The sequence below is a fragment of the Gouania willdenowi genome, chromosome 19 (genome assembly GCF_900634775.1).
Source record: "Gouania willdenowi chromosome 19, fGouWil2.1, whole genome shotgun sequence".
NCBI classification, from domain to species: domain Eukaryota; kingdom Metazoa; phylum Chordata; class Actinopteri; order Blenniiformes; family Gobiesocidae; genus Gouania; species Gouania willdenowi.
In genome coordinates, this window is record NC_041062.1 from 2,917,261 (window position 1) to 2,971,352 (window position 54,092).

Sequence of the window (54,092 nt, forward strand, 5' to 3'; positions counted from 1 at the left end):
TCGCTTCTGAACAAACGTAACGTGTTTATTTGGCAACTTTATGCTGTTTATTTCTGTCTATGATTTTTACTTTATCCAGAATATTTCAGCGATCTCTCTCTCTCTCCATGTGTGTGTGTCCTGGATTGTTGGAATTCCTATTTGTTCAATCGACAACGCAACACGATGGCATTGTTTTGGTTTTATACGAAAACAAAGTGTTTCAATTGCGTGCCGATGCTAGTACAATGCAGTTCTCCGGTTGTTTTGCACCGAGCCTGCACGCGCATGCACCTAAATTAGTATGCATACGTCACACAAAATGGGTCTATTGTGTACAGCATTAACAAGTTGAAGTAAAACAGCAATAAATAAATTGTGGCTTAAAGCTATTAATTTGATCCTTGTGTCTTATTGGCTACATAAGCAGGTTGAGTCAGTCTCTCTCTTCCTGCCAGCATGGCTTCCCCAAACCCTGCATCTTTGTTTATTGTTCAGAGTAATTTATTTAGCATTTCCCCAAGATCCCAGAGCGTTACCGTGCATCACGGACGTTAATTATCTGTTTTTGGTGATTAAAACCTTCTATTTGTTAAGTAAAAATCTCCTTTTTACTTTCGTCTCATCCGTTTCCCTTCAGGTGCTGTTGACGAACACACATCTCTTTTTTTTGCGGCTTCAAAGCCAACCAAACACAATATACATCATACGTGTACATTTTTAATACACGTCTTTACAAATCTAAATTAAATGCGTCCTCTGAAAGACCACCTACTTTACTTTCAATTACTTTGTGTGGCAGATCATATCTCATGCTTATCATTAAGTATGATGTCAAGACTCTATGGGCTTTACATTTTCACACTCACTAATCCTATTGTATCCCATAAAGCTGCTTTGATACTAACAGATACTTACATGTTTGCCAAGTAAGGGAAAACACTTGAGGCCCTGTAATTTTGGGGCCAAACCCACGTCGGATGACATCGAGATTCATAATGAGTGTTTGTGGCCCTGGGCCTGTGTGTGTGTGTGTGTGTGTGAGCGTGTGTGTGTATCTAGGAGTTCAGTCTGAGAAGCCAGGTGGCTGCACACACTCAAACCATTTCTTTGTCACAGTGTTGCAATAAAGCCAAAGTCTCCTCAGGAATAACTGACAGTGGCTATAAAGTTGAGTTAAATGCACATTCAAAGGAAGTCGTCAATATTTCAAGCTGACATCAAAACAGCTGGTTTTGGGCACAGATAAGGAGTTTTATTGCAACAATGAAGTAGGCTGAGTCCGAGAATCTAGAGGGAGGGGCAGGAAGTGAAGCGAGGAAGAGGAGCTCAGGTATGACAACTATAAAAGCCCAGCCTAACTTCACTGAAACCTGCGTCTAATGTTAGCGTGGGTGGGATTTAGCAGATTATGCACACAGCAGCCTACAGGTGCATCTGAATCCAGCAGCAAAATGTGTCAACAAGGATGCTGAGGTGAGTATTCATCTGTAACATCATCATTTTAATGCGTAAATGACTGATATGTTCAAAGTCATAACCAATTATACCACTATATATTTTAGTATAGGGAATATTTGCTCTTATTTTTGATTTTTGTGTATGTTATTTATGACATTTAATAGTGTTTTTCCCTCATATCTGCAGGGACACTTTGTTTAAAAATCACATCCCACAACCAAAAATGGGTTTGGAGAACCATCAGAAGAGTTTGTTTTGTTTGGTGTTCCTTTCCTTTCTGTGTTTGACTGAGAGTCGTGTCCTAAAGTTTGTTGTGGCTGTAAGTTTTTTTTTAAAATTCTCTCTTACTTGCATTACATTTTCATGTTTTTATTGCTGTTTACATGTGTTTTAATTGTAGCACAAAATTATTTTATGTGCATCATGAAAACACAATCAATTATTTTCTATACTTGTCTCTCAGTTTACCGTTTACTATGAAAAGCTGAGATGCGTAAATAAATATACACTTTATAATTATTTTTTTTGCTGTGTCAATTACCCTTAAAAATAATCTTTTACATGGTGTTAATTTAGCCGTGTTTATTGAAAATGCCGCATATTCAACAAAACATGGAAGTCCCACAAGCTTTGCGTTGTTGCTGATCCCAGTGCAATTTTTTATTTATTTTTTTCCGCCTGGTGAATCTTATTATATTCAGACTTTGTGTGACAAAGGATTACTTTTGAGCCTAAACTCCAACAGAGTCAAGCATATCTCTCCCAGATACCACAGCGTTCTCTCTAAACCTCTTTACATAATACCTCATTACACAATTGAATTACGTAACCCTTTTTAAAAAAGATAAACAGTATATGGATCTTATTTGAATGAGGCTTTATGCGGCTGTGTTTTACACTGACTACAGAAAATACACAGCAGAGGTCACCAACATAGCGCCTACAGGCATGTGGTAATTCACTGGAACCTCTTGTTTCGCCTGCAGGGAAAATACTGAAAATAGCACAAATGACTAAAATATGTATTGATTATTTTTGACTGTGTGGTTTTAAGTTTATGACCCCCGATATAAAACTTCCTGGTTTTCGTTTTATAAAATATTCGAAATTAAAGGCCAGTTAATTCCTTTAAGCACCTCCTATGTCTTAATTTAGTTTAATATCAATAATCTGTTTTGGTTTTGTTTTAAAGAAAAGTTTAAATAATGGTAATTTTAAAGTCAAGTTTGACATTTTGGGGTAAAAAAAAAACCAAACAAACCCAAATAATGTGTTTTTATTCTAATGAACAACAGCAGTTTGAGTGTAATTATCTCCATTTGTGTGCAAGGCTGTTTTTGTGGTTCCACTCTTAAGAGTTTGTAAAAATGGGCAGTGATGACTTTGCTGTTTGTGGGAGTGAATCACACCGTGTGCGTAATCCAGTAGCTGTAGTCACCAACGCAGTGAGTGAGTCGTCAGGTTAATGACATACGATGCTTCAGGTTCTGTGGCTTCACGTCATCACCAGGATGACATTTTGTTTGCACATATTCAGACTGAAATCATCTCCAATCACAGGTTTCTAATCAGAGAATGATGTGACAATAATTCATGCAACATTATCTTTTTTTTCTTCCGTCTTGTAAGGTGTTCAGACACGGTGATCGATCACCTATTGAGTCGTATCCCAGAGATCCACATGGAGAAGAAATGTGGGCCCAGGGCTTTGGTCAGCTGACTGAGGTAATTATCTAGTGTGTTTATCTGGTCTTGCTGTATAAGAACTACTTTTATTTCTGTAAAGCCAACAGAACCATTTCATTTACAAAGGGTTATGAAAGCTACGCTGTTTTGGATTTTAATTAAATTTGTTCCTTAACCCTTTTGCACTCCTTTAAATTTACATACACAAACGGTCCGTGACTGTCTCATCACAGTGCAATAAAAATGTACTCCATTCATTTATTTCTTTTTTTAACATCCAGTGCATCACATCTTTTCAAGCCAATCCTTAGATATAAAATGTATTATAATTTTCAAACCTTTTTTATGTTTGTATTGACTTTTTATCACGAGAACCTTTATTTTTGTCAGCAGGAAAAACACAAAATATGCAGTATTTCCAAAAATGAATGAGGGACAAAGTGAACTAATTTTAATGAAAATATTACAGCCTTGACCGTGTCATTAATTGATAGCAAAAATGAAGTTGGTGCATTATTATTTTTGTTACAAGGACAGTTAAAAATTATACCTGTACACCTTGTATATTTTAGAAAATAAGAAATCCAGACCTTCACTGAAATTTCCCTCAAACTTTATGCAATGATCTCTGGTTGGTAGAGGGTCATTACATCTAAAACATGAGTTCCCTTTATTTTGAAGGTATGGGCTTTGATCTATTAGGTATTAATTGGAAAAAGCATTTTGATATGTCTTGATTACAGTATATGAAAAATATTTGTTACAATGGGAGTCAATGGGGCACATTTGGTTACAAGGTTGATAAGTGTCATTATGACGCATAATATATCTCTTTTTCTATACACTTCTAATACACAAATAAAAATGAAAAAAAAAAAATTATGGTCAAAATTCATACAACTTAACTTTAAAATGACCAGAATATTGAGAGGTGAACAAATATAAACACCCAAAATGTCACTTTTGGTCACAAAATAAATAAAATATGTGGTTTATTTTGACAACATTTGGATTTTTTATTTAGTTGTAGTCTATTGACTAAAATGCCACTTAGTTTAAGTCAAAATTTAGTTAAAGTCAACTAAATGACATTAAGATTTTAGTCTGTTACTGATATATTAACCTTGCATAGTTTCCAAAAAAGGAAACTGATTCTGATTGACTTCATCCCATGTGAACTTTACGTTTTTGTTTTCATTAGTTAATGAAAATATCTATATATTTTGATATAGTTTTTGATTACCTGTATTATTTTGATTAGTCATAGTCTCATTATTGTTGCACAAGTATTTCCCCCCCCCAAAAAAGACACAAATAAATAAAAGACCATAAACTTGACACGATGCCACACCATATATTCAATGTGGTTTCATAATAAAAAAGATTTGGCTCATTTATTCCAGTCGATTTTCGCAGCTAAAAGTGGGTTAACACATTGAGGATTTACAGTGTTTACACAAGTACTTTAAGCAATTGTATATATTCCAACGTCCTTTTTAAAAAAACATGTTGAATCACACCATAACTTTGCCAAATTATGCAGGAAATGTTAAAATGGGAAAACTTTTCTTTCAGCTTGGCATGAAACAGCAGTTTGAACTGGGACGGTTTTTAAAGAGACGTTATCGAGACTTTCTCAGTGAAGATTACAACAACAAAGAGGTAAGAATAATCCATTTAATAATCATTAGTTTCAAACCGTTTCAGAAGTGTTAGTACAACAAGTCTGACTAAATTGATAGAATTAGAATTAAAAAAGACTTTGTTTGTAATATTACACGCAAATAAGTGCACACCTATGCAGTTCACAATTTAAAGGCTCTTAAAAAACGATATAATGAGTCCAAATGGATTGGCACACCATTTTTAAGAAAAATTGCGATAAAATGCGCAATCTGGACCAAACTCCTTGGGGTTTTTGTAGGAATCAACGCAACATAATGATGAGATTTTAAAATGGATCCCGAATCAGATCTGTTTTCCCTCCAAAATGGAATGGAATCTTCCATGATTTAAGGTCTACCTTTAAATTAAAATTACTGTGTAAAAGTACTTGATATAATTCGTCTAACGGACAAACAGACAAACTAAGAATTAAATGGTGGTGAAAATATTACCTTCTTGATGGACATAATAAAGGGTAAAATATATATAGATCTTACTATTAATTACTAAAGAAAGAGAGACATTCTCTGTTCTTAATTGAAGTCTCTCGAGAGTCACTGTCACTTAATCCTGTTGACGTGTAGTGCACAAACATGTGAAATCGAGTTGAATTAGCCGGTTACCATCTGTAATAGTTCCAACCACATACACTAAGTTAATGAGCATGACTTGAGCTGATGATATCACTGCCGTGGCCTCATAGTGTGCTGAAACATGTGGGCTATGTAGCCCCTGGGCTCCTTGCACAGTGTGCAGCATGCATGTAAATTCCGCATGGCTTCTGGGTTGCATGCTCAGCACAGTCATCATAATATACAGATCGTTTCTGCCTCTGTTTTATTAATTCTCATTGCTTTTACCCAGCCTTACACTGTCTTCTCCACTCTCCCCACTTTGCTTTCATTGTCATCTTTCTCTCTTGAATATCTGGCTATTATTACAAAAATAACATCTCTCTCAGTACCTGTCACTGATAATTTATCTCAGTCAACTCACACCATACCTTTTCCCCATGCTACCATGTCTATTTTAATTCCACAAAAAGGGGGAGAGAAAAGAACCAATCTTGGTTTCACAGGAACATCCAACCTTATCAGCGTGATTTACTGCTCGCAAAAAGCTGACACAGAGTGACATGGGGATATAGACGAGCAAAGACTGATGTCAGAAAAAATCACAGTGACACGTGTCCCCCCCCCCCCGCCCCCCCCCCATTCCACTTTTTCAGACATTTGGATCCCGTTTGACTCTCCATCTTAGGGAAACACCTCCACTGATTGACTGTAAAAAAGATCCTTCTTGGCCCCATATGCCATATTTTTTCATTTTTTTTTAACAATTTCTAATACTCAGAATGCCACTCAGGTGTGTTACTTAGGAAATCTAGTTTGATCTCCTGAAATCTTTCGACTGTCAACTGCCAGTCTTTGTTAGAGGCGCCTGCTGATGACTTTGATGTTTCCTTTGAAGTTTCCTTGACTTCCATGTAGTAATTCCAGGAAGATTATTTTTGTCTTCTTTTTGAATGTGTATGATAAGGTTCCGTTTACTCAAACTGTTACAAAGGAAATCCACTTTGATATCCTGACATGTTTTGACTTTCAACTGCCAGTCTTCGTCAGAGGCGTCTGTTGATTGCTTTGATGTTTCCTTTGATGTTGAGGTTTCATTATTCAGACAACTGTTACTTAAGAAATCCACTTTGATCTCCTGACATGTTTTGACTGTCACCTGCCAGTCTTCGTCAGAGGCGTCTGCTGATCGCTTTGATGTTTGCTTTGAAGTTTCCTTGACTTCCATGTAGTAATTCCAGGAAGATTAATTTTGTCTTCTTTTTTAATGTATGATAGGATTTGTTTACTCAAACTGTGACTTAGGAAATCCACTTTGATATCCTGACATGTTTTGACTTTCAACTGCCAGTCTTTGTCAGAGCCGTCTGCCGATGGCTTTAATGTTTCCTTTAACGTTAAGGTTTCATTATTCAGACAACTTTTACTTAAGAAATCCACTTTGATCTCCTGACATGTTTTGACTGTCACCTGCCAGTCTTCGTCAGAGGCGTCTGCTGATCGCTTTGATGTTTCCTTTGAAGTTTCCTTGACTTCCACATAGTAATTCTAGCAAGATTTTTTTGTCTTCTTTTTGAATAGTATGTTAATGTTTGTGTTCATTCAGACAACTGTTGTCCACTTTGTTCTCCTGACATGTTTCGACTCTCAACTGCCAGTCTTCTTCAGAGGCGTCTGCTGATTGCTTTGATGTTTTCTATTAAAAAACAAGACAAATAGATTCTTGCTGGAATACCATACATATGCCTGCTTTTCAATGCTGTTCTTCCTCCTCGATATGTACAGTTGTATGTTCGAAGCACTGACTACGATCGCACTCTGATGAGCGCCCAGGCCTGTCTCGCCGGGATGTTTCCCCCAGCCAGACGACTGCCTCCTCTCATGCCCCAGTTACTGTGGCGGCCCATTCCAGTGCACACGGTCCCCAGGGCTCAGGACAAGGTGGGTCTCTGCTACATGAATATTTCCTCTGCATGCAGACTCAAAGTTAATTTGAGTTACTCAGTTTTTATGCTGCTGTGGAGCAAATAATCCCTCATGCAGGCTTATTATTCAAGTCAAAGTCAAACATAATCATACCCAGATGAGATATATGCAATATTTCTGTTGATGTTCACCTGTTGTTTCCGATTTCTCAAGCTGTTGAAGTCTCCAGGCAAAGACTGTCCCAGGTTCCGGACACTGATGACGGAGACGTTTACCAGCGAGCCTTACCAGAGGTTCCTCAAGGCTCACCAGGTGCGACAAACCCACTCCAGGGGACACTGTGCTGCATCCTCATCATTCATCCTTCAGCATCTGTCCAGTGACGTGAATGTCCTACTCGCAGCTCACTTTTTCATGAGTCATGTGCCTCCCAACCCAGGGAAAAGTAGTTGGTTGGTTGTTGTTTTAAAAGCCTCTGATTTACATAATCAAAGTCGCTGCAAGCTTTTTTTTTCTTTCTCGCTTCCACGCCATTATCTGTCTCTTTTTCTACATGCCCTGATTAGAAACAATCAAATGCATATTTAGGCAAACTATATACTTCACAGTTGTTGGTGCCAACATAATCAGCACCTCCAGTGGACGTGTTAGTTATGCTGCAGACAACGTGTCCTCTTTAGGAGTTTCTCAGGCACGGTGACTCCAGTGCCTAGAAAAAGCTGCGCGGTGCAATTTCTCTCACATTCTCTGAGATGCTAATTAACGGTTGGATTGAATTAGATTGAAAATTACAATCAAAAGGTTTTAATTAAACAGAATCCCAGTGCTATGTATCAAGGTGATGTTAGAGATCAGACGAACACCCAATGCTGGAGGATAAGGACCTTTAAAGTGGCATGCACTGAGCAAATGCTCTTTACTTTGGGAAGGAACTCTGTGTCAAGAGATTCTAAAAGAATAGTTGATTTTCACTCCCAGGGAAGACAACATATATATAAATGTGGACTATTGGAGTCTGTAATACTGCAGGTACATAAAATGGCACGTAGTCATTTAGTAACTGCTTTTGTCAGGTTATTTTCTCAGTTTACTTTAGATAATCTTGATCAAGAGATTTCAAAGTTATCCTAGTATCCAAGAACATTTGACAAGAGACCAACATGAACTTGAACCAAACTTTTTTTTATATAAAGTTACACAAAATTACTTGTGCAAGTGATATTGCGTATAAATGGCAGGAACATTGTTTCTATATTTAACAATAGAAACAATGTACTTGGTTTTTCCCAATGTTGGGTATCACCTGTTGTTTGACTGACTGAAGGATTTTAGTTTACGGTACATTTAGATTTATTTGCCCAAAAACTCTAAAATAATTTCTTGAAGGTATTGTGGAGGATGTTATTTTGGCTTCAAATTTCGGGTTGATCATCAAGACTATTGGTCCTCCTAATTGTCAATCATTCTGACGTAAGGCTGTTGTACGTGCTCGTCCTGAGCTAGTTTTCGCTTGCTGGGCATGTACACTTTCAATAATCGACCTAGTTATTAACAGAGAAGTTTATTCTAATGTAAGCTATGATTAGGGATGTGAGCCCTGGCACAAGTCACGCACCGGGCTCATGCTCGCACACGTTTATTGGCGTTCCCTCTTGGGAGCAGGTAGAGTGTTGCGCATGTGCATTTTTTCAGAAAGTGGAGCGAGCGTTTCTTTTCTAAACTTCAGGAAAATCCTCCTCTGTACCTTTAATTGGATCCAAACGACAAAAAAAAAAATTGCGAACAACATTAATGCTTTTTTAAATGTTTTCTTCTTTTCTCAGTATTTTATTGAAAGGCTGTCGAACAACACCGGCTACCCTGTGTCCAAACTGATTGGCAAAAAAATATGGAGAGTCTACGACACACTTACCTGTCAGGTATACATTCACACACTCACACAGATAGTTGAACACAATGAGTTGCAGCTAAAATCTGATAAATACATAGTGTAGACCTCATAGATCAATATATTAAAGATCATTTGCACAAAAAAAAGTTGTACGAGGTTGGAATTGCAGCTCAAAAGTTTGCTTTGATGTAAATGCTCGGTTTTGCATTGTGGGATGTGGAGTCCTACAGATCAGTGGTTCTCAAACGTTTTTGGCTCAAGTACCCCTTGTGCGATTACAGCATTAAAACTAATTAAAAACAACAATAGGTCATAATGATGGAATGAACACGCGATAAAACACATTTTAGAGAATCTTATTTTGTAAATAAGTGGAAAGAAACATTATTTAGTGCAGTGGTTCCCAATCTTTTTTGGATCGTGAGCCTAGTTTGATAGTAAGAATTTCTGGGGACCCAAAGACATTTTTTTCTAGAATTAGTTTTTGATCATGTTCAACTCAGAAAAAAAGATAAGATCAAATTTAAAAATTTAAAAATCTATTTTCTTTTTTCAGAAATTTCAGGTGACCCCACATGGGGTCCCGACCCCAAGGTTGAAAAATGCTGATTTAGTGGCTGCTGAGCAGATTTATTTCTATAGTTTATAATTTCCAATTGTTGCCAATCCTGATCCTCAAGAGCCACTATCCAGCATGTTTTAGATGTTTCCCTCTTCCAACACACCTGATTCAAATGATTAACTCATCATGAAGCCCTGCAGAAGCCTGATAACAATCCTCGTCATTTGAATCAGGTGTGTTGGAAGAGGGAAACATCTAAAACACGCTGGATAGTGGCTCTTGAGGACCAGGATTGGCCACCCCTGCACTAGAGGTACAAACACTGCTATAGATGGATGCATTGAAGTCTTTTTACTTCAATTTTTTGTTTGCCCCCAAAACTCTGTCAGTGGGACTTCCCAACACATTTCTGGTGTTTTTACCGACTCAAAGTTGCAGCAAAACAATGGCAGACTTTTATATTGGGGCTGAAATGGCGCCGAAATGTAATGTCTCATGGAGTGAAATGATATGAGAACAAAAGTTCATCCATCCATCCATTTTCAGACCTGCTTCTTCCTGTTTTTCAGGGTTGCAAGGTAGAACAAAAGTCCTTCTATGCTAATCACTGTCCACATTGTTTGGCAAAGAAACAAGAATAAAATAAAAACACTTTTATGCATCCGACTACGGGACGCCACATCCCACAATGCGATGCACAAAACAATGTCAAGAGAAACAATGGTGATCAAAACAAAATCTCAAGGTAGTTTTAACATTTTCTTTTATTTTTTAAGTAAATGAATTTCAAGGCCTACATTATGTCTTTATCTGATGAAACAGAAAGAAATAAATATTTATTGTCTGGAGCAGCTTTACTGTGCATGGAGAAGATGCAGATTTTGTACAAAAAAGACAGTGGTGTGGGCTGACCTCGTCCTTCCAGCTGCACAGCATCACTAACATCCCCTCAACCAAGCAGCATGAATACACCAACATATTGTAATAATGATAAAAGCTTTAAGTAATGCATGGTTTATATAGGCTATGGGCTGAAAATGCTCATTCACACTTACAAAATGAGCATCTGTTTTCATCACAATTGGCTATAAATAGGCAACATAATGGAAAGTGTGAAAGCTAGCTCCTTTAAACCTCGTCATATTCCATCCATATGTTGTGTAAGAATTATTCACTCCATGTAAAACAATGTATGTTCTTTTCTTATCTAGATGATCCATAACTTGACTCTTCCTCGCTGGGCCACCCAAGACGTCCTAGACACCCTGAGGAGAATCGCTTCCTTCGAGGTCATGTACAGCATCCTTAGTCACAAACGAAAAGAGAAGGCTCGGCTCTCAGGAGGTGGGAATTCACATTAGAGGCAATTATTTTAGAGCTGGACCAAATGTTACTCATGGGAGGGGAGAGGAAGCTCTAATGTGGCTGCTGGCCGAGGCTTTGTTTACGTCTCTGATGGTGTAAAACGCTTGGTTGGGTTTCCCGAAAGAATATTAGCGAATATGAGTAAATTAGACAAAGATGAGCACAACACAATGACAAGAAGCTCAATAAGGTCAAAATGGTGTGTTTGAATCTAAAAAGAAATCCATTTCCCTCGTTGACCCTGTGCCAAATTACCAGGAGTTCTGTTAAATGCCATCCTGAGGAATTTCTCCAAGGCCATGGAGGAAGGCAGTGCTCTGAAATTCATTATGTATTCAGCTGTGAGTCCCTGAACGGAATACAAAATCATTTGTAATCCACTGTTTCACATGCTGCATGTTTTCATCTCCTCTTCGCTGTGATGCTTGTTCCTCATTCCAGCATGACTCCACGCTCATCACCCTGCAGGCAGCGCTGGACGTGTACAATGGCCTCCTTCCTCATTACGCAGCTTGTCAGCTCTTTGAGTTCTACCAGGAGTATGATGGGTAAGGACTACTTTACACTTCTGCTTGCTGCATATTTCCTCTATGCATGTACGCTTTGTCGGACAAATACCCCCGAAACCCACCACATGTGAAGTCATTGCACCAAAATGTGCAATCGAATGTTTTTCCATAACTTTGGCAACAATTCTTCTCTGCAAATGACTAGAAATGCCATAACACCACCACCACCATCCACTATAGCCCTAGTTTTACCCAGTTTGTTTTATATTTACACAGATCCTACTCTCTGGAGCTGTATTATCGCAATGACACCTGGCAGGAGCCGTATCCAAACCATGTGCCAGGGTGCAATGGGCTCAGGCCCTGTTCTTTGTCTGTGTTCACTGAGCTGGTGAGAGATGTGATGACTGAGGACTGGGAGGTTGAATGTGGTTTCAGGACCAAGTTGTCAAGCACAGGCAAGTTTCAAAACTGATTCTCAATCAATATCCTGGTTTAGTTCATCAATTTCACTCTGTGACAGTGTCATGGTCATGTGTTCACATCACATCACAGCAGGGTTGGGATCGATTACATTTTTCAGCTACAATTACGTTTTCAATAATCCATGTTCAATTACAATTTAATAATGAATACAGTTACCAGCATTTTTTCCAATTTCAATTAAATAGCATTATTTTTTTTATCCTCAGAAAGTCAATTACAATTACGTTCTCAATTACTAAAGTTAAATTACAGTTATATGATGTTCAATTATCCATGTTAAATTAAATTTACACATTTTCCCCCAGTTTTGATATTTTTTTAAATGGTAAAATGTGGGAAATCTTGATATGAAACACATTGACATAAAACTTTAACATGGTTCCCCAGTTTTGCTTTGAATTACAATTGACAATTTTAATTGAATTTTCATGGCAAATGCAATTACAGTACAAAGTAAAATATCTGAACTTCATTACAATTTAATGACGATTACGAGAGCAACATATTTTTAAAATTACAAATACAATTATTATTACACCATAATTGTAATTAATTATCAATCACGCAATTACAGTTATAATTGACCCCAAACCTGAAATCAGATTTTAGATGGAATTAACTGGTGATTGTGTTAGAAACAGGTCTGTGGGCAGCTCACATGGTCCATGCGAGCTACCTGCGGCCCGCGGGCCCCGTGTTGGTGACCCCTGGTCTAACCTACTTTCTGCAGGTTGACATATTGTCATATGTTGTGTTCTCTCCTCCCATAGGTGTCATCACAGCTCTTGCAGTGGCTGTGGGCCTCCTGGTGGTGGCGTTGTTGTTCAGTATAGGGATAGTGATTCACAGGCATCGAGCACACTTCTCCAGGGAGGTGTAGTGGAGATAACTTCTAAATATGTGCCAAATCTGTGTTTCAATCAGGGCTGGGGGTCACTTACATTTTTAAATTACAATTACATGCTCAATTATCCACATTTTTTCCCACAATTTTTATCAAAATTTAAATTACAATTATTGATTCCCCCCTGAAATCAATTACAATTACATTCTCCATTACTAAAGTTTAATTTTAATTAACTACATTTACTGAGCCTTTAACAAATAAGCCCATAAAACTGAACCTTCCTTTTTTGTTAGCTTTTGTTAGCATCTCTATTGATAACAAGTTAGTTTGACCCATGTCTTAAATCAGCTGTAAAATACACTAAAAAAATTAGTTTCTCATCTCTTGGTTACCTTGATTGGCTTCCTAATCAATGAAAATAGTGGTTTTAATGTTTTTGGTGTGGGGGCGTCTGAGCCTTTTTTTTTTGTCACTATATGCCTCCATTTCAATTATTTTTAAATAGTAAAATGATGAGGAAAAGTTGATCTGAAACATATTTTAATAATTGTTAACGACATATGTGTAAGCTATAGAACTGTAACATTGTTCCACAGGTTTGAGTTTAATTAAAATTAGAATTAATTGACAGTTTTTTTTTGTTTTTTTTTTAATAAAATGTTCATGAAAATTACAATTACAAAGTAAATTATCTGAACTCAATTACAATTCAGTTACGATTACAACAGCAACAGATTTTGTCATTTACAATTTCAATTATAATTACGTCCATTATGCATAATTATCAATAACAATGCAATTTCAATTATATGTGACCCCGACCCTGGTTTCAACTTTATATTTTTGTTTAGATCTGCATGATAGTGCATGAAGTGTTGAAGACTGACATATTATTTGATCATCAGAAAAATGTTTTTTGTTTTTAACTGAAAAAAATAAAGGTGTCCAAAATCCTTTCATAGCAAGCATGGCTACATTTTATTTAATTCAGCTTTGACAGTGTGCACATTCACTGTTTATTAACTGTTTGGTTCACATGATTTCACATTCTTTGCCGTTCGATTTCTCACTTCTTCTCAACCGGCTCTTCTCTAAAAACTAGAAGAAAGAAAACAAAAACAAGAAAGGAAAGTGTTAGCCATGAGAAAATTAGCTTCTAAGTGCAGCGACTGTATCAGCATGGTGTGGTTTTATGTTTTGATAGAAACGGTCACATTCACGCAACATCATTGCCCACAGCTGTCATAGTAAACAACGGCATCATAAAAACCCAGCACCTGGTTTGTGTTATCCCACCCACCTATTCATCAATCCATCTCTTCATTATCAGGGTCACGGTGTGCTTGGATTTATTCCAAATATGCACTAAACACGACTGTTTTTAAACCTCTTTAGAGAAAACTATGACACACTCAAGGAGAACAAGAATATGTACCGGTAAACTAGGTTTGTGGGGGGCGGGGGGGGGCATTGTCCCCCCTAGTCATCAAAAGGTTTTATGACAGTTTTCCCAATTCTTAATATAATTTACACAATATACAAATAGTTTAAGTGCCAAAAAGACAGTGACTAGGAAATAAAAAACTGGGATTTGAAATAAAAAGTTTCACAAAATAAAACCAAGTAAAATAGTTCAGCAGTGCGATGACATGCTACAGCAGCGCGCATGCATTCAGCGTAACGTTGTTCGAGACTTTTAATGCCATAATCTACGTTGTTGGACTTTTAAATGCTTTTGAACCTCATGTATCCCTTTATTCTGTCTTTATCTGTTGTCTAACGTAGTGATTTACAACTGCCAGCAAGTGTGTCTCTCCATGTTAAAGTGTATCTCCCATATTAAAACACACGTATCCAGTGTTGTATGATATAACATCATAAATAATAACACTGCTTAGTTTGAACAACTTTACTCTCTCATTCAAAGATGACACCGGGGCTAGGGGGCGCTATAGCCCCGTCAGGAATTTGTGTAGCCCCAGTTAAGCTCCTTGAGCATTTTATTTAATAATTTCATTATTAATTTATTGAGTTCAAAAACAATAAAAAAAAGTTCCAGAGTAGCCATCTGACTGCTCACACTCTATGTTCATACACGACACGTCGGGGTCTTGTTTCCGGAAATGCAACGTACAAATCAGAAGAAGAAGAAGAAGAAGAAGAACTCTGAAGAGTCTCCATTAAAACAGAAGAAGAAGAAGAAGAACCCGGAAGTGGAGAGACACTCGCTAATCTCAGCAGACGGCGATGTGGTGGACCAGGAGCTGGCTGGACAGACGTGGGCTGTCGTGTCCGTCAATTTGTGGGAGTTTAAGGTAAGCCGGTCCGTAGATTTACTGTCTGATTATTAGCAGGCGAAAGAATGGCTGTCAGGTAACTTTTGCTCATTTTTTTGTTTTGTTTTGTTGCCATTGTCTTGTGGTCACTTGTGTTATGCTTAAATAATTTGTTAAATATTCTTTGACCAAATTCAGTTAAAACTACATTTAAATATAACATTCTGTGTTGCACAACTTAATTTTATTGAAGAAAATATGAGAAACTCCTTGTAAAATTAATATCATTTTTAAAAAAAATAAATGATCAGCACCCCCACATATCAATCCCCCACCCCCTTAGCACCGGGAGAAAAAAAATCATGGCGCCGTGCCTGCTCTTATTCTTTAAGTTACAAGAAGTGCTGAAGATTACAAGCTGCATTTTAGATTGCTGTAATTCATGTTATTGTACTGCAGCAAAAATGAAGCAGAAATCCGGCCGGATTTTGTCACGAATTTACAACATTAAACGATGCGTCGACGCAATTTTTTGTAGTCAACATGATCAATTATTTTACTAATCGTTTTGTTTTTGTTGTTTATGTTACACACATTGTGGTTGGCGTGAATCTTGAGATGTTCTATATGTTTTTTTTGCCCCCCCTGGCAAGAATCTCAAACTCTGCCTATGTGGTAAACTACACTCTGAACGATGTAACACTACATCACTGTGATTTATGTTGCACTAATGTATATCCTGGTCACCTCTGGCAAATCTTTGCCGTTACCTTTGACATCCAGTTTGCACTCCACTTCATCCCGACCCAGCTCATTGACCGCCAGGCACGTGTATTTCCCTCCGTCAAAGGTGCTCGGCTTACGGATTTTCAGGGTCAAAACTCCCTGGTTGTTCTGCATGAGGAACTTGGGATCTTCACCTATGATCATTTTGTTTTTCATCCAGACAATCTTTGGCTAAAATACAAAGACAAATACGTGAATTTCTTAAATTCATTCCTTTACTACTTCTTTTTTTTTTCTTTTCGTTGCGATTGTTGCACAGATTTATTGGCAGATTTATTATCTAAAATCCTAATAAGAAATGTTTTTAAAAATGCAAAACCTTGCACAATAATGTGACAGCAATTATATTGGTATATAGATGTGTACTGTATATAGATGTTTTGTATTGTGTGTGTGAGTGAATATACATGTGTTCGTCATGAGCTTGGATGTTGTTAATATGTGCAGAGTTGGGGCCAATTATAATTGTAATTATGTTTAGATAATGAAAATTCTATGCAAATTGCCAATTGTAATTTAACTCAAAACTGGGGAACCATGTTACAGTTCTATCTACAGTTCTACACATACTGTATGTAGATAACTACTATTAGAACATGATTTATTTCAAGCTTTCCCACATTTTTCCAATTAAAAAAAATTGAAATCGAAAGGTATAGTGACACAAAAAAGGCTCAGACGCCCACAACAAAATTATTAAAATTTACATTTTCATTGATTATGAAGCCTAGCAAGGTAACCAATAGATAGGAAAGAAATTAGATAATAGATATTAGTTGTTAGTGTTTTTTTTTACAGCTGATTTAGGAGCCATTATCATTAGAGATGCTAACAGAAAGCTAACACAAGAGTAAGGTTAAGTTTTATTGGGTTATTTATTTCAGGCTCAGTAATTGTATTTAAACGTTAGTAATTAAGAACATAATTGTAATTGACTTTCTGAGGGTAAAAAATAATTGTAATGCAATTGTAGATGGATAAAAAAATGTTGGTTACTGTAATCATAACTTAATTGTAATTGAACATGGGTAATTGAAAGCGTAATTGTAACTGAAAAATGTAATTGACCTCAACCCTGGTACTGTGTGGGTAATGTGGCTGACTGGTATTGGAAATTAGCTGTGGCTACAATCCTGCATATTCACTGGTACATGTCTTCCTAGCATTTCCTTGTTTTTAATAAGCATTGTGGTTTGAATAAATAAATAAAAAAATGGGATCATAAAAGAACAAAGTCACCCTACTTAAAACAGAATCATGCACATGTCCTTTTTATAGTAAAAGTTCAAATTATAATATGCTCAAGGCAAGAGGCACTGTCGCCCACCTCCTATGACTCACGTTAAAAAAAAAAAAATGGTTTAAAATGCACATTTACCTTCGGGAAACCTCTGACTGCGCAGCTGATGGCAGTGCTGTAACCAGCCACAACAGTTCTGTCCACCAGAGGCTGGGTAAATTTAGGCACACATGACAAGTCCATTTCTTTATAGCTGTTTTGTTTGACTTGCAGACCTAAAGGAAAAGGCAGAAAGGCAGGCAAACTTGTTCAGAGCCCATAAAATCCAACCAGAAAGGCGAGAAATTCCCTTTAACACGTTCCACTCTTGTGCAAAATGCAATTAACAGGACAAACTCCAACAGGCAGGTCATATATATATATATATACTATCTGTTCTGCACAGGCACACACATTCACACCTGTTTTGGCAATGACTGCGGTGTTCTTGCTGAGGCCCGGCTCCTCGCTCAAACCACAAAGGTTTTCACTGTAGACCCGGAACCTGTACTCATTGCCCATGATCAGATCGGAGGCCGTGCAGTTTGTTCGTCTGTTATGCTCATATACTGTGAACCACTCCTGTAGAGAAAGTAACAGAAAATTCATATAATGGGGAATATACTGTATATTATGATCCAAACCAGTGCCGGCCCTACACAATTTGGCCCCAAGGCAGGATTTTAGGTTCTTTGTATCAAAGTTAATTCCACTGCCAACTTAGATATCCAATTTTTATAATATTATAATATGTAAAACATGTACGAACTAGGGTTGGACGATATATCGAGATTCAAAATATATCAAGTTTTTTATTTTGGTGATATAGACATGTACAATATTGCCCATATTGATGTATATATATTTTTAAATATTTTAATTTGGATCAAAATACCTGTTTCATGAGTCGCTGCTTTGTCTACTTCTCAGAACAGCATGAAAAACACAGTTTGATGATCACTGAGTGCATCCTAACCCAGACCAACTCCTAAACAAAAACTAGTACAAAACTACAGCACTCACTCACACGTGCTGTCCCCTATAAGACAAAGAGCCTAAAGAAAGTGGTAAATATTGTGCAGCTTTTTGTTACCAAATGTGTGTCAAGATTTATATCGTATATCGCCATTTTGAGAAAAAAATATTGAGATAGGTGTTTTGGACCATATCCTCAGCCTTAGTGCAAACCAATAAAATATTCAACAAAAAAATAATACACATACGTGCTAATAAATTTAAAACAAAATCGAAAGTAAATGAACATTAAAAATGATTTCAGGATAGAAATAAAATAAAAAATATTAGAAAATGTGGAAAACTTTAAACAAGTGACTTGTGAATTATATATGTACATAAATGATTCTTTTTACTAAAATGATAAGATATAACAAAATACACTTTTGTCTTCCTCTATCTGTGGCGCTCCCTTGATGCACGGACCCCTTAACAATTGCCTATACTGCTTATGCCACGGGCCGGCTCTGATACAAAAATCAGTAATCTAGGTTTAATCAACCTTGGTTTTCAGGTCTGACTTCTGGATTGTGTATCCGGTGATGTCACAGTTTCCATTATCCTTCGGGGGATCCCACTCTAGAGCTGCATTGAAGCTCCAGACGTCCGTCACCCTCACTTTCAAAGGAGGTCCTGGCTTTTCTGTTGGAATGAAATGTCTTTCATGATATTTCACATGGTGACTTTTTAAATCTAATAATTGATACATACACACTTCGGATTAAAGTCATAACCCTACAATAGTTTCTCGTTGGGGGTTGAGTTTTCTCACATCTTGAAAAACTGTGGCAGAGTTTCAATAAACTTACCAACAATCCTGATTTCAATCGTGGCCCTGTCCTCCATATTCTCAATCTGTAGAAGCAGCTCATATTTCCCAGAGTGCTCCCTCTCAGCTGATCGAATGAACAAGATGCTGTCCACATTGGAGTTACGGATGTTGACCATCTTTGGGTCAATGGGTTGACCATCTTTAAACCAGGTCGCAATAGGGCGTGGTTTACCCTGACACACAAAAACATCTAGTGTGACATATTGGATTTTTGTGTTTCTTAGGCTAAATGGATAGAAGATGGTTGTGTTTTAGCTTAGTTGAAATAACTGGTAAAAAGGAACTCAGATGACTGAAAACCTTCACAAAAAATACTTAGTAGAGTATACGTAGTTTACATACGCAGTTAGATGTACTTCAAACCTGGAATGGGATTGTCAGGTTGATTTTCTCTCCAACTTTCCTGATGTATTTCGTCCTGAGGTCACGAGGAACTCGAATCTTTGGATGTTCTACGGTTTAACAGACAAAAGACATATCGTGACGAAACGACAGCAGAACTTTTAGCTGAATATTGTTCACAACTCTCTTCACACTGCTATGTCTCCATGGAGTACAGAGAAGACTACTTGTCTTATCTAGACCTGGGTGTCTCACCAACAATCTCGCGGATGGTGACGGGCTGTGACATAATGGCAGGAGGACTGTTCCCAGCTATGTTAACAGCCATCACCCTAAAGTTAATCTTCTCTCCAACAGGGAGGCCACGCACCATAAATCCCTGCTTTTCACATAGTTCCTTGTTTGCTACAACCCAGTTAGTGTCTGAAAGAGAAGAGGTTCGAGAAATTAATTTCATACATTTGTTTCTAAAATGTCATTAGAGCTGTTTTATGTTTTCTTATCACCTCCTTCTTTGCAGTACTCAATTATGTATCCATCCAGGCCTCCCGCCCCGATCTTGTCTGGGGCCAGCCACCTCAGGCTGCATGTGCTGTCTGTCACATCATTGACTGTCAGACGTGTCGGCTCACTGGTCGGAGCTGAGGGTGAAAGAGACAGAGAGTCAAGAGTCAATGACTAAGTGGGTTGATGACTGTCAAACACACACACATGAAAAAAAAGCAATTGAACAGATTGCAAGAAGAAAACCCACCGATTGGCATGAAGGGTTTGGAGTTGAGACTCGGCTGAGACAAACCGATGCTGTTCACAGCAAACACCCTCATCTCGTAGAAAACTCCTTCAATCATCCTCTTGGCCTCATAGGTGGTCGATTCATAGACATCAAAGTTGAGCTTTGTCCATCTGGAGGAGCCTTTTTTCTTCCTCTCCATGAGATAACCTGAAAGAGAGAAAAAACACAAAGATGTAGTGATTCCACAGTGAAGGTGAAAATGATCCTTTATGTAAAAAAATTATCCATATAATAGAGCCTTGCAATTGTATTCAAATACATAATTTTGCAATTTTTATTGTTTTAATATAGTAATATTGGACTGACAGACCCAAAGATCGAAAGAAGAACAGACAGATCTGACAAGGAATCAGGGATTTCTTTCTTTCTTTTTCTTGAAATATCTAAATATGATTGTATTAAGCCAGTTAAAGTGTTTACTTCAAAAGAACTTGATTTATACCATATAACACTGGTGGTTTCGCTATGAAACCACCACCATCTAAAGATTCTCAAACTAGCTTCACAAAATTAGCCACATTCACTGGCTTACACGTTCATTTAGACACACATCAATAGTAACTGGATTGTTTTCTGCTCCCTATCATTTTCCACTTTGTAATGTTAATAAATGGACCACTTTGGACCCTTTAATGTGCTGGATTTAACCTGTGGGCCATATGTTTGACCCTGTTGGTGTTAATAATGTTGGGCGTGATTGTGGTTCATTTGTCATCATGTGGTTTCTTTGGAAACCCTTATTTCCTTCCACAGACTAAAACATAAACATGGTACTGAAATGACTGAGAACTCATTCATGTTTTTGCAATTGTATTTCTACATAGGCTTTTTTAGTTCTTTGCTACTTCTGTCAAGCCAAATACAGAAATCATTTCTAGCCGCACAGTAGATTAGGGCTAATTTTACAGCATGGAAGCTAAAAGGAATATTTACCTTTGATTGGTGCACCACCATCAAATTTGGGAGGATCCCAAACAATAATGGCAGTGTCCTCTCCCACTGAGGTGCATTTGACATGCTGCGGGGGGTCCGGCACATCTAGAAAAAAAGATTTTAAACACATTAGTTAGAAGTATCAGAGGACGCACAGGTTTTCTGCTTCATCATCTTCACTTACCTACGATCTTAACAAACAGCACGGCCTTGTCCTCCCCGGAGGGGTTGGTTACAACGATAGTGTAGTTGCCCTCATCCTCCCTTTCTGCCCCCTCAATGACAAAGCTGCTGAGGTCCTTCCTGGACTCCACCCTGACACGCCCCTCTGAGTCTGCGATTGGCTAACATACAAAACAATATGGGGGCTTAGCATCCCAAATTCATTAGGGTGTATTTTGAACGTAATGGCCTGTTTATGATTAAAGTTCTTCCTTTTTTATAATGTGAAAATCTGTTTTAATTTGGGTTTCATGACGAGTTCCTCTCTTGAGAATTGTTAGATATGTGACATGTTGGACCTAGTTCTTTGTTGTCCTTCCAAGACTCCACCCTCACATGCCCCTCTGAGTCTGTGATTGGCTAACATACAAGACAATGTGGGGGCTTAGCATCACAAACTGATTAAGGTGTGCCAATTTAGTTTAAGAGTCTCAGCATAAAAATGACTAACACGTGAAAAGGAAATTTTGATGCTAGAGATGATTCAGGACAAGAAAGTTAATCTTTTATACTTAATGGCCTGTTTATGATTAAAGTTCTTACTTTTTATAATGTGCCATTTCGTTTCAAGTTTGTTTTAATGATGAGTTCCTTTCTTGAGGATTGACATATTGACCTGGTTTTTGTTGGCCTTCCTAGACTCCACCCTTACATGCCCCTTTTTTTATAATGTGCATATTTGCTTTGATTTGGTTTTCATGATGAGTTTTTCTCTCGAGGATTGTTAGATATCTGACATGTTGGACCTGTTTTTTTGTTGTTGTTGTATAACATAGATATTTACTTGATCTCCCTTTGACCAGACAACGGTGGGCGCTGGTTCTCCTGTAATCTCCACATCCAGGCGAAGCTTGTTGCCAGCCACCAAAATGATAGTGTTTTGAGAGACCATGCTTCCGGTGGTATCCAAGTGGATCTTTGGGGGTTCTAGGTGATGAAAGCCACACAATTATAGATAAGCATACTTCCCATGCTACATTTATTTTCTAAGAATAGTTGTGATCTGAGGCGTAAAAAGAAAGTTTGCCTGCCTACCTTGTCGAGGAACATAATCAATCTTGATTTCTGCGTTGAAAGAGAAGACAGAAAGAGTTGACGGCACTATTTACGGTTGAGACGTCCACAAAAGTCTTTTTTGTAAGCACTAGTTCTTTCTCACCCAAGAAGTTCAGTTTGGCAGAAAGTGACAAAGCATATCCATCGGGAACAAATGTGTAGTCTCCGGCGTCCTCTGGCTTCACATCATCAATAACCAGTCGGTGAAACCTTAAGCATAAATATGATATCACGTCCTAGTATCTATTTTTATTGCCAACACAAAAAGTCATTTGTCTTTTCCATCTACCTTCCAATATGGCTCATTTTGATCCGATCACTGGGTAAGACTTCCTTTCCGTCTTTGAACCATTTTCCCGTGACCTTGTCATCAGACACTTCACATTTAAACACTGCCTGGTCCGTCGCCTTGACTGTAAGATCAGCGATATCTTGCAAAACTTCCAGCTCCTTTTCTGAATGAGAAATGTGAATCCGGCAAAGAAAAGATTATGATGGGAACATTTCTAAAAAGAGGGCAAAGAGGTTCATAATGGATGACATTTCAATGCACAGAGAAGGAGTTTTGCCCCGAAGCCAACACTTAAAGTCAGTACCACAACATATGGTACATCAAAATTAAATAAATCTTGAAGTGATGTGTATAAGATATGAATGTAATATGCATTGTTGCGCTGTGGTGCAATAAAACAGTAAAGGTTGTTGAGAGAAGTTGTCTAAAATCTTTTTATGGAATTTGAGAAAGTGTGTGAAATCGATCCTAAAACCATTGCTTTGTTAGAAATGGTATACTTCAGAAGTTATACCTTCTACTTCCAGCTCTCCCTTTGTGTGACCCCCATTTGTCCAGGCATGGTACATTCCAATGTCATCGAGTGTTGCTTCCTGGATGATAAGTGTATGTTTTTTCCCATCCTTCTTGAAGCGAAACTTTGAGTCTTTGTCTTTGTGAAGCTCCACATCCTCAAAGAACCTTAAAAAAGTTTTTAAAAAGTATATATTAATACATACAATCATGGGCGTTGGACTACAATACTAGTATAGTTTCCGGGAAAAACAAAAAGTGTACATAACTTACAGTAGGGGCCCAACAAAATGGTTTACACCCAGGGCCCAAAATGTGGTGCTACGCCCCTGCATACGATTTACACTCATCAGCCTATCCTTCTGTCCATTTGTTTATTTAAGGACCTAGAAACTTGCCTTTTGGCAGCCTTTTACGAGCTTTGCTAAATTGAAATATGTGTAATGTTGCATTTTGATGCAATTCAAATGAAATAATATCTACTAACCACATGACATGAGCACCTTCCTCTGACACCTCAACTTCAAACTCCACTCTTTCTCCCACAACCACATGGTAGTCGTCCATCAGCTTGGTGATGGTAATAGGAGGCTCTGAGGAGAAGCAGTAAAGAGACGTCATACTTCATAAACTCAGCAGTTTTGCGCCGCGAGGTTTACACAGTATGTAATTTTTACTGCTGACGTGGTGTGAAAGGCGAGATCATTCACCTTTGACAAACACCTCGGTGAAACTCTTGTCCTCGCCAACCACGCACTCATATGCAGCATCATCAGCCAGGGTCGTCCTATTGATGGTGAGTGTTCTTTTATTCCCGTTGGCTTCCATAATGTATCTAGAAAAGGTGATGGCAAATCAGATACACGGAACAAATACAACAACACTAACAACAAAAACAAACAATTGTTATCATTGTTATTTATGTTATCATCATTTGCAAATTCATTTTACAATTGATAAATTTTTTCCTGTCATTGATTAATGCACTGAATTTAATCCCTGTTTAATTAACAGTCTTATTTAAATAATTATGAATGTGTACATTTCTTTCTTTCTTTCTATGTTTTAGTGTTTGTTCTTTCCATTTAATATTTCTAGAGCATCTGTAAAAAAAAAAAGAAAAAAAAAGCAATTTCCCCCTGGGATAAATAAAGTATATCTGATTCTGATTCTGAATGTATAGTTAAGATATGAGGAAACTTGCCTGCTCGGACGATGAGTAAATCAATCAGACTCACTTGCTGATTTGACAGCAAAATACATCATTAGAGATGCTTCACGCCAGCTTTCCTATAAGCTTCGGCCAGATTCTCACTTTGTGAAGTATTTGTCAGGTTTCCTACCTTTTCAGCACTTTTAATTAAACTCTATTTTACAGGCAAAAAAATAAGGCAAAGAAAGAAAATTATCATTACAGCATCTGTCTTTTCCAATATCAAATGTATGCAGTAAAACAGAGCCCTAATTGCTTTTTTATTTGGTTTTCATTGGAACCTTATGAAGTCGATCTGTTTTATTGGAAACATTTAACCGTTTTCTTTCCTTTCTGCAACTGGCACTCGAGCATACATTCTCGAGATTCCACATATCCTTCCAGTCCAGCTTAATTTTGGATTGAATGCATTTGACAACTTTAAAGGAATATTCCGAACAGATGGAGCTCATGTATTATTTAGCTCTGAAGGCATGAGACTCATTCATAATAAGATGATTAATATAAGCTAAGTTGGGAGTTTTTATCCTGAAGCGAGAACTGTACGATTTTAGCAGAGGAATAAGAAGTCTTCAGAGTGAGACTCGCCAAACCCACTGGAGGGCTCCTTATGACCGTCTAAAAATAAAACATGTTGATGGCAGCATCGTTACCAAGTGTGGAGCAGATAATTTTAGCAGGATACTTTTAAAGCTCTCCCAATCAAGTCTACCTCAGCCTGATTATTTTAAAGACGCAGCCCCATGCCAATGGCTACGGCCAATTAGGTGGCATCTCACATGGAAGGTGACACCATGTGGAGGAGATCCATTTAAAAACAACCTGTGTGGTGTAAGAGAATTTGTCAGTGGGTGTGTGTTGATGCTGTTATTTGTGTACTTGGCAGAGGGTTTGATCTCCTGGCCATTTTTCAACCATTTTACTGGAATATTGGGATCGACCACCTCACACGTCAAGACGATTTTCTTGCCCTTGTCCACTGAGTAGCATGAGTCGAGCTTCTTGAGGAAAGCTGCAACAACAAATGAAACAAAACAAAACAGAAACATAATGATCTCCCATTTTTCTTTAGGTTTTTTTTTTATCAGTCTAAAGCAGTTTTTGCCTCCTTTTTTTATCCCTGTACCTGAGTCTCAACCCCTCAAGATGAAATCTTAATAAGCAATTGATTTTGTTCTGACTTTAAATCCTGATTCAATGCCCATGACCCATCCCCCACCCCCCCATGGCAGACTCAACGTACCCTCGCTATACTTAGGCTCGGGAGCTGTCATCTTTTTCAGACGTTTCAGCATGCCCCTCAGGTCGGTGATGCCATACTTAAAGGCAATTTTCTCATACTCGCTAGGATGGGCACTTTTAAGCAATTCCCACACGTCTATTTCAGGCTCTTCTTTCTCAGGTCTCTTTTTCCTATGAATTACAGGAAAGAACAGTAACAATCAGGGAAAATTCTTTACCAGCGATATGTTACACACATTTACTTCCTTACTTTGCAGCTTTCAACAATGCGCTGAAATCAAGGCTACCTTCATCTTCTCCGGCATCCCTGTGTGAATTAAAACACACAGTGGGATCACTATCACGCTTGCTTTCTGACACAGCACGGCATAATGTAACTTATAGTTGACAGAGAGAGCAGAAAACATCAGAGGAGGCCTATGCGCGTTGGCATTCTCTCACAGAGACACCACAGAGATTACTAACGCTCTTTTGAAGGCTGCCAAATCATCTCCCAGCGTCTCCTGTTGTACAGCTGTAACACAAGAAGTTGCACGGATTGCACTTTAGTCCAGGCTCAGATCAAAACATTAGCATGAGAAGCATGCGAGGAATCTCCACCAGAGGGGAGCTTGCTTTTTTTCTTCTTCTTTTTTTACTCACCCTCGACTGAGATCTCAAAAGTGGAGCTGTCACACTTGTCTTTAGCTGTCACTTCACACCTGTAGCCGCCAGCATCGCCAGGGACGACTTTGTTGATCTTCATTTCATAAGTGTAAATCTTATGGTGGAAAAAAATATATACATTTTTTTTTTATTGGATGAACTTAGAGTTGAAATCCATGTACCATTCATTCTTTGGTTATTCCAAAACCAAATCAAAATAACAAATAAACTGTGTGGTTATTTTGTTTTACTGGACTTAAAACCAAAAAAGAAATACAAAAAAATGAAAAACCAGATGAGCAGTGTTTTTCTGTTTTAAAATTGAATATTCAGTTTGTGTGATATTTGGATATTTTTGGTAAAACTCTTGACGAAAGCTTCATGTTTTAAGCTCACCACACAGAGGGGACCCACAGATGGGTGCAAACTTTTACTCTGCTGTGTTTGATAAAAATATAGTTTTAGCATGTTGTCCATCTCACATTGATGGCAAAGAGGCGTAATTAGTGTGTCAAGAGTTATTGATGCTGGAAGTCTGAATCTGTGAATATCTGCCAACTACCAAACAGTGTTATGGTCCAAATAGTATCCAGATTAACTGGTGACTATCGACTGTGAGGCTGGTGTGAGGAACAATAGATGTAACTTCTACCGTTTTTGCAAAAACAATTACAGCTTAATTGAGGGGAGTAAAACATATTTTTTTTGCGCGTTATAATACCACTAACGGCAGCTGTAAAAAAAACATGGAAGTTGATCACAAGAAACGAGGAGCACCAGTAGAATCATTACACCACCTCTGGTTCCTTTAATCACAAATCATGTGCATGTTTTACGTGACATCCATTTTTTTTTTTTTTTTTAAATAACGTTTCAATTAATAATGTGACTTATGTGTTGCTCCTTTTTTGTCCAGGAGTAAAAGTCTGTGTGGTGAGCTTAAAACATAAAGCTTTTGTCCATAGTTTCCCTGTAAATATCCAAATATCACACAAAAGAAGATTTCATTTTAAAACAGAAAAACGCTTCTTGTCTGTTTTTTTTGTTTTTTCTGTATTTCTGCTTTGGTTTTAAGTCAGTAAAACAAAATAACCACACTGTTAATGTATTATTTTGATTTGGTTTAAACACGGAATACCCAATAAATGAAGGGTACACATGAATATTTATCGTACACACACCTTAGTATTTCTGTCATACGTCTCTTTGAACTGCATGTGTTTTCCAGCTTTGCTGCCGAGGTCCAGCCACTTGCCCTTCAGCCATTTCATGGTGGGTTTTCTGGCCAGGGTAGTGGAGTCAACCCTGGCTATGAAAATGGCATCCGATCCTGCCATCCCAAAAAAATATTCATTCTTGGTGACACATTCTGGATTCTTGGGACTTTTGTTTTTAATACTCAGTCCATTTATGTGCCTGACCTGTAATAACAACTACATTGTCCGGTGGCTTCTCCACAAAGAGCCCAGTGAGCTCGGTTGTCTCAGACTCTATAAAATGTACAGAAAGATTTAATTAGTGTTCAGATTTTTAACTGGGAGTCTTTACTGGGGGAGCAGGTCCAATACATGTGCTGAAAACAAACTGAAACACACTAAAGACCGTACATGACAATTGTTCACGCTGAGCAGACCTGTTTTTACACACAAACATACCATTAAGATAAAGATGATTAAACAAACTCAAAACAAAAAATTCACCAAACTTTTTACAACTGAAATATGGAATTAGGAGACATGATCCACGTACAAGATGCTAACATAGTACACCCTTTTAGATTTACTTTCTGTGGCCAAATCCCATTCAAAATGCTAATTCCAACAATACATTTAATCATATCCATTCTACATGCTGTGCAAAAAGTGAAATGTTGAGCATTTTTTTCAACCAATATACTGTAGATACAAGGAAATATTAAAGAATATTATAGGTAGAAGTCTGGTAAGTATTTAACATATTTTCTCTAGCTATTGTTGCGCAATAAAAAAATGTTACATTGTTTCTAACGAGAATGATTATTAAAAAAGAAAAAATATTTAAATCAAACATCCTCCAAACAAGAATATTAGGATAAATATCTTATATTGCAAAATAATAAAAGGGTAAAAATACGCACTTTTTACTGAATCCGAATCTGTGCTTTGTTTTCTTTTAAATAATATTAATAAGATTGATTTACCCATTCCATGCTTTAAATTTAGCCATTAAGTAATTCATTTGCTATTCATTTTTTGTTTGGTGAAATATCTCCAGCGTGTGACCTTTCTATGCATAATTATGACTTTCTCGAAGCATATGAAATCTGCAGTCCCAAAGAGGTGCGTGTTTTAGAGGCCCGATTGTTTTTACAGCTCATCTGATGTTGTTGTAATGTGAATTTTAAACACAGTATCATTAAAAAAAGATTCAAGTTTATTGTGATGCATATTTTCCATGTAACATAACCACAAAGGATTTTTTTACCAACGAGGAGTCATGAATGTTTTAATGATATCAACAGAGTCAAAAACTGGCAGCACCTGTTGGCTTCCGTGCATTAGCACCTTTTAGTCTTTCCTAAAACGTATCGCACCAACGAGACCCTCCTGGGATTGGAGCTGACAGCTTATTCTAAATGTGACGCTCGCTGAGGATATCAAGTTCCTCTAACTTATCAACAAAAGTTGAATGTCTACAATCCTCATTCTGTGCAGACTCAACAACGTATACAGACATTCATTTCGAAATAAATATTGAACATGCATTCTTGATGGCGGCATGATGCATTCAAGGGCGTTTTGATTTATTTGCATGCAGTCGTAGGTCGTCACAGTCCTGCACTGTGTTTCTTCAGTGTGCCCTTACCCACCCCAGAAGCCGTTTCCTCAGCTAGAAGAAACAAATACCACTTAAGTCACACCGCATCATTAGAAAGTGTTAAACAAAGCAAAGGAGGGAACAATTAGAGTGTCGTTACTCTGGTCATTTATCACATCAGCACACTGCATACTACAGAATTACCACCATTTTTAGTCATGACAGAACAATCATGACTATTATAGATAAAAACACAACACAGTGCATTGATTATTGGGTATATTTTGTAGTTATTCTTTAGTTTAGAAAGTTGAAATGACAACTGAGTACTTTAGTTGAACTGATGTCACAGTAAAGGTGACGTCCCTTCTTTGGAGTTTTTTAGGAATGTATTAAAAAAAGTGTTGCACTTCTTTTCAAGATAAACCGAAATGATTCCAACCAAAAGTAAGAGGGCTTCCACATTGGGAATTCTCTTTCTCTCTAAAACTCAACAACTACCTGCCTGTACTCATTATGAAACCTGGTATGAGTGCTCTCAGCAGTTGGCCAGGTGATGAAAATGCATTCACACACTGTACGCCAGTGGACTTTACTTTAACAAAGCTTGGTACGATAAGCACTTCCTGAAATCCCCCCTTAATTGACACACTCAGGGGGAACTCAGTAGGGTGTCGGTGCTCACTGTGAAGTTAGGACAGGGGGATCAAATAATTGGTGGACGTGTTTAAAATTAAATCCTTTGGCTACAACGCAGAAAGGAACATGCTGGAGGCTACTACCTAAAATAACTCTTCCAGCAACTAGTATTCAAGGATTTGATCTTGGTAAATTACCAGTACCTGCCAGGTCTTATTTGGAAATGTGATGAGGAAGACTTTGCATATGGCTTTTCATTTTCAGAGAACAGAAATGGAGCTAATTATGTCACTTACGTCACATCAGAGTCGACAGGAATTTGTAGGAGTGAGATAAGTTATCAACTTTAACCAGCCTGATTCCTTTTGTAACCCACTCGTCAATTCCCATCCATCATTTCAAACTGGAGTAGGCTAACTGTTGCACTGTAACATAATGGACCCTGATAGGAAATGCTGCTCCTGGATTTGAGGATAAATTGTGCTGCCAGTGACAGCCCCAGAGTGCTCTACTTTCACTTGGAAAATGCAGAGCTCGTGCTCAGCCTTTCTTCCGCCTTTGTTCCATGCTCCACTTTTCCTGTGGTCATGCTCCGCCGCTAAGCTTATCTCTTCTTCTATTAAATATGTCACAGCTTGTCCCGAGCGCTGTCTGGAGCGTATGCAGCGCTGTCTACCCCACGGGGAAATGTTGCCACAGTGAGAGGATTTTTGCACAGGCCCTCATTTAGTGACGGCCATTAATGGCAGGGAAAAGAAGGAATGATGAGATAGGCACTTACGCTACAGAGAATAAAACATTTGAAATGTACAAATGTTGAATCCACTTAAGTGGGATAATTTAACCTTTTTCACCTCACTTTCGGTAACTAGATCCTTTAATTTTTGCACAAGTATGTGCTTGAGTGAAGTTTTTAGCTTTGCCACCTGTCATACATAAATCAATGCCTTGCTGCAAGGACCTAAAAAGACCTGCAGAGGAGTTTGAAATGTGTCACTTTTTCTCCACCCAGATGATGAGGGGCAACAAGGTGAGAAATTTAGGATCATGGCTCAGGTCGGGTCCTGGTGTCACTGTACACTACGCAAAAAGATGGAGGCCTGTGATTAGCAACATATGACACTCAGGCATAACTATTTACTACTGGAGCAGTGCACCGGGGCTCAGATACCGTAAGGGACCCATGAAGGACGGGAAAAAATCAATAAAAAGTAGCACTATTCAGAAGCGTCAGATACGGCCCTTTTTTGTGTGAATGGAATAGATCGAGGCAGGTCGGATAGGTAAGAAGTGGCTGGTACAGGAGGGGGAGGGGGAAAATTATAATGTGTCCAATCACTTTGACCTTGATAGCTGTCAGTCATGATGAGTCACAATGACTCATTCAGCAAGAAAAAAAACCCCAAAGTGGATGAAAGTTAACGAAAGACGTCATAACATTGTCATGTTTACCAAGTCCAAACGAAAAAAACGCGCAAAAGAAAAAGGAAAGAAAGGAGCAGGATGAGAGTACAGTGAAGCTAAAATGACCAAGTTAGATAAGTTCTTTACTCAAACCCAGGCAACATCTAGAGACTAGAGGTAGCTTTCCAGTTAGCCTCACTAAAATGCCGGTGGCATCATCACCCGCAACTATAACGCAGAGGTCGAAGTCGACAGACCCGGCTGTGGCCGGCACTAATCGACCTGTTGCAGGGACTATTCAGCCAGGCTCAACAGATCAAGGACTCTAAGACAAAAACTGTAATATCCATAGGATGAGCATCTAATGAGTGAATCCAGCTTCTCTTTGTTTTGAAGTGGGATTTAAATCTATAGCAATATATCTATTGTCTGTAATCCTTCTGGGTTGATTCCTAGTTTTCACGACCCTGAAAATAAATGTTCTCTTCAGAAAATGTGCATGTGTGTCCAAGCATGTGCACTTACGTTTAGGGTGGGGCCCACAAAAAAAAGAAAAAATTGCACCGGTGCCTATTACCATGATGTGGCACCACTGATGTGACACAAATCTGAAGAGCATTATAAAGTATTGGCTTAATTTCCTCTCGATTCTCTTCCTGTTGGCCAAACAGATGCTACGATAATCAAGGTTAACTGTTGCCCTGAAAGACTGATTTATTCTAGAACAACACATCTTGAGTGTCACGTATAAAACATGCACTGCAGAGAATGCAAGACATTTCCCTAACACCACTTCCCTGTGAAACTCAATAACGCAGCTTAATGGTGGAGCTCTTCTTGGGGCCAATGAGACGTTGTGAACACAACTCACTGTTTTGACACTTTCTTGAATGACTTCCCCGTCCGACCTCTCTTTGTACAAGGTAATGCACGGTTGAAAGGAAACCATAAAAAGTGTTGTCACATAAGCTGACACGCTCAGTATGTTAACAGCTGCCATTGCTGCCCTGTGAGTGTTTCACATACAAAGCTGTCTTTCCACTGTCATAGTTTAAATCGCCAGAGGGACAGGGGCGACAAAGAGTTGGCATCATTGGTCACGAGGAGCACAAACGGCTTAATTTGTCAGTCAGGTGTCTGGCGTTGTTGCAGGAAACTTGCGCAAAGGGCCATTGGTGAAATAAGAGATTTATTTATCTTTATATCTGGGGATCTTCTGAGCTGAGACATGTCATCCTTTATTAAAACTCTAAGAAACCTAAGAAATGAGCTCCAACCACAGGAGAACTACCTGAAATACCCTTTTCCCCCAGAAGCTGTAAGGCTACTTCAAACTTCACTCACAACTGCTGCTGCCTTTTAATCAGTTCAAACTAAAATACCCAAAGTAATTTCCAAAAGACGAAGTAAAAGAGTCACTTAACACTTTAATGATTATGTGACATCTCGGCTAGCACATAATGCTGAAATTATAATTTAGACGGTGTTATCAGCACTCAGTGTGAACTTTTGGAAGGGGCAAAAGTACACGTCTAGGTAAACGTTGCTTATTTCTTACCATCCCAATCAACGTCTGAATCTGCTGACAAGAAAGCAAACAAAACTGAAAAAGTAGCCACTGTAGCCACTGTCCCCCAAACAAAACAAAACAAAAAAACCCATCAAGCTGCCACAGAAACCACCAAACAACTAAAGGAACATGCATGGCTGTTTCATCATCAAATTCACATACATTAGTGGCATTACCACAGTCACACATGCATAACTAATGTGACATAACATGACATAAAATGATGATTTATTGTAATATATTGTTATTATTTTGATAACACAAATATAAACTGGGAAACTATTCAAGGCAAACAGGATGCTGCAAAACAAATTCTCATGTAGTAGCATATGAGTGTATAAGTTCAGTCGAACCTACAGTATTTAAAACATAATTCATAAAACATGATCATTTTAATAATATAAAAGACATCTGGGACCATTTTGACAAACTTTTAATCATAGCATGTTAAAAAAAAAAAAAGGGGGAAAAATGTCATGCTGGAATTATTTTCCACACCAGAAGGTTTCATGTATGCACGCGTCCGTGAATACATTTGAAGGATTACATGTGGACGTATTAAACCAGAACATTCAATGTCACTACTGACTTCACATCAAGATTTCGCCTTACCTCCATCTGCAGGGGGGGCATCTAAGGAAAATCAGTAGAAACTCGCTTAGCATGTAGCTTAACATCTCTGATATTTCATTATATATCTGATAAAGCTGTTAGAAAACTCTGATTTTTTTTTTTTTTTTTACTGAAAGAGGTGCCTACCATCATTAGTGGGCTCTGACACATCTGGATGAATACAAATCAGACTTAAATTAACAATAATTATTTTAATGAAAAAATATTAAGTTAATTTGGATGAATTTAAGGTGTTGCCACATCGAATGTTCCCCTTGTTGCACAACCTGATGTATAATTAAATACAACATATGTAATAAACTATATTTGATGATTTGATGACACTTTCAAAGCAGAGTAATATTCCATTATGTTATAAGTAGTAGCTAAATCATCACCAAACACTAGCGTTTATAATAGAAAAGCAATTGTCCTGTGTGCTACACTGGACGCTCCAATGGGAAGAAGTTGGGCCTTAAAGCTGCTTAACCACATAAATTATATTATTCATAACTGTACCTGAAGCAAATCACTGTCCACTTTGTCTGATAAAAAAACACAAGAAATCCCAGTAAGAATGAAGTAAAAATATGTCTTTGGTGGAGGCATTTTTTTCTAAATGTGCGTTATGTGGTTAAGCAGCTATTCCTGCCCGTATGCATTGGTTATACCACATTTTGTTAATAAGACAATGTAATTTACAGTTGTGATTGATTGTTGTGTTAACCTGGCTTGCAACCGGACACAAATTTTTCCCTCATGATAGTTTTTTATCTTAATTTTCATCTTAAACTTTGCCTTAAATAGTTTAAATAGTTTTTTAAATACCATTTTTACTGGACCACAATTATATAATACAAAATGACATCTGTGTTTTGCTCACGTCTTGCTCTGACGTGTTATGTGCTGTCAAAATGAGGCTATTAATAATATCGACACATTTTATTTGGCATCTCCTTTAAATCATCCCACTCAAGGACACTGTACATACAGTAAGTGCATAAAACAACAACAACAAAGGTAAAAATGGCAAGCTACGTCTGGAAATACTCCAACCAAAACACAAACTGCATACATCAGTAGTTCGCTGACAAAAACACATCTATGTAGAGTCAATGTTTGTAAAATGAAATCCCACTCAGAAAACGACAAGTGCCTCCTTCACACAAACACCACGAAAACAAGACTACCGACTCCGTTTAAACTCAACATTAATGCACAAAACACAACAGGAAGGAAAAACCAGATTCACACAATGTTGTACACACGTCAAGTCTCACTATTGATTTATGCTAAAGAAAAACGCTAAAACAACTGATTCATGCTGCAAGCTGTGGCAATATGACATGCAAACCCATTAAATAGGAGTGGCATTTATTGGAATAAAACCATTAGCATGTTAGTATGTTGCCTAGAGATGTGTTTGACTTACAGCCCTATCTTCTTGACTTGGTAATTGCTCAAATAATTATCTGTTGCAAAACCTCTTGTTTGGTGTTATCAAAGCAATAACCCGGAATGATGAGTTGAAATGCATTTTATTCACAATTTTTTTTATTTTTTTTCAAATCAAACCCACTCCATGTCATCACATAATGACAATTGTAAATAAATACACTGAATCATTATACTCTGGAGTCCCTCACCCGTTGCAGCCGACTCCTCTGGGGCTAAAGCTGGTGGATCTTTGTTAGACACAGCAGATGAAAAGCAATGAAATAGAAGCCCCGATGGGAAGCAAATATTAGCAACAGCCAACAGCTGAGAAAAGAGATTTTAAAGCCCAACACGTTACATCAAAGCTATGAACGCACTCCTAAAATGTAAATATAGCCTGTGCATGGACACCTTTTCATACCCTCCATAAGACAGTTGATTAAATACATTGAAGGATCTCATAATCGACTGCGTAATACACTCAGAGCCTAAAGGTAAGGATATGCATATAACTAGTGGAGTAACATGTTGGCCTACGTGAATAAAATAAAGATGTTCTCATGAGAAGAAGTAGATGAATAAGTAATTGGATGCATGCCGATTACACACCATTAGGGGATGAAGCCTGAGTTGACTTGAAAAAGGCATTTGACATGATATGAGCGTTAAAAGTGAAAATGTGCGAGCCATAATCACGTCCCTGAGTGATAATCTAAGGCGCTCAAAAGGTCAGTAGGCAAACAACGCTGAGCGGCGGACTTACCCTCCCCCGCTGGTTTCTCTGCGGAAACAGACAGAACATGGAAATGATTAAAAACGTGCTCACGCATCTTCTGTTAGACTCACTCGGTTAGACACATTAGACACATACATGTCGGCATGGATTAGTTTTAATGATTTCTATGGAATTAGTTGATGTTGTTTGGGTTATTAGTTTAAGACAACCTTTTTTAGATCTGCTATTTTTGATGTAGTCATAGTGTCAATAATTTGTTAAGTAGCCGGACACATCTCACAAATCTAAACAGTTTCATTTCTTAAATCAGATGATTTGATTTCCCGTGTAAGCGAGGGCCGTGTGTGTTATCTCTGCTAAATTCGTGTTTTTTAAATGGTGGTACATGCATCTCTGTACCTTGTTGTTGTTGTTGTTTTTGTTGTTGTTGTGTGAGTTTAGGTTGTTGTTTTGTCTATTCTTGGAATCTGTTTTGTGTTTTTGTAGTTGTCGCTATGTGTATTTTTGTTGACGTTCTGTGCATTTGGGAGTTGTTTTGTGTATTATGTTTATATTACCTCCACCAGTTACCAGCCACCAATTGCCTATGTCTGCTCTAGGGGTACATGTTGGCACTACAGGGGGTACTTGAAAGAGGGCGAAAGTGGAAAATTAACAAATGAAAGCATTAAAAAAACATTGGGTTTCATAATGTTTGTTTTTTGGTAAAAATGATGATAGAAATTTTTTTCTATTAAAACATGAACTGGAAAAACAAAGTACCAGTCTTGGTTCCACATCAGGTGTCAGATGACTGGAAATGATAAAAAAAAACTACACAAATAAATGTATTCAGGAGGCACCAAATACTGTTTTATTCAACAATCTGATTTCTTTAAAATGTGTGTTATCACTCAGTCATTCCATCATTACACTCTACAGTTGTTTTTTCATAGAATTTTAAGCAAAATGTCAGACATAAGGGGGTACTTGGATTCAAAAATAAGAGAAAGGGGCTACTTGGACCAAAAAAAGTTTTACAATCTAAATGGAAATTTGCAACAGAAATAGAGACATACAAGATACCCAAGACTCCAAGTGCTACTCAGGAGGGGGGTCATCACTGCATTGGGCCTGGAAAAGGCCAGGGATGGTGTCTTGTGACCTCCCTGAAGACGTGCCATGTTCTCTTGGGCTGTCCTTGAATAGTCAAACCAACTTGACACGATGAGCGTTACTCTTCACTTAGGATTGTCATAAATTTCTGTCTAAAATGAGCGTTTCAAAAATACTTTTTTGTGGGAGGAAAAATATCATTTCAGGTCAGTCTGTGTTAATATTGACCAAAAATATAGATTCAGTTTTATTTGTAGTCTTTTGATGAGACCCCATGATCGCATGAGTTCTGATTGATTCTGTCCCATGTGACAAAATTATAGTTTCGATTTTATTAGTTGACAAAAATGTCAATTTATTTAGATATAGTTGAATTTTTTCTTTAATTGTGACCTTGAAAATTCTCACATTGTTGTTGTCACTTAAAAAAAATATAGTTGATGAAAACTATGACTATGACAATATGCAATTCAATATAAAACTTGTTTTCTATTATCTGAGAGGATTCTGAGCACAGGCAGACCCTGGCAAAAACACGCCCCACTGTGCGCCCTGCTCTCCACTCCAACACCTGCATTGAGCGTAAACTCGCACCAACATCTGCCAAGTCTTTCCTCTGGAATCGGGAATTTTGATCATTTTCAACAAGTTTGTGCTAAAGCAGTGTAATGAACATCCGAACAGCTGCTGCTCACTGTGTAAACGTTCCCACAGGAGACCATCTGTGGTTTGATATGCACAACTCTGCTCAAATTATAATTACTACTTTATTTAAACAGATGCTTTTGGGGTGCAAATGTACGAATAAAAACAAGTGATCAACCCATGTTCATCTTTGTTCCCCCAATGTTCCTCCTTGGGTTTCATAGTTCAACAGATGCATGTACTGTATGTTACTCTGTATTGTTCCCGCTCGTCATCGGCAAGTCTGCGTCAAAAAGGCAGATCAACAGTGTGATGCGTCACACTTTTCCTGTACAAAACTAGTCTTACTTGTTTTTAGGCTGGGTTACCGGACTCAACATGCCACTCACTTTCTTCTTCTTCTTCTTGTATACACTAGTTAAAATTGCTACTTACTTGTGAACGGATTGGGCTGACATTTGGTAGGTATAATCTATGGATGTGTGCGCATAGACGCTCGGAGCCAGATTTTTGATTTGGGGCCCAAATCTCATTTATTTGCGAGTCAAATATAACAACGGTTGGTGGTGCCAAATCATTGGCACATACCAATATATTAACGGGGCCCATTACCCCGTACGTGTCACGGGGGCACCAGGGGGCCCCATTTTTCAAATGACTACACCTCTGTTTGTTCACGTTAGATCGGTATGCAGTTTATGGGAACATATTTGTGTGATATATTGTTTCAAAGGTAATTCAACGTAGATTATGATTATGCCTTGTACAATACGCAATACTTCCCTTTTTTTGCCGATTTCCACTATAGTTGTTTTTTTCATTTATTTGTAAGTCAAATAATGCAACAGTTGGTGGTATTAAATCATTGACACCTACCAATGTATGATTGGGGCCCATTACTCTGTATGTGCCACGGGGGCATTAGGGGGCACCCCCGTGGCACATACCCCTCCACTTACTGAGCTGCAGTTGACGGTCTGGGAACTTTGCACTTGGCGAGCAATTTAACTTTTAGATTTAGATTTAACATTTACATTTAATATTTAGATTTAGATTTAACATTTACATTTAGATTTTTTTCCATGTTTAGACATTTTGAACAATAATATAGAAGATGCTATTTTACATGAACTGGTCTCAAATGAAAGCAAAATTAGCTAAATGTGAGAAAAGTGAGCTAAATGTCGGCTATGAAACGGTGACCGAGTTTGTACATTCGGAATTTTTCCACCTTTTATTAAATTTGCATCTATCTATTTTCGATATTCATACACAGCAAACGTCTTATAAACCTATAACTTCATATCAAATTATCTGCTTTTTAATTTTAAATTTTCTTATTTGCTACAAGGTTTTTTTGTTATACATAAAATGTACGACACTCTGAATTTTCTGTGATGATTTGCACATTTCAAGGTTAATTTTAACCTTGATGTCCTAATTCAATCATTCTGAAGAGTTTTATTACCTCGTAAATTCATGCCACGGTTTTTTTAACATGGAATGATGCTCAATGATCAGCCATAACATTTTGACGACAGGCGGCCAAAGCAGCCCTGCCCCAATAAGACTTGGACTTGGCTCAAAGAAACGAGCAGCAAGTTGTTGTTTTTTTTACGGCTTCCGGGGATTTGTTACTTTGTACAAAACATCTCATCAATGCTCATTAGATTGAGATTTAGGAACTGGACGCCAACTTTTATCGACATCAGGTCAACATCACAAACTCTCCTGGATCAATGTTGTTTTATGTGAGGTTGCATCGCGCTTTGTAGCCCCTGACATAAGAGATTATAATAATTCACAGTGTCTGGAGCTACAGCTGGCTAGAGCATGCATCACATACAGTACATCCATTTTACCTCAACTAATCTTTGGGTAGGGTCTCCCAAGATACACCCCCCCCAATAAACAACAATTACCAAGTAACTAATAACTTTTGACTTCCAAGAACCACTTTTGAGACACATTGACCGTCAGAGGTGGAAAGAGTACTAATATATCCTACTCAAGTAGAAGTACTATTACTTGATTGAAATTGTACTCAAATACAACTAAGTCATACATAAAATTCAAGTAAAAAGTAGCTCAATTAAATAGGACTCAAAGTAAAAGTTACTACATTCACCCCCCACATTTATTTTTGGTAATTAATCTTACCACTCATGTATCAACTTAAAGGGCCTATACTACAAAGCCAGATAATTATAACCTGGATTTATCTCCGTTAGCGGGTTTCACCTAACCAGACATTCTCAGTCAGACAGAAGCTGTCTTTCCAATCTCAGTCTCAATTTAAGCCTGGCTACATGCGCGCCCTAGTGACAGAGGAGGAGAGTACGGCGTCAGACCAATCACAATCACAGAGAAACTGTTGAGCAATTTACATCACAAATGAGGAATAATTCTTCAAAAATATGAAGAATTAAAATCCATTATTCAGACCAAAAACAACACTGTAAGTAATTAATGCAGGAATTGATGAGTGTTAATGACTAAATTAGTGAGATTATAAACAGACGCTCTGATCAGTTTCACTTTCTCTTTTACAGATCAGCCTTAAGGTGGAATATATTTATATTTTATATTATCTTACAGGACTGAGGCTCTTCTTCATCTTCCCAGAATATGTGAAAGAATTAATGAATGATTAAATAATTTATCATTCTGAAAGTGCCCAATGCACGCAGGCTTTATCAGCTGACTTATTTTACTTATTTTACTTTATCAGTCCATCAGATATAAATCTCTATATTTCGTATAAGATGTCATTGGTAAATAAAGGATAAATATTCTCTCTCCTGTCACCATCACATCAGATCCGCACAGAAAGGTGTTCACAACGATTCTCCTTTTATTGGACAGGTCGTTTTCTGAGAGAACTGATTGGTCAGGAGGCGGGACTTTAGTACTCGCTGAGATCCTATCCAGAACAAAACCTGGTCCTGACCAGGTTAGTCCTTCAGCCTAAGTTACCATGGTGATTTAGCTTTGTAAGACATGAGCCAGCTTCGTAGTCCAGCACACGCTGATTAAATCTTGGAAGTTAGTGCGATAAGAGGAAATCTAATAATTTAATATTGATATTGTAAATACTGTAAATACTCATCCAACTAACACATCCACTTCAACAAACAGGCTTGATGATAACGTGATTATCATTGCACTTGACAATAACTATTAGTAACAGTACATAACTGATTCTCAGTCTAAACCAGTGGTTCTCAAACTTTTTTTTTGGCTCAAGTTCCCCCTTTCTCTTATTTCTGAATCCAAGTACCCCCTTTTGTCTGACTACAACACCGAGTGATAAAACACATTTTAAATGATCTCATTTTGTAAATAAGTGGAAAGAAACAGTATTTAGTGCAGTGGTTCACAACCTTTTTTGGATCGTGACCTCATTTTTATATTAAGAATTTCTCACGACTGTGAACGAATGGAAATACAGTTGTTTAAGGATTTGGGGGTTGAATTTATGAGATGAAAAAATTATACAAAAAATAAAAATACAGAAAGATACACAAAACAAAAGCAAGAATACATTAAAGAATTACAACATTGCAGGAAAATACAGTAAAAGACAAGAGAAAAACACAGAAAATACAGTAATACTCAAAAATATATAAAATTGCCAAAAATGACAAGAAAAGTACACAAAACAACAAGAAAAACACAAAACATTACTCCGCAAACCCACAGTATTAACAAACAAGCAAAACAACAACAGAAATACATAAAAAATTACCCCAAAAAATGCAAATTGACAACACAAATACACAATATGACTCCAAAAAACATACATAACAGACACACACAGAGTGACAGAAAAACACGTAAAATTACTATAAAAACTCTGTTCTTTCCTGTATTAATGCTCAGATCGCTCATTATTCTAAATGCTGACATGAATGTTGATCATGTGACCCTCTGATCCAACAAACACATTTTTTTTGGCCCCGCTGTGATGAAAGTTGCCTACCTCTGACATAGGGATACACATACACTGGTCTAAACTAACTCATGGAGAAACGTCACTAAACTGCAGTGCTTCAACTAGCGTTTTATCCTGACAGAGAGATGAAATGTAATGGCCATAAACCACAGCTACTTATCTATCCTCTGGTTGTGTCGGATTGAAATGTAGACTTCTCTGACTACGAGGAAGTGATAGATTACATAAAGATTCATCTGAGGTGGGACAGGGAAAGTGTTACAGCAGAACCTGATACGATGTGTGACACTCGACGAACATACTGTATAAGGGGAATAAACAAAGTGGGAAAGGGGAGGGTATTTTTAGATGTTAGTTGATATCGGGGGGGGGGGCTGCCATGGAAAATTATTCTTTTGATGTTGTCCTATGTTGGGTGCGGAAAAAAACCCCAAGCTTTTACAAACTGGGGTCGAATATGAACTACAGTATTTCCTTTTTTTGGTTGAAAAGTCACATAATTTATAAATCTTCCTGTTAAAAGGGAGTTGTTTCTCCCCGCTGTAGCTGATGCATGTCCATCATGTCCATTTGTTTTTTTTGTTTTATTTTTTAAAGTATTTTATGTTTCAATAGTGCTTCGAGATGACTATTGTTGTAATTTGCGCTATATGAATAAAGTTGAATTGAAATGAATTGAATATGAAGGAAAAATAAAAACTTAAAACAAATCTGTTATTCATGGTCAAAGCTTTGCAGCTTATATTTCAGGAACAGATTCTGAGAAAGTGCTGGAATAGTACGGTACACTGTAAACGCGAATAAAATACCAGAACTAAAAAAAAATTGAGTCAGTCGATTACCTCATTTTTCTTAAGTTGATTAACTTAAAAGTCTAAGTTCTCCAGAACTTAAAATGTTGACTGACTGGTTACTTGTACAGTTAAATTAAAGTGTGATATGAATTAAGTTTATTTTGAAATAATCCCTATTTGAAACAACAGAAATAACACTTAAAGGTACAGAGGAGGATTTTCTCAAAGTTTAGAAAAGAAACACCTTCTCCACTTTTTGAAAAAATGCCCATGCGCAACACTCTACCTTCTCCCAGCGCCTATTCACCGTGTGCTAGAGAGCGTGCACGCTCATACAAGCTTTCTTTCTAAAAGAAGATTTGCACTTTTCCCACTATGTCAGACTCGCCACCAGTAAGTGAAAAGTGCACATGCGCAGCAAGCGAAAACTAGCTAGGGACGAGCACGCACGACGGCCTTTACGTAAACACACATCACCAGAATGATTGACAATTAGGACGACCAAAAGTCTTGATGATCCACCCGGAATTTGAATCCAAAATAACATTATCCACAATACTTTTAATTCTGTTAAGTTGTACTTAAGTTGTGTTTTTACGTTATGCTTACTTATCAACAAATATATTTCCATTTACTCTAAAAATATTAGATTCTATGTAACTCAAAAAGGAAGAACATGTTACACCAACTTGACATAATTAAGTTTGTAGAACATTTTCTATAACTTTGAATATAAATGAATTACTTTGAACGGGTTTACAGTGTAGCTCTATTACCCGTGTAAAGGGTTTTGGCTGTATATGGTAAGTAAAAGCAGTGGTAGATTAAATGTCTGGGGTATAAATAAAAAGGATAGGATTGTGAACATCAGAAGGTGCTTGGAGTAAAATTCCAACACTGTCAAGAAGAGTTACAAAGTGCTAACATCTCCTGCAAAGCCTGGTGTCATAACTTGGTCAGTGGGGTGAGTGGATGAAGGGGCTTTAAAGGCTCAACTCTGAAAAATACAACTGCCTGCACAGCCATGTCTGCTGTAAGTGTGCATAATGTGATTAGTTTCAATATCTTTAGGGGATCATGGTGATTTAGTCTGGGATAAAGAAGAAGAAGATGGAGGCCAGGTGAAATGGCTCTTCCTTTTCTCACAGGAAGAAAACCCAACTCAAGACATTCCAATCAAAGAAAATCACCGATTATCTTCAAAACCCCCAACTTTTAACAGTGAAAATGTCATGTGTGGTGAGCCAGTAACATAAGCCGTTACTCTTTACAGCACACATAGCTGCAGCACGTACATGGCGACTACAGCTGCTTTTCAACAGCTGACCTCAGAGTCTTTCCAAATTAGCAAACGAGACGCCACCGTCTGCATTGATGTCATGAATTTATGATGTCATGATGTTGTAATGTAAGACGGCCAAGATATTATCAGGTGACATTCACGACAGGCACAAAAACATGTTTAAAATCTTTAAATCTGCAGTTTTAGCCTTTTATCAATGACGTGTTCAATTGAATTAAATGTACATAAAATTACATGCAACATTTTAAGATTGTGTTTAGGGTTGGAGTCAATCATTTTTTTAATTATAATTACGTCTTCAATTGATTATGGTGACCGGCATTTTTTCCAAATACAATTAAAATTAAAATTATTATTTTTCCCCTGAAATTCAATTACAATTATGTTCTCAATTACTAACGTTCATATTTATTTAGGCACAATTACTGAGCCTGAAATAAAAAAAACCATATGAAACATTTTTATGGGGTTTTCTCAGAAAAGAAATTCCAAATGTTTTCCATTTTTTTTGCCCCGCCTCCTTTCATAATCTGGATTTTCAGCCCAGTTTAAATGTGCTCAAAGCTAAATAAGAACTTCATTTTTAAGTTCTTATGATAGCCTTATCTTATCTCCATTTTTTTTTTTTTCGATTTTCATACCTTTTTCCATGACAATTACAAATACAAAGTAATTTATTTGAACTCAATTACAAATTGACTATGATTACAACAGCAACAGATTTTTTCAAATACAATTACAATTATAATTACATCCCCAACCCTGGTTTTGTTAATAGATTAAACGTCTTTAAAGTAGTTGACGTACTTCTAGCATCCAAATAAGAACAACCAACTGTAAAACATGCAATCCTATTAGTTACAGCAGTCAGACAGGAAATATGATATGTTCAGTTTGGCTCCCAATGGTACACTAAAATAAGTCAAACCAACTCTGCCTGGGGGAGGGGTTTTAAATAAGCTTAAACTGATAAATGCATTAACATAAGGTCTGATAAAAAAAATTAGCAAAGGTTAAATTATTTTAGATTTATTACATTTGTAATTATCATCTGTTATGGATGTTGCAGAAATACGGCAAATTAGTCTAAAAAAACATTTAGGTATTTGACTTTGTTCCATATTTGCTTAAAACCTTTTGATTTTCTGTAATATATCATAATCTTTGAGCACTCAATGTTAAAAAAATATCAAAAAAAAAAAAAATAATACAAACCTTAACGTTCTATTTTTCTGATTCTATTGATAAATCTGCATGTGCCTCTGATTCACAGTGTCTCGACTAATTATAATGGATTATACTGTAGTATAATAGTATAGTATGTGCATACCTGCAGGAACGGGCTCAGGCATGGTTATTCCTGTGTCTTCTCTTTGCTGCTGGAAGACTGAGGACTACTGAGGCTTATTCCTTTTTATTTCTCTCCCTCTCCGTCTTGTTATTCAAAGCTCTCCTGGCATTCCCGTCACCCAAAACCCTCCTGTGAGCAAAAGAGTTCTGGAGAGACTGATGACACCCTTGAGGGCTTCAACAGGAGAAGAAGCACTCAGAGTGAGAGTGGGTTCATGTGGGAGAGGGGGAGAAGATATATAGGCTGTAGGGGTTACACCAGGTCTGAGGGGTTTGCATTAAGATGATATTAATGAGCTGAGTAAGATTATCCTCATCATCATCATCATCAACAAAATCAACAGACCCCACTTTTAAACACTGCGTCTAAGCCAGAGTTGGGCAACTTCTATCCGAGCAGGGTCCACAAAAATATGATTGTCTGACCGAGGGCCACATTATCAACATTTATGTGAGCATTTAGAATAATGATCAATCTGAGCGTTAACACAGGAAAGAACAAAAGCTTTTGTGTTTGTATTCATTTTGTCGATTTTCTTGTCATAATGGCACGTTTTTGTTCCCATTTTTGTGTGTTTTGAGTCATTATGTGTGTTTTTTTATATATTTTTTTGTTATTGTTGTATTTTTGTGTATTTTTATGTGCATTTTGTTTGCATTTTGTGTAATTTAATTTGCATTTTGTGTGTCTTTGACTTCCCTTTGTATATGTTGTTGTTTTCTGTGTTTAAGTGGTTGTTAAGTGTGTCTTTGCTATCATTTTGTGTACTTTTGATGACATTTTGCGGTCATTTTCTGTGTTTCTGGAGTTTGTGTGTTATGTTGGGCTTCATATAACATCCAACTTCCTGAATTACAATTTTGTTTTGGGGGCCGCACAAAATTAGACTGAGGGCCGCATGCGGACCCCGGGCCGCCAGTTGCCTATACCTGGTCTAAGCTTTTAATTATTACCACATACACTCCTATTAAAGGATCAACAAGTGTTTGCAAATAATTTGTGCAAACTGGTAGTAAATGTTAACACAAATAATTTAAAAAGAGATCATTTTTGCAGATTTGCTAAAAATGCTCATGTTAGTATCATATCATTGAACCCACACAAACCCTGAGCTACTCTGGAACTTTAAGGCCTTTAAATCATTCCAAAGGTAAATATAAAAACCTACGGTGAGGCAGCTTTTCAGTCAGGAAACCTCAGGGTTATAGAGAATATTGAGACTTTTAAATCAAAATTAAAAACCCACAACAGATTTTAATCTATTTTACTCCAGTTTTTTCTCAAACCACAGAAATCTCAAATTCATCATTGATCAAAATGTATTATTATTATTATTATTATTATTATTATTATTATTATTATTATTATTATTATTATTATTATTAATTATTTATTTTGCTTAATTTTAAGTGAATAGATTATTTTAAATTTCTTAATTTTAAAACAAATAAATTACGCAAAAATAAAGTTTATTTTTGAAGTACTGGATTTAATTTAAGTTAGTAAAAAAAAAAAGCTTAAAAATCATTTGACAATGTAAAATAAAACCTTAATAGATTATTTGAAATTATTTAATTTTAAAACAAATAAATTATGCAAATATGAAGTTTATTTATGAAATACTGGGTTTAATTTAAGCTTGTAAAAAAAAAAAAAAAAAGTAAAATAAAACCATAATGTTAGTGACATTTGGTGCATAATTAAGGCTCATTGGAATCGTCTTCTGAAAGCAAGAAGATGTTGTGTTCAAGCCCCTGGTGCAGATCAATTACACGTTCTTCAGTCATTTATGGAGTTATCGCTCCCTTCACCCCAGGTCACAGTTATAACCTAACTTCAACCCAGCTTTATCTGGTGCTCCACCTGTTGTTCCATTGCGTCTGCCAATATGGGATCCACTGGTGTACATTTGTTTAGTGCTGTAATGAAAACCGGATAAATAGTCGTGTAAATGACACAACACAGTTCTTCCAAATGGCCGGTCTTGTCTTTTAGGTTCCAGTTTTTGATTAGGAAGCTTTTTTTAGTTTGCTAAGCACTATTTAGGTCTTTTATTTATGATTATGAGCCAAAATTGAGAGAGGAATTAACAGCACTCAGTTCTTATATCACATTTTAGTCTGTGGGGTTTTGTCAGGTTAAAAGTTCGATTTTTTAGAAACAGAATTTATCAAAAACAAACCAAAACCAAATTGGGATAGCATTTCTATTAGATTGTGCATGCACAAGTGTAGCTTAATTACATGCTGAGCTTGTTTGAGGTCAAATACCTGAAGAGGTTTGAGGTTTGATCAATTATACCTGAGCAAATTTCCTTTTTTTCACATTCTGTCCAAGTGTTTTATACATTTATGGATATGAATGTACAAGTACATGAACCCAACGGCTCTGCCATGTGTTGCCCCCCCTGGCTGAGACAAATAGGAGTCACAGCAGCAGTAATGCACTGCATGTAAAGCTGGCACCGATATTCAAATAAAGGTGTCAGTAATCTGAAAGCTCATATGTACGGTGGCCGTAAAAGCTCACAACGCAACGCAACACAACACAAAAGAAGTGCGGTAAAAATAAACGAAGAAGAGTGACGGAGAGGATCGGACCCGTGAAAGGATCAGGCTCTGACAGCAACGTTAACGTCACTCTTCTACGTGGATTTATTTAATGTTTAAATGTTAACGTCACTCTTCTACGTGGATTTATTTAATGTTTAAATGTTAACGTCACTCTTCTTCAAGGATCTTTTTATGTACCTCCGTTAACGCCACTCTTCGTGGATTTTTTTACGTACCTTCATTATCGCCACTCTTCGTCATGGATTTTATTATGTACAAACGTTATCGTCACTCTTCTTCGTGGATTTTTTTACGTAACAATATTAATGTCACTCTTCTTTGGGGATTTTTTTATGTACCTCTGTTAACGACATTCTTCTTCGTGGATTATTTTACGTACCAACGTTAACGCCGCTTTTCTTCGTGGATTTTGTTCATCTACCAACGTTAACGTCATTCTTCTTTGTGGATTTTGTTTTTACGTACCAACGTTAACGTCACTCTTCTTCGTGGATTTTTTTATGTACCTCCGTTAACGTAACTTTTCTTGTTGGAATTTTTTTACGTGCCAACGTTAATGTTACTCTTCTTTGTGGATTTTTACCGCACTGCTTTTGTGTTGTGTTGTGCGGTTTGTATTTGTGTTGCGTTGTGGTCTTTGTAATTCTGTGTTGTGTTGTGAGCTTTTACGGCCACCGTACATATGGACGCCAAAAACATGATTTTATTATTTGAATTATCTAAAAAGATGGAGATACTTTGTAATGCACACATGTTTATAATTCTATTTAAAGCTAAATTTAAGTAAAAGTCAAGTCTTTTTTTGAGAATGCCGAGGTCTGGCTCAGTGTTCCTGTTATGGAAATCCAATGATGGTCATGTGACTGAAATATGCTTTGCTGTTAAAAAGGGTTAGGGTTAGGGAAAAACTGCTCAGGTGTTCACATTAACGCCTGTTCATCAATGATATAGAACCAAGTATCTGGACCACAGAGTTATTGATTGAACCTGTGCAAGGACTGAACTATTTGACATTTTCATTAGCACTCCATTAGTTCCAGGTTGCTTTACAATGGCAGACACATTGACATGTTTGGTGACTCAGCTTACATGCAAGGCATTAGTTCACCTTTGGTAAAAGTATCAACGTCCAACCAAACATTACTGAGAGGGGCTAACCCTAACCCTCCTGCACTATTTAAGCTGAGTTTTTGGACACAGAATCCTGTTGGTTCATTATCAATGTTACTCTCCTTGTGTGCTACCACTTTTTGGGTTCCTGTTCCCTGGTTTCCTTGCGAATGTTGCATGATGGCAGCTTTTTCTAACGTTAAACTGTGGAAAAATAAACTATAAATTCTTACATAATCTTTACATTTTCCTGGAATTATTACAGAACATATTCCTTGCAAGAAATTGGTCACAAGTCTAGGAAATCTAATGTGAAGATCCTGTTGGGACTGATATCTATTATTTATCTATTATTTTTCCTTACATGTTTTGTATTTTATGTATACATATAAGTGCAAACTTGCTCTGTATTTGGCCCCTGAACTAAAAAACAGTGTTATGAACATAAATAGTGTTGGTCAAGACAACAATCCTTAGGTATTATATTAACATTTGACATACAAAGATTAAAAAAGTATTTCTATTGATCTTTTTTAACTTATACAAAGATCAAAAGTAGGTATAAGAGCAGTGATAAAATCTTGATGTAGTTGTGTTTGTGACATAGTCGTAGAAGACGTGAACCGTAAAGAACACACATCTCAACCGAAGTGAGTCATTTATAATCACTAGAAAATGTTATGGCAAAGCAAAGCGTGCCACTGAGAGAGTGCATGAGCTGTCAAGGATGGAGAATAACAACTATTGAAGTAGATGGTTACGGGTTTGAATCCAGGTTTCTATCTTTCTGAATCTCATGTGTAAACATGTATGTTTTTTCTGGTTGGTCTAGAGCAGTGGTTCTCAAACTCCCTGAATCCAAGTACCCCCCTTTGTCCGACTAGAACATTTTGTAGAACAAGCTACTATAGAGTGTTAGGATGGAATGAACGAGTGATGACGCACATTTTGAAGAATCTCATTTTGTAAATAAGTGACTGAAACTGTATTTAGTGCCTCATGAATAGATTTATTTATATAGTTTTCATTTAACGTCATCTCCTGCCTGGTGTGGGACCAAGATTGACCTTTGTATTTTGAGTTCATGTGCTAAACAAGATCATTATTTTGTGTGTTTTTTGTCATTTTGTTGTTGTCGGTTCTTTTTATTATTCAGTATATATTTGATCTTATTTTGTGTGTTTTTGTTGTTGTTTTTGTATATTGTTGGCATTATTTAAATAATTCTGTGTGTTTTTTTTTTTTAATGTTTTTTATGATTCTCTGTTATTTTTGTGGGGGTTTTTTTTGTCGTGATCTTGTGTATTTTTCTCTCATTTAAGTGTGTCTTTGTTCAGTGAATTTATTATGTTGTGTGTCCGTTTTTATTATTCAGGATTTTTTTTTTCTTATTTTGTGTGTTTTGTCAGTTGCTGGTAATATTTAGTGCGATTATCATTTTCAACTAAAATAAACACGATAAAACCCCATATTTTTAATGCTTTCATTTCTTAATTTCTCTGTCTCTAGTACCCCCTGCAGTGCCATTGCATACCCCGAGGGGAACACGCACCCCCATTTGAGAAACACTGGTAAATCTTTCCCCAGTCCTGAGGTAAACACTGACAATGTGTGTGTGTGTGTGCCAGGTATTCAGTACCTCTGTGTGTCTAGGTCAGGGTTTTTTCAGCTTCATTTCTCACCGGCTGCAGTCCTGTAAGTCAGAGATGTCTCTGTGCTTCAACACTCCTGATTGTGGCTCCTTATCAGGCCTTTTGCAGAGCTTTGTGACAACACATTCATCAGATTCAGCTGCTGGAGGCGAGAAACATCTGAAACATGAAAAAATGCCCGCATGGACATCCGGACTCTGAGTATTACCCACAGTCAGATCTAACAACAACTGGGATGAGCTCTGGCACGCCAATCATGATGAGCTGGTATAGAAAAAAAAATAGATTATAAGAGGAATTTATTTCATTTCTTTATCAAGCACAATATTTAACACAAAGCAAACAGCATTGGAATGTTATTACTCCATCAGTGACTTTGAATTCAAGGGCCACACAAGAGCTTGTGTATGAAATATGCTACAAATACATTTATTTAAACCTACTTCCAATCAAAAAGTCAAAATTGTATTAAATAAATACATGTTTTACTCTAAACCAAGTTATCCACATAAATAGGTAGAAGGTTGTCATTATTTTTATTTTATTTTGTATAATTTCAATTGTTTTTTTGTGTTTATTTGTGCAATGATTAAGGCCACATTATCAGCATTAATATACAGGAAAGGTACTTTAATGTGTTTCTGTCATTCTGCATATATTTATTGTGTTGTGGTTTACGAGTCTTTTTGTGTACTTTTGTTGTTAATTTTAAAATATATTTCAGTTCTTCATTTTTCAATCATCGTGTTTGTTTCTGGAGTAGTTTTTTTTTCTGTATTCATGGTCATTCCATGTACTTTTCTGTAATTTGGTATGTTTTGGATTAATTTTGAGTATTTTTACTGTTTTTGTGTAATTTTGCATGTTTTTTGTTTTGTTTTTGGGGCTGCACAAAAAATTTGTCCGAGGGCCGCATGTGGACCCTGGGCCACGAGTTTCCTATGTCTGCTCCAGTGGACTTTGAAAGGAACCCACTGTAATGTATGCTCACTGAAGGAGAAAAACCTTAGCAAATGGGAATGACTTGCATATTAAGCAGATCTTAATGCACATTTGCATAGAATATAATTTAAAAAAAAGGCATTGTACCACCATGATTTGTTATTGTAGTAAATCATTTGAACAGCTGTAATTTGGTATTATTATTATTATTGCTGTGCATACTGAGTATTCTTACATTAGTCCTCTCATATCCATATGTTTTCTTCTTGTCTAATAAAAGCAAACAACTTGAGTTGACTTTTTATCTCCATCCTTTCCTCTCAGTGAGATGTATGTTTCCTGCTCCTGCAGTCTCTACATTCTTATTAACGACAGCTTCAGTTCATAGTTGGTCATAAATTTAATGAAATTAGATTACAAATGGGATTAGATTACAAATGGGATTTCTCTCTTTTTTTTTTTTTTTTTTTTTGCTACATCTTCAAGAAAAAGTGCTTCTCGGATGTTTTGAGACCTTGTGATATTGCACAATAAATTTGAGAAGTTTAGAGTCTGCTCCCAAAGCGGCTCAATGATCTGATAAGAGAATTGGATCTTAGGATGGCTATAAATATCTGGGGACTTTAACACGTAGCCCACTTCAGAGACAGATGTAATTTGTAATTTGCTTTTCATTTTCCGCACAGAAGCTGAAATCCTGTAACATCTGCTAACATGATGACTGGGCTTTTATTGGCTTTGCAGTGTGTATATATATTGCAGGTGGTGAGGGGAGTTTGGTGAGCGCACAACTCATATATTTACTGCATTGAGTTCCACATAAATAATTGAAGTCTCTGTGAGTCTTTTGTTGAACTGTGAAAATGAATGAATGCGGCACACATTTTATCCAAATGTTTTCCTCTTTATTTTGGAACTTTATCATGGACTCGTAAAGTTTAAGCCCTAGACTAGAGGGTTTATCTGCTTTGTTTGGTGATTTACACTAAACTGACCAGGCAATTAAATTACAATTATGCATAAATACGATTGTAATGGTATCGAGTTCAGTTAATTTACAATTAGCATGGAAATTCTGTAAAAGCTGTCATTTACAATGTAATTAAATGCAAAACTGGGAAACCATGTGACAGTTCTATGGCTTATGCATAAGCAGTTAACAATAAATATAATATGTTTCATATCAAGTTTACCTTGAGGATCATTTTATCATTAAAAAATAAAATAAAATGGAGGGGTACGCTGACAGAAAAAAAGGCTCAGACGCCCACACCAAAAATATTAATACCAATAGTAACCTGGAGAAGAAAACCGAACAAAGTAGTAAATTGGATGATAGATTATATATTTTTTGTTTAGTGTATTTTACAGCTGATTTAAGACATGGGTCAAAACTGACCTGTTAACATAAGAGATGCTAACAGAAAGCTAACACAAGAGGAAGGTTCAGTCTTATGGGCTTATTCATTAACGCTCAGTGACTGTGATTAATTGTAATCAACTTTCAGAGGGAAAATAATCATTAGTGAGGATACAGGAAGCTAATGCTAGGTACATGCTAATGCTAGGTACATGCTAATGCTAGGTACGTGTTGTCACTACCAGATCCTTTCATGCGTCACTTCCTTCAATCCTTATGCCAGAGCTGCTGGGACGTGATATTTGAATGTAAACCGATAATACAACGTTTGCTAAATATTTTGATAGTACACATGTAAATATGTGACTGTTTTGTGGTGTTTTTAATTGCTAATAAAAAAAATTAAAAAAACGAATAAAAACACAATACAAAACATTGACAATCAAAAACCAAACAGAAAATAAAACAAAATAACGTAATAAATCGGAAATCGCTCAAAACAGACATTTCTAATTATTTTTAAATAGCAGAGTTTCAAAGTTTTAAATGGTACACGAACTGCCGTAAAATAGGCCGACAGGATGAAGACGCATTTCACGCATGCGTTCAAAAGGATCCGCTCCGTGAAAGGATTAGGTAGTGACACATACTAATGCTAGGTACATGCTAATGTTAGCTAATGCTAGAAAGGATCCAGCCCGTGAAAAGATTAGGTAGTGACACATACTAATGCTAGGTACATGCTAATGTTAGCTAATGCTAGAAAGGATCCAGCCCGTGAAAAGATTAGGTAGTGACGCATGCTAATGCTAGGTACATGCTAGTGCTAGGTACATGCTACTGTTAGCTAATGCTAGAAAAGGTCCAGCCCGTGAAAAGATTAGGTAGTGACGCATGCTAATGCTAGGTACATGCTAATGTTAGCTAATGCTAGAAAGGATCCAGCCCGTGAAAAGATTTGGTAGTGACACATACTAATGCTAGGTACATGCTACTGTTAGCTAATGCTAGAAAGGGTCCAGCCCGTGAAAAGATTAGGTAGTGACGCATGCTAATGCTAGGTACATGCTACTGTTAGCTAATGCTACTGTTAGCTAATGCTACTGTTAGCTAATGCTAGAAAGGGTCCAGCCCGTGAAAAGATTAGGTAGTGACGCATGCTAATGCTAGGTACATGCTAATGTTAGCTAATGCTAGAAAGGGTCCAGCATGTGAAAAGATTAGGTAGTGACACATGCTAATGCTAGGTACATGCTAATGTTAGCTAATGCTAGAAAGGATCCGGCCTGTGAAAGGATTGGACACTAACACTAATGCTAGTTAATGCTAAGCTAATACTAATGCTGGACCAGCACCTGCATCCAATACAATTACATCTAGTTCCACGTAATTGGGGAAAAAATGCCGGTCAACTTAATTGTAATTGAACATGGATAATTGAAGATGTAATTGTAATTTTAAAATGTAATTGTCCCCAACCTTGAAAACCGACTAATTACTTCACTGTCTGGAGTCTAAAATGATATTATTACCATATTATAGTATTATTCTGTATTTCAAGTGTTTATAATTTATATATTAATAGAATTTCCATTTGATTTGTTACAAGTAAAAACACTTATTTACAGAAAACAGAAACAACAGGAAATGTTTTCACAAAGCCTTTGATTGTTATTTGAAAAGCAAATATGTCTATATTTTGTTTGTTTGGTCAGTCCATCATCAACG

General features: G+C 37.1%; 2 protein-coding genes across 6 annotated transcripts; one reads left to right on the forward strand and one right to left on the reverse strand.

The window, feature by feature from the left end:
- Nucleotides 1-1,363: 1,363 nt before the first annotated feature.
- LOC114481658 (testicular acid phosphatase homolog) lies at nucleotides 1,364-13,139 on the forward strand. The gene is made up of 12 exons (XM_028476637.1): nucleotides 1,364-1,455; nucleotides 1,627-1,759; nucleotides 3,070-3,165; nucleotides 4,702-4,788; nucleotides 7,149-7,304; nucleotides 7,503-7,601; nucleotides 9,113-9,208; nucleotides 10,954-11,086; nucleotides 11,366-11,448; nucleotides 11,549-11,655; nucleotides 11,893-12,074; nucleotides 12,873-13,139. The coding sequence occupies exons 1-12, from the start codon at nucleotides 1,448-1,450 to the stop codon at nucleotides 12,980-12,982; spliced, it is 1,290 nt and encodes a 429-aa protein (XP_028332438.1). The 5' UTR covers nucleotides 1,364-1,447; the 3' UTR covers nucleotides 12,983-13,139.
- A 761-nt stretch (nucleotides 13,140-13,900) lies between these two features.
- Nucleotides 13,901-44,944, reverse strand: LOC114481056 (myosin-binding protein C, fast-type-like). Of its 5 annotated transcripts, XM_028475392.1 has the most exons (31): nucleotides 44,707-44,944; nucleotides 35,612-35,629; nucleotides 33,559-33,582; nucleotides 33,412-33,432; nucleotides 32,788-32,808; nucleotides 27,812-27,880; nucleotides 27,572-27,720; nucleotides 26,388-26,505; nucleotides 26,211-26,259; nucleotides 25,996-26,052; nucleotides 25,747-25,916; nucleotides 25,383-25,515; nucleotides 24,001-24,125; nucleotides 23,778-23,883; nucleotides 23,292-23,458; nucleotides 22,775-22,940; nucleotides 22,589-22,695; nucleotides 22,465-22,494; nucleotides 22,214-22,356; nucleotides 21,392-21,551; nucleotides 21,208-21,312; nucleotides 20,233-20,421; nucleotides 19,985-20,119; nucleotides 19,734-19,901; nucleotides 19,500-19,588; nucleotides 19,114-19,309; nucleotides 18,807-18,946; nucleotides 17,713-17,872; nucleotides 17,390-17,526; nucleotides 15,996-16,182; nucleotides 13,901-14,047 (listed from the first exon to the last, which is right to left on the reverse strand). In XM_028475392.1, the coding sequence occupies exons 1-31, from the start codon at nucleotides 44,726-44,728 to the stop codon at nucleotides 14,016-14,018; spliced, it is 3,393 nt and encodes a 1,130-aa protein (XP_028331193.1). In that variant the 5' UTR covers nucleotides 44,729-44,944; the 3' UTR covers nucleotides 13,901-14,015. The 5 variants fall into 5 exon arrangements, with proteins under 5 accessions (XP_028331193.1, XP_028331195.1, XP_028331194.1 ...); XM_028475394.1 differs by lacking the exon at nucleotides 33,559-33,582; XM_028475393.1 differs by lacking the exon at nucleotides 32,788-32,808.
- Nucleotides 44,945-54,092: the final 9,148 nt, after the last annotated feature.

Bases quoted from the DNA above. Each gene is read 5' to 3' on its own strand.
- LOC114481658 (XM_028476637.1), top strand. The intron at 9,209-10,953 runs GTATACATTCAC...TTTCTTATCTAG, and splicing joins ACGACACACTTACCTGTCAG to ATGATCCATAACTTGACTCT. The intron at 11,656-11,892 runs GTAAGGACTACT...ATATTTACACAG, and splicing joins TTCTACCAGGAGTATGATGG to ATCCTACTCTCTGGAGCTGT.
- LOC114481056 (XM_028475392.1), bottom strand. From the start codon at position 44,728: ATGCCTGAGCCCGTTCCTGCAG. The intron at 33,433-33,558 runs GTAGGCACCTCT...GATTTTCCTTAG, and splicing joins GTCAGAGCCCACTAATGATG to ATGCCCCCCCTGCAGATGGA. The intron at 32,809-33,411 runs GTAAGGCGAAAT...TCTTGTCAGCAG, and splicing joins TGCCCCCCCTGCAGATGGAG to ATTCAGACGTTGATTGGGAT.